General features: G+C 34.9%; 1 long non-coding RNA gene across 1 annotated transcript; it reads right to left on the bottom strand.

Moving 5' to 3' along the window:
• Positions 1-12,183: 12,183 nt before the first annotated feature.
• On the bottom strand, positions 12,184-57,302 carry LOC119622187 (uncharacterized). Its single transcript, XR_005238831.2, has 3 exons — positions 56,747-57,302; positions 55,499-56,164; positions 12,184-12,357 (listed from the first exon to the last, which is right to left on the bottom strand). It is a non-coding gene; the product is annotated as an uncharacterized lncRNA (long non-coding RNA).
• Positions 57,303-72,089: the final 14,787 nt, after the last annotated feature.

Genomic DNA, 72,089 nt, shown 5'->3' with positions numbered 1-72,089 from the left:
ATACTTGGGATGTTCCCTTCATTTCAATATTTGGAACCCGCCTCCTGGGTTCATGCCATTCTCCTGCCTCAGCCTCCCAAGTAGCTGGGACTACAGGCGCCCGCCACCACACCAAACTAATTTTTTCTATTTTTAGTAGAGACGGGGTTTCGCCGTGTTAGCCAGGATGGTCTCGGTCTCTTGACCTCGTGATCCGCCCGCCTCGGTTTCCCAAACTGGTGGGATCACAGGCGTGAGCACCCGCGCCAGGTCCTAACTTTCTTTAAACCACCCAAAATGTATCTAACGCATTAACTAAAATTAGTTTTAAAGAGAAGGACATGATACAGTGAGGGCAGGCAGCGGCTAGAATTAATTCGTTATTCCTTGAAAAGGTAATGAGAAACAGCAATTTTTGTTTGATTCTCATTGCCGTCTGCTGAAAAGGATTATTAATTTTCTAATAGGAGTATGCAACTAGCTAAAGGATTAATATAAATCTCCTGAAATCAAATAATTCAATGTCTGGAATTGTACATGTTATATACTATGTTCCACTTCAGCAGGACTTGTATGTTCAGAAAAGAAATGCAAACTTTAATTACTGGGAAAAATTAGTGTACAGTATGTATTTCAGTATGCCACACATAACAAATAAATAAGTTTATAAAGACATATGTTTGAATGGAAAATTGAACATATTTGAATTATTGTCAGAAATCTGTCTCAAAATAAATGAATGGTTGTCAGACTAACCTTCACACTAGAAATAATGAGTGTCACTTTAATTGACAGTTGAGAACAATACAAAAAATTTGCAGTATGCACCAAATTCAAAGATTGAGTTTGGAAGTTAGCAAAATTATACTAGCAATGACTTAGTTTTATTTTTAATTGAATGTTAACATTTTATTATTCAATAAAAGTCTTAGGTTAAACGGATATTTATCTTTTTTTCTAAGGTGCATAGTTGTAGGACATATTAGTCAATGTTTTCTCTTTCTTTTCTTTCTTTTCTTTCTTTCTTTCTTTCTTTCTTTCTTTCTTTCTTTCTTTCTTTCTTTCTTTCTTTCTTTCTTTTTTCTTTTTCTTCTTTCTTTCTTTCTTTCTGTCTTCTTTCTTTCTTTTTCTTTCTTTTCTCTTTCTTTCTTTCTCTTTCTTTTCTCTTTCTTTCTTTCTTTCTTTCTTTCTTTCTTTCTTTCTTTCTTTCTTTCTTTCTTTCTTTCTTTCTTTCCTTTTCTTTCTCTCTCTCTCTCTCTCTCCTTCCTTCCTTCCTTCCTTCCTTCCTTCTTTCCTTTCTTTCTTTCTTTCTTTTTTTTTTTTTTGATGGAGTCTGGTTCTGTTGCCCAGGCTGGAGTGCAGTGATGCAATCTCGCCTCACTGCAGGCTCCGTCTCCCAGGTTCACACCATTCTCCTGCCTCAGCCTCCCGTGTGACTGGGACTACAGGCACCCGCCACCTCGCCCGGCTAATTTTTTTGTATTTTTTTTAAGAGATGGGGTTTCACTGTGTTAGCCAGGGTGGTCTGGATCTCCTGACCTCGTGAGCTGTCCGCCTTGGCCTCCCAAAGTGATGGGATTAAAGGCGTGAGCCACTGTGCCCAGCCTAATCAGTGTTTTCTAATTGCACTTCCAGTGAACAAAACTTAGTGACATAAGTTTGCAATAAAAATAATGATTACTATTATTTAGAGCTTTACTTGTTTTAAAGATGGTAGATAACAACTTTATTTGCATAAATTCTATTTTATTCTTGAGAGTAAGCTTAAGAGAAATATTGTTGGCATTTTGGAGTGGGAACATGAAACTTAGAAATGTATTTTTAAGATCAGTAAACTGGTACAGGATGGAGGAAAAAGCTCAAATTTGGATTTTATCACTTTAAAACTTCTACTCTTTTCCAGTACACTATACATTTTATGGTCACTTAGCATCCTAAACCTCAGAACACAGAGTTTGTACCTGTCGTTTCTACTGCACTTTTACACCTTTGTCCAGCAAAGAACATTATATAACTATATACAATATGATTAGTTTACTTATTGTAAGAATGCTGAATGAATGAATAGGTAAAGATTTGAGGTTCCTTATCTGAAGGAAATAATCCAAGCAGCAACATAAAGTTGAGTTTAGAAGTAAATACAGTTTTGGAATGAAAGAGCTCTGCACTTTTGTGCTGTGCTGTGTTGCATGAATCATGCTCATTCGTGTCATTTTTATTTTGAATTTTTTTCTGTACAAAGCTGGGGATGGGGGTTAGAAGTGCTACTTTAAAATCCAAATGGAAATCATGCAGGATCACACAGTACCTTCATCCATTTTGTGTTGCTATAAAGAAATACTTAAAGCTGGGTAATTCATCAAAAAAGTATTTATTTGCCCCATGGTTTTAAAGGTCGTACAAAAAGCATGGCACCAACATCTAAATCTGTGGAGGGACTCAGGGCGCTTCCATTCAGCAGAAGGTGAAATAGAGCCATTATGTGCAGAAATCACATGGAAAGAGAGAAAGAAAGAGAGGGGTTGCAGTGCCAGGCTTTTTAAACAACCAGCTCTCAGGAAAAAAAGTGAGAACTCATTTATATTCCACAAGAAAAACACTGATGTAATCCTGAAGGATCCAGCCCCATGACCCCTGCGCTTGCTATTAGGCCCAACCTCCAGCACTGGGGATCACATTTCAGCATGAGGTTTGGAAAAGACAAACATCTAAACTATGGCCTGTAGTTTTTTAAACTGCAAGGAAATTTTATTAACTTTTTTCTTTTTTCACATGTGCTTGTCTTCCTCATCAAGGGACGATAGGTTTCCTGATATACACAGCACAGTAGGAGGCACTATAAGTTATCAACTATTTTTATTTCACTAGACACTGGACAACATTGTGCTTATTTTGCTCAAAAAATGTTTGAGCAGCTAAAAAATATTTTTCTTTGAGATGGAGGAGATCCCATTAAATTCAAATTATATTTTAAAGTCTAAGTAAATATGAAGTGGTAATAAATCTGCTTAAATAAATTCCAAGACTTTCATAAATTTTGAAAATAAATATTGAAGAAATTAGAATAAATAAAAGTGATTCTGCTCTGCTCATGTGATATTAGAAATGCAGCATTTTTAAAGGTTTTTTAAAGGTGTAATGCATACGGCAGTTCAAACCTGACAAAAACTAGAGGTATGGTACAAAAAAAACTAGATATATGGTACAAAATGTTTTGGTGGAAATCAAGTTCATATTTGATGTGGCATTGTTTCATGGCAAAACTTAATGCAGTTGTGTGTTGTTTCTGGCTTCCATATAATCCAAAAAATATTCTATATAATATGAATATTCTATATAAAAATGAATATTCTATGTAAAAATAGAATATAAAATATTCTCTATAAAAATAAAACTGTATATAATCTGAAAAATAACCACAAACTACTAGAATAATAAGGAAAGTTAGAACTGAAGGAAACAATAGGGTAACTAAATCTCTTATTGTTTTTGTTATATCACTAATTATTCTTAGAAAATGTAATGGTATAACCACTAAAAACACAGAAAAACTTACCCTTCCACTAAATTTTGAGTATTTTTTAAATGTTGCTTATAAAAAACTAGTATTTCCCGCATTCTACTGATGCCTAAATTAATCTCAAGAGTGTATTGAGTAGTCTCTGTAAGAACTCACTATGCGGCTCAAATATTAATACTTATCTCTATCAAGTGCAAATGATGCTTTGAATTGTAATTGGGATGAAGAAAGTAAAACCAACCTGGAATTTTTATACTTAAATTGATCACAAAGTAAAATGTTTGCTAATTTGAAGTAGCACAGAGTCTAAGAGCATCCCATGTCTTATGAAGAATGCATATTCTATTTATGTACTAAAATGGAAAGTCTTTCACAGTTTATATTCATTTGCATTGTATAATAATTACCTATAAACCATGCTTTTTGCTCTTCCATAAAGTTTTATGGTGCAAATTTCAAGAAATACCTAAAAACATTTAACAGCCTCTATTATATCTTCTGTGAAATATTCCCTAATTGCAAATTAGGTGGTTAGTGGTTTGAAAGAGTTAATGTGCCTCCAAACCTCTCTTATTATCTGAGAGTAATTGTAGGCTTTGGGCTCATTAAGCAACACATTAACCCTCCTCTCCTAATACAGAAACTTAACATTTATGCTTTTTTTCTTCTTTTTTAAACATTCATTTTCTTTCCTTTTTATTATTTTTAAATTGTCTGGATTCAGTTCAGCAATATCAGCTTACAATTTTAGTATGAAACTCTCTTTTAACATTAACATTTTATGCATATCTATAATTTTGATCAAGGACTTTCTGAAAATCTTTGTTGAGTGACCTAATTTAGATTAATATATGTTGCTTCACATCACTAATGTAAATACAAATGTATTATTTTTACAGCAATACTTCAGAGGTCAAGATTATGACACTGCCTTTATATTATCAAGATGCTCAGTCATTATATCTTATCCCCCAACTGTAATTATTCCCACCAGGATTTTATAAAAGAATTGATGCAGTTCTCACATGTCATCAGAGGCTGATGTGCTTTAAGTTCATATCCTTTGGTATTTACTGCTCATATGACCTTGCTTAATTAATACCAGTCACTATGCTTCCCACCCGTTGTCACCAATTGACTCATTCATATGACATTACTAACCTTTGTCATATTTTGTACTGTCAGTAGGAAAGATTCTTTCATTACTTTTATGAGGGACTTCTCCTAGCATAGTTATATAAATCTTCTTTTCTCTGCCATACTTTACAGGGATTCAATGGAGGTCTGACTTTGAGATGGTCAATGCAGGATCATATTCTTTTTTAGGTCAATATTCTCTTTAATATGTAGGCTTTAACACTTAGCTTGATGCAATTTTCTCAGCGTCTCCTACCCCCACCATTTTCCCCCCATTTGCAGATCTTAATTCATATGGTAAGTCTGTGTGTATCTGAATCTCAACTGTGGTCTAGGTTTAAATTCTTTTCAATAGAAATACTGCAGCCCATGTCAACTAAGCGATGTATTGTGCAATTATCTTCAGAGGTCTTGAATATTTTATGACCTTGAAAATTTTGAGGATCATTCATAGGGTGAATGAGCACATAGCTGATTCTACAAGAATCAGCCTCTAACCCACCCTAAAATTATCTATTTCAAAATAAAAAACATTTTAAGGAGATTATATTATCTTCTTGCTAATTAGAGTCCACCTCTTCTTGGCTACTGTCAAATACTATATCCAAAGAAATATTAATTATTGTATTTATCTTTCTTATAAAACTATATGTTACATAATTCCATTATGTAAAACTACAATTTCTTTTATTACTATATCTTAAAAGTCAGATTACTGTATATTTGACTTTATGTTAAAATTCATACACATTTAATACATAGCACATGTATTGAAACATCTAGAAAGGTTGCTGAATCCTAAAATATTTACAAATAGAGATATATCAAAAAGAGTAAATAAAAATACATTTTACACTTATTGTTTCAAAAATAGCAAGCTAAATATTTCAGGTCAAAAATATAAAAACTCAAAAATGTATATTTCTTATAAAATCATTAAACTAAAGTTATGTCTGAACTAAAACTAAACAGCACACATAACTGAGACAAGTAAGAAGTAAAAAATGATGGTTTTTCCCTGTGTTTGCAAGTATGAGGAAATTTAAATTCTGCTTGTAAATTATCTCATAACTCAGGATGAAAAAAATATTCTAAAATGTGAATCTTCTTTGCAACACAAAAACATGCACAGAGGACTACATCCTTAAATCAAGGGTCAAATAACGAAAAATGTACCAGTCCTGGAGTGGAAAGAAAGCTGTCACTTTTTTGTTACCCAGTCATTCAGGAAATCTTAAGCCTCCCTCAAAACAGTTTGTCATAGTTCCAGTAAAGAATTATACTCAGTAAATTATCTTCAGGAGACTATCAGAACCTTAGAACCCCTCTGGACTAATAATATACCGTAATTAATATCCTTAGTTTTATATTAATAATAACGTTTTAGGAAATTAGCACATAGGAAAAGAAAAACAGTTATACCCAGAATATTTCACCATAAGCAAGATTAGCAGAAATAATGAGCTACAGAAAAAAACTCATAGTTTTTCAACTTTTTATTATTAAACAAAAATGATAAAATTACTACCTTTATGATATTTTAAGAAAGATGAGCTGGAAAGAAATTATGAAAACTAATAGAGTTGACTAGCAAAAAGTTGATTAGATATTGTATAAGTAAACATTCAATAATTCAAGTACCAATGTTAGAAATTTAATGAATGGGTTTAAAAGCAGGAAAGAAACAGCTAAAAACAAAATCGATGAATTAGAATGCAAGTTAATATAAACTACAATTAATTTTGATTGGAAGCCAATCAAAAATAATCAGATGTGCAAAGAAGCAGACTAATATTATACATAATGACTAGTACACTCAACTAATAGAAATAACACCAAGAATTATAAAGACGGTGGAATTAACAAACACAGCACATTACCCATTCCCCAGGCAGAGAGCCTTCAAACTTTGCACTCTGAGATTCAGAATTGTTGCAGTTCAGTAATTTCAGTGAGTCTCTTTTTCTTACCCCTACAAATAGGAATGTTTTAGTTTTCCTTTCCCTGTCTTGTGATATTTCTAGAGCGTTTTATGAGAATAAATCATCCTTTTATAACATTAGAGGAGTAACATTCAGATATCATGTACAGATCACCATTAATTACATCTTACTTAAAAATTACAGTGAATTATGTGGAGATATTGTCTTTAAGATCATATTGTGACTGAATTGAATATTGGATTTATCTGTCTTTGCAGGTAAGCGGTTATAGTTTGCTTAAGGGAGGGAGAGAGGGCCAAATATTTGGTGACCACCAGGACTAATTGTGGTGGATCATTATTTTATTAGTGCTGCACCTCGTTTATATCTGCCTCTAAATCCCCAGGACATGGCAGGAGTGTATTTATTAGGCTTTTTGTTATGGAGTGAGGCCACCTGATTAGTAATAGGTAGTATTTGGTGAGCAAAAATGGCACATGCTTTTCTCAGACCAAATATTTGACGGATAATACAAGATGCTCCATAACTACCTTTCTCTCCAACATGGCAGTCAGTAACATTATAGATAATGGCTACATCTTTAGCCTGGGGGATTTAGAGAAGGTGACTCCAATTTAGCAACTTATGGTGTGAGCGATAAGTAGACAATTATGTGGCTTTTTATTTTGAACCTCAGCATTATCTAGCCCAAGGTTTCTCAACTTAAGCAGTCTATGTGTGGCCTGGATAATTCCTTGTTCTGGGGTGGGGACTGTCCAATGTGTTACAGCATTATTTGGCATTTTTCCGGCTTCTATTCAATGGATGTCAGATATCAGTAGCATCCATGCCCACCCACCCGATTGAAGCTAAATATGTCTGCAGACATTTCCACATGCCTCCAGGAGATAAAATCACTCCTGATTATTCTGGCTTAAAAAATTAGTAAAGCAAGATAAACATGACTATGTAAACCAATAATAATATTATCCCTTTAAAACCAAATATAATTAAAATATATGAATAGTCAGGATTTAAACTCCTCTAAAGTTTTTGTATTGCCAAAAGGGTACTGAGTTATGTCATTCCTTTAGATAACGATTCATGCTCTAAATTCTATATTAATCATTAGAGGAATAAAATTAATAGTATCTGATATAAGAAATGGGTAAAAATCAGCTAGGACAAAACACACACACACACGAATACTGACTTTAGACACTAATGTATCAGTGGTTATATTAAATATTATATTCTCATATTAAAAAGATGGTAATCAGACTCATGAAACAAAGTTCGATTTGCAAGTTACCAAAGTAGTAAGTAAAAAATAGTAAAGATATATTTCCCTAAATATATAAGAATCAAAATATTGTCAATAAAAAACTAATTAACAGCATGTTTACTTATTTATATTAATAGCAAACAAAATACACATTGAGCCAGAGAGTATTATTGAAGCCAATGTATATACAAGTTTCAATTATAGGGAGAGATACAATCATTCTAAATTTGTATCACTTAATGACATATTATCTCTTTCCCTTTCTCTTTCTCTGATTCTTCACAAACACATGCTGCGCGCAACAACATAGGCACAAACAGCAAAATGTGGAAAACTAAAGCAATAAAACTAGGAAATTACAAAATCCATAGAGTGGAGAATGTTAACACACTCCTCTTACTAACTGATAGAACAAATGGACAAAGGAAAAAAAAAAAAGTAGAGATACACAGAAGACTTAAACAAGCTTAACAAACAAGACCTAAATAGGATACAACATAATACTGTTCCGAAGAAGTGAGGGGCACACTATTTTTTGAGCTTACAAAGAATATTTATAAAACTCAACTAGAAAAACTATGAAGTTTTAAGGAAATATTAGCAAATTTCAAATCATTGAAATCACATATCACATAATGTGGATTTTCTGGACAAACACATTTATGTTATAAACCAATAAACTTACTACTCCAAAATTATGTTTTAAATTTCTAGTGCATGCATACTACAAGTTATAGATAAATAACCCATTATTCAAAGAATAAATTAAGAAAAATGTAAATTAGAATATTAGAATATGTTCCAATAAATTCTATATATTCTAATATATTATATAGAATAATATAGTAGAATAATATATTATATAGACTATTATATAGAATATAATTCTATATTATATAGACTATTATATAGAATATAATTCTATATTATATAGACTAATAGAATATATATCAGAATATATCATATAATCTAATATGTTGTATAGAATAATGTATTAGAGTATTAATAAAAATGCAACATAGCAAAACTTCTGGAATCCTAATATAGTGAGATGTTCTAAAAAACTTATAGCATTAAATTCTTATGTTATATTGTAGAAGAGCTAAAATGTAATGATTCAAATGTTCATCTCAAGAGTTTAAAAAAAAGACAAATCCTCAAAGAGAAAGAAGAAATAAACTCAAATGAGATAATTTTTTAAAGGACAAAACATATTTGAGACAAAAATTTAAAAAAATTAAATGATGTAAGATTGGGAAGACTAAAATGAAGAAAATAGAAAATGTATACATTAATGAAAATTTTTGACAGACAAAATAAACATAAATAGGAAACGTATAAAAGCTTATTATAACTGTTTGAAAGAGGTTATCTATGAAGGGGTATAGGTGTTTCTTAATAAAGAGAGACTCACTAGACCTAGATGGTCTAGGCTACAAAGTCTTTATAACCATTCACATTTAATGCAGTCTTTTGTCTATTATATTTTTCAATCAAAATGTTTATACACTAAATTTACAATAAATATTTAGAGAATATTCAAGTATATAAGCATCACCATTGCTTTAAAAGCGTTTTGATTATCATAATCCTGTATGCAGAAAAGATAAAACTCAATTTTATTCAAAATTAAATTACTCCCATGCCTGTAATCCCAGCACTTTGGGAGGCCGAAGCAGGCGGATCATGAGGTTAGGAGATCGAGACCATCCTGGCTAACACGACGAAACCCTGTCTCTACTAAAAATACAAAAATAAAAAATAAAAAAAAGATTAACCGGGCGTGGTGGCGGGTGCCTGTAGTCCCAGCTACTCGGGAGGCTGAGGCAGGAGAATGGTGTGAACCCGGGAGGCGGAGCTTGCAGTGAGCGGAGATCGCACCACTACACTCCAGCCTGGGCGACAGAGTAAGACTCTGTCTCAAAAATAAAATAAAATAAAATAAAATAAAATAAAATAAAATAAAATAAAATAAAATAAAATAAAATCTTACAGGCAATAAGATAGAGAATAATATTCCATCAGTTTAATGTCAAAAATGATTATAGAGGTTTAAATGTAGAAGATTATACACCATGCCAATGGCTAAATTTATTTTAAGAATTAAGAAAAGTTCAACTCGTGTTAGTCAGTTAACCTAGGATATCTCGTTTATTTATGACAATAACCAAAAATGTTTGGGTGAGAGGTATATTATTATCTACACAATTTGGACAAGAGAACTTTGAATCAAAACTAAAATAACCTACTCACTTTTATATTAAGCAGCAAACTAAAGTTTTAAACAGTGTTTTTCTTCCAGAACTAAATTCCTTACACTTCATGAACTATGCAGTTTAAATAGTTTTGATAAATTACTTAAAAGGATATACTTCCAAATTAGTTTGGAAACTAGCATGACCTTGATAACAAAACTTAGCAAAGACAGTACATAAAAGAAAACTATAGTTTGAATTTTTTGTTTGATAAAGTTAGTATTCTAAATCAATTATTTGTATGACTAAGAAGCCAAAAAGAAATCTGCAGTAAATATTGGAATTGAGAGATGCATAGAAGTCTTATTTTTTCACTCGTTTTCTGCCTCTAGGAAATATTTTCTTAGTATTTTTGAAAAACCATGATTATAGCATTTATAATAAATATGAAATAATCTAAATAGTAGCGTACATATAAAGGGTGATTTTTAAATGGCATAAAACGAAGTCCTTGCTACACTATGCACAGCTCTCAATACAGCTACTGTCAATAATTGTAAAATGTTATTTAGATTATTACCTGATTAAAAAGGTATAGTAAAACAAATCTAATTTCTGCTTTTTTATTTTGCTGCTTTCTGTGTTGTTTTTAAATACTTTTTGAAGCAAATATGAATGGAGACAGAAATATTAATATATATAAATATACTTAACATACAAATGATTTCAGGAAATATTGTGACTGACAATGCTGAATTTGCCTCAAGCGCCTCACAATCAACTTTATCATTTATTTTCTCAGTGAGCCCCACTTAGACACTCATGTTTCCTCATTTTTAGGGCCATAGTTGGTTAGATAATGGACAACTGTTTTCAAATAGAAATAAATGTTTTCTTAAAAATTAAATTGTAAGAGGCAAACGCTCTATTTTGTGACACTCCAAAAATGTCTATTCTTTCTTTAGGAAAGTAGTGTATACTTTTTTCTTTTCTCCAAGTTGACAGTATGTTTCTCCCAAGAAATTAATCATCATAATTAATAAACAATCAAGTGGCTGAGGGTATACTATTCAAACTCCCTCCAAGAAACTGAAGAGCCAGTTTTTCCTTATTCCTAATCTCAGTAAAAGACTTTTCAGAGATCAAATTATTTTTCCTTTTATATAACATAAAAAAAGTTTTTCTACTACCTGTATATGAAAATGAGAGTGGGGAAAATGAGAAGCAAAGGAACAATATTAAGTAAGCCCCTTTTCCGGAGTCCTGAAGAAGTATAGATAAAATTAGCTGAGATAGGTGAAGACATGTTTTAAAAGAAAGATAGATGAGCAAAATTGATGGAAATCCCTGCTTTATGTTTTCATTGTCAAAGGCCAAGACAGTCAAATCAATTAGATTCATTAAATGATAAGGTTAATGTTCAAACCTATGTACTTAATGCTGCTAGCTTGTATGAGCAGCATTCCTGATTGCCCTTTCTTAATGAATGCAGGAGAGTGGATATCTAATATGCCAAGGTTTTGCCCTATATTTCTGAGACTAAAATTCTGCTTTAATCCAAGAACCAAGCAATTCCATTAAAATTCTATACTTGCCAAAAGGTTTTGATTAACATTTGACATCAATTTTGAGCTCTGAGGCATTTTAGTAGAGGTTACACAGGATTTAATATCTTGGAACACACACTTAAGTGTATTACCTTAGAAGGCATGGGGAGCCCACAGTAGGAAGAGTCGTGTCCTGAAATATTAATTTGATTTAATGCCTTAGAAGCAGTGTTAGAAAGGCTTTTGAATAGGAGAAGATGGGAGGGGCAAATAAGATCCATTTGCCTTCCTATCATATTGTTTAATTACTATCATTGAGTTGCCTAATTTACTGGATAACAATTAAATTCATCCATCTAATTGTAGGTATTTTATGTGATTTGTAGTTTGGCAATAGAATTTATAATTATGCAATACATTCTCATCTGTCTCTATATCCATAAAAATGTATGATCAATTAAAGATTCTCTACGCATTTTCTACTTGTAGCCATACTCTTAAATAAACAGAATCATTTTCTGTAACAATTCACTAAGCTGATGTTCATTTTTATTTTATTTGTAAGAATTATTGAATGACTTTATAAAATAATTTGGGTCAAAAATAACTGTTTGTTTAATAAATTCCACTGAATTGCTTCAGGTAATAAAAAGGTTGAGTTTCTTTTTTTTAATGCGTATAGAAATTAATATGATTCATATCTTGCTGTCAAAAGCTTGAAATTCTCTGAGGCGTCAGGGACATCGAAAATTCAGATGAGGCAAGAAAACTTCTAGAAAAAAAAGAAAAGAAAAGAATCAGAAAAGAAAAAATTGCATTTCAGTTATCATTTTTAAAGAGTTATTTGTTAAAATGTTGAAATGGTGCAAAAGTTATTTTGCTAATCATAAGTTTTTCTTATGTGTTGGTGTCTACCAGTCATCTCGCGCCTTCCTCTGAAATACAATAGTAGAACATTTTATATTAATAGAGACATTTTATTCATTTAAAGATATTTATATTGAAACTCAAATATTAGCAATACATTATTTGCAATGCTTTAATTTACTCCAGATCTTTCAATATTTAGAAATAAAAATATACTCAATTATCTTTTCAACAAATGACCTTTGGAAAACTGGTTGTTGACATGCAAAAGAATGAATTTACATCCTTATCCTATGCCAGCAGCCCCCACCCTTTTTGACACCAGGGACCAGTTTAGTGGAGGACAATTTTTCCACTGAGTGTGGGGGCAGAAGGAGGATGGTTTTGGAATGAAACTGTTCCACCTCAGATCATCAGGCATTAGATTCTCATAAGGAGCACATAACTACCTAGATCCCTCACAGTCACAGTTCACAATAGGGTTCCTGCCCCTGTGAGAATCTAATGCAGGATGCTGATCTGACAGGAAGCCAAGTTCAGGTGGTAGGGTAATGATTGCTCACCTAATGCTCACCTCTTGCTGGGCCTCCCAGTAATGATCTGTGGCAGGGGGTGTTAGAGCGGGGAACCCCTGTCTTCTTAGGCCATTGCAATAATTACCTTAAAATGGATTAAAGGCTTAAACATAAGACCCCAAACTATAAAAATCTTATTAAAATAGATGGGGAAAAATTTTAGGACATTGAATTTGGCAATGATTTTTTCAGTATAATACAACAGCACAGAAGAAAGAATAAAAAATAGACAAAAGGTACTACATCAAACACTTTTGTGCCCTTCTCGTTTCTGGTCTGGCATAAGAAGAACCCACATGTCCTACCTCCATCCTAACAACAAATCAAAAGCTAAGCAAAATTAAAAACCAACAGCTCTACTTAGTCTGGCAGAAAAGTGGGATCTACTCCCCATAAAACTGGAGAGACAGATAGGTGGACACAGAATCCCAACGTACTAAAGCAGAAAGCCCTGAGCCAAAACTCAGAGGAATCAGTGCCAGGGTAGGAAAACCTGAACTGTAACTGATGAGTTGCTAGAGGTTCAGGGTAGACAAACTTACATGATAAGTACTACAATTTTACATGTCAATTTAAAAATAAATGTGGGAGAAAGGAAAACAACTCCAAGTGAAACCAAGCAAGGCAGTGGTGGAGGTACAAGAGGGCAATTTTGTGAGTTTTACCTACAATAGTCAAATTAATAGAAACAGAAAGTGGAAAGTGGGTTACAAGGATCTTGGCAGAGTGGGAAATGGGGAGCTGTTTAATGAGTACAAGTTTCAGTTTTACAACATAAAAATTTCTAGAGATCTGTTGCACAACAAAGTGAATGTACTTAACATTATTGAACTGTACACTTTAAAAATGGTTACAAAATTAAATGTAAAATGTATCCTCACCCTCACTTATTACATGTATCATGTAGTGTATTACATCACACAGGTATACCTTAATATAGTTAACCAACTTATTATTCATAGACATGTGTGTTTATGTATTGTGTGTTACAAAATATTTTCTGTGAAAAACTAATATGATGTAAATGTTCTGGAGTATTCCAATGGGGTCATAAAAAGATGGGCACATCTGCCAGAAAGATTGAGTAGTAGGATTGAGTAGCAGTTCCCATGAAGTAAAAGGATACCAAGAGGTGGAATCTTTTAAGGCAAGGAAATATAATATTTCAGGAAAGGCGGAGTAAATAACCATGTATATTTCTGCTATTTAGTTTGAATCAAATGCTGGAGTGGAATTGATCATTCAGTTTGGTGAGACAGGGATCACTGGAATCTTTAAGACTGCCGTTTCAGGAGAGTGAAAGGAATAAAACCTCCTTAGGGCTCATTCTTTATGAGTCATATAGAAACATAAGCAAGATCCATGACTGTAAAAAAGTCTTTTGAAATTGTTTGTTATGAAGTAGAAATGAAGCCAGTAGCTGGATCAAAATGTAAGGTCCTCGAAGTGTTTTTGTTGCTGTGGTTTTACCTTTTGTTTATTGTTTCATTAAAACTTTTATTATGAAATAACTACAAATTCACGTTCAGTGGAAATAACGAAAAGAGAGCCTATGTATTCTTTGGCCACTTTCCCCCAATGGAAGGAAACATCTTGCAAAACTCTAGTTTTTGCAAGACATTATTATAACCAAACATTGACATTGACACAATCAAGTAACAGAATATTTTCATCTCCATAAGCATTTCCTCATGTTGTCCTTTTGTAGCCATTCTCTTCACTCACCTTCCTTAACCCCTAGTACCAATACTCTGTACTCTGTATTTCTATAAATTTGTGATTACATGAATATTGCATAAATACAATCATAAAGCATGCAATTTTGTGGGGCTGACTTTTCCACTTATCATAATTCCCTTAAGAATTATTTGCATTGTTGTGTTTATCACTAGGCTGTTTCTTCTTGCTGAATAGCTTTCTGTGGTATGCATATATCTTACAGTTTGCTGAACATTCACCTATTAAAGAACATATTGGGTGAGTGTTTCCAGATTTTGGTTATTGCAGTAAAGATGCTATGAATATTTTTTTCCCGAGATTTTAGGGGAAAATAAGTTTTACTTTCTCTGGGTTCAACAGTGTCAAAGGGTGAAATGACTGGGTCATGTGGTGATTGCATAGTTTGGTAAGAGACTGCAAAACTATTTTCTAGAGTACTTGTACAATTTTACATCCCCATCAGAAATGTGCAAATCATCCAGTTTCTCCAAATTTTCACCAGTATTTGATCTTGTCATCACCTTGTATTTTAGCCATTCTAATAGGTATGCAGTAACATCTCATTGTGGATTCAATTTGCATTTTCCTAATAGCTAATGATGTTGAACATCTTTTCACATACTATTTACCATCTGTATATCTTCTTCAGTAAAATGTCTTTACATATCTACATGGCTTTTATCCATTGCCCATTTTCTAACTCAGTTGGTAATTTGAATTTTAAAACTTCATGTATTCTAGATACTAATTCTTTGTCAGATAAGCGCTTTGCGACTACTTTCTCCCAGTCTGTGGCTTGTCTTGTCTTTCTCTTAACAGGATATTTCACAGCGATCATTTTAATTTTGATGAAATCCAATTTGTAAATTTTTCCTTCAATGAATCATGTTTCTGTTGCCAAATCTAGAAACTTTTTGCCTAGCCTTGATTCAGAAGATTTTTCTCAAACATTTTTTCTGAAAGTTTTCTAATTTCAGATTTTATATTTGTTCATGATTTATTTATGTTTACTTTTGTACAAGGTGTGAGGTTTAGACCAATGTTTGATTGTTTTATTTTTTTGGCCTACAGCTGTCCAATTGCTCCAGCAACATTTGTTGAAACTTCTGTATTTCCTCCATTTTATTACTTTTGCACCTTTGGAAAAAGTCAATGAGGCATAATTGTGTGAGTATATTTGGGGGTTCTTTATTCTGTTCCATTGATCTATGTTTTTCATCTGTCTGCCAGTACCACAGTATTGATCACTAAGTCTTGAAATCACATAGATTGATTCCTCTCACTTTCTTCATCTTTTACGAAGTAATTTTAGCTATCTTAGTTTGTTTGCGTTTCCATATACGTTTTAGGGTAACCTCATATATCTCTAGAAAAAGTCAAAATTTTAACAAATGTAAAATTTTCATAGGAATTGCATTAAGCCTCTATATCATTTGGGAAAAAAGAAATTGATATTCTTAGGATTTTAAGTCTTCCAATTCATGACTATACTATGTCCCTGTTTCATTAGTATTTTTTTATCATAAAATTTCTATACATGTGTTGTATGGAAATGGAAACCTAAGCATTTCAATTTCTTGAACAATTAAAAATGATATTGTATTATTAAATTTGATTTCCATGTATTCATTGCTAATACATAGAAATATATTTTATTTTGTACATTGTTCTCATATTCTGTAATATAGCTGAACTCAATAGTTCTAGAAATGTTTGATAGACTCCCTAAGATTTTCTACATTAAAAAGTATGCCATTTGTAAATACAGATGGTTTTCTTTCTTCCTCTCAAGTTTTATGATTTTTGTGTCTTTCTCTAAATGTATTGCATAGCTAGAAATTCCAGTACTATGTTGAATAAGAGTGATAAAAATGGACATCTTTGCCTTATTCTCGGCCTTAGTAGCAAAGTATGGAGGTATACGCATCATTGAGTATGTGAGTTGAAGATTATTGTATATGTTCTTTATCAAGTTTTAAAAATGTTTTTCTGAAGTTTTTAATCATGAACAGATGTCAGATTTTCTCAAATGCTTTCTTCACACTGTAGAAATATGGTATTACATTAATATATAGTAAATATATTAATGTAATTATGTGATTTTTGTCTGTTTCTTTGTTAGGCTATGAATATAGTGCATTGCACTGATTATATCTTAAACATTAAACCCGCATGGAAAAACCTATATGGTGTTTAATTATTTTTATATGTTATTGGATCTTATTTGCTAATATTTTACAAATATTTTTGTGTCTCTGCTTATGAGGATATTGATCTCTAGTTTCGTTCTTGTGTTACGTTTTCTGGCTTTCATATATGGTTTCACAAAATTAATTGAAAAGTGTATTCCCCGTTTCTAAAACCTCTAAAAGATTGTGCAGAACCGATAATATCTTTTCCTGAATATTTGGTAGAATTTTCCAGTGAAACCAACTAGGCCTGGAGATTTCCTTTTCGAGGATTTTGCAATTTTTTTGAATTCAATTATCTTCATAGTTATCGAACTATTCAAATTATCTATTTTACATTGTATATGTTGTGATGGTGTAACTTTTTGCAGGAATTTGTCTATTTCACTATCATTGTCAAATATTTTTGTATACAGTTGTTTACAATATTCTTTTTATCCTTTACACATCTACAGTGTCTGTACTTATATTTTGTTTTATTCTTAATATTGCAATTTATTTCTTACCAGTTTTTCTTTACTACTTTTGTGTTTTTGTTAATTATGTTGATCTTTGCAAAGAAGCACTTCATTGTTTCATTAATTTCTTTTTTTGATATTTTGTTTAGAATTTCTTGGATTTTTCTCTATTATTGTTATAATTTTCTTTATGATCTATTTCCTTCCTTCTGACTGCTTTAGGTTTATTTGGTTCTTCTTTTCTAGGTTCTTGAGGTAGAAAGAAACTTACATGATTGATTTGAGGTTTCTTATCTTTACTATGAATTTTCCTCCGAGCACTTCTCTGACTGTCCTACAAATGGTGATATGGTTTATTCATATTTACATGCAGTTTAATGTTACATTATATTATTTATTTATTTTTAAACATATCTGGGAGTACAACATGTGATTTCTTTCATGTGTACATTGCACTGTGTTGAAGTCTGGGCTTTTAGTGTAACCATCACTTAAATAGTGAACACTGTACACAGTAGATAATTTTTCAACCTTCACTCCCCTGACCATCCCACCTTTTGTAGTCTCTGATGTTTATTATTCCACTTTGTAAGCCCCTGTGTAGCAATTGTTTAGCACTCACTTCCAAAGAAGAACATGTAGTATTTAACTTTCTGAGTTATCTAGCTGAGACATTGGCCTCCATTTCATTCCATGCTGCTGCCAAAGACATAATTTTACTCTTTTCTTGGCTGAGTAGTGTTTCATCATGTGACATATATATGTAACATTTCTTTATCCAATCCTCTGTTGACAGATACTTGGTTAATTCCATAGCTTTGCTATGCACTGCAATAAACAAATAAGTGCACATATTTAGATATGATTTATTTCCCCTTGAGTATATATTCAGTAGTGGGATGGCTGGATCAAACAACAGTTCTATTCTTAGTTCTTTGACTATCTCCATCCTATTTTCCATAAAGGTTGTACTAATTTACATTCCCACCAACAGTGTGTAAGTATTTCTTTTTCTCCACATCCTCATCAATATCTGTTATTTTTAGATCCTTTAGCCATTATGACTGGTGTAAGATGAGACACCATCTCAGTGTTTGTCTTGATAACGTTGTTTCCCTGAGCCTTCCTCTTTAGAAGAAGATTGGTTAGAAGTGTGTGTAGTTTCTAAGTATTGGGAAATTTTCTTGTTATTGTTTTGTTATTAATTTCCAGTTTACTACCATTGTGCTTGAGGAACACATTCTGTATGATTTTAAATATATAAAAGCTTTTGTGGTTTATTTTAAGCCCCAAATATGGTCTACCTTTCTTTGTATTCTAAAGGCATATGAAAAGACTATGTATTTTGTTGTTGTTGGTTGGAGTGTTTTATAGATATTAATTAGTCTGTTGGTTAATGTGTTTTTGAATTATCTATCCTTGCTGATTTTCATTCTAGTTTTTCTATCAAGTTCAGAAGCAGGTCTTGAAATCTTCAGCTATAATTTTTGTCTGTTTTTTCATTTATGTCATTTTTGTTTCACATAATTTACAGCCTATTGTTAGAAGCATACACATTTAGAATTGCTATGTATTCTTGGTGGATTTACCCTTTCATCTTTACACATTCTCTCACTTTCTCTCTCAATTTTCTTTGCTCTGCATTTTACTTAATCTCATAATAATATTCCTACCCCTAATTTCAGTTGAATAGCATTTTCAATATTGTTCCTTCTTCTACTTTCACCCCACCTATATACTTACATTTTAAGTGAGTTTCTTACAGAGAGCATATAGTTGGTTCATAATCAGGTGATCTCTGCCTTTTGTGTATTAAAGTTAATTACCTTTATATAACTTTTGTTATGTTAGGGCTTATATTTGGCCTTTTGCATTTTGTTTTCTGTTTGTTCTGCATTTTTCTTCTCTTTCTCTGATTTCTTTTTTCTGCCGTCCTGTGGGTTGCTTGAACTTTTTTAAACATTGCATTTTGATTCTTCCGTAGAATTTTTGAATACATCTCTTCGCATAGCTTTTTTAGTGGTTGCTATAGGTATTACCTTATATATTCACACTTTATCACAGGCTACTGGTATAATCATTTTATTAGTTTGAATGAAGTATATAAACCTTACTTTACTTTTTGTCCTTTTATAATTTTAGGTCTATAAAATAGGTGTCTTAAAAATTTCTGCTACATTTATTTAAAACTATATCAGATAATTGTTTTTTCAACCATTAAACATAATTTATCAAACTCAATAGTGAAGGGAAGATCTATTTTTTCACCCCGATTTTTGCTTATCGTGTTCTTTCTTCTTTCTTGATGGTCTAAGAGTCCATCTTTTATTATTTCCTTTCTGTGTAGAGCACTTTTTTTTTAGCCTTTCCTTTAAAGTAGTCTCATTGGCAACAAATTCTTTTTGTTTCCCTTTATCTGAAAAATGTCTTAATTTCCCCCTTCATTTCTGAAGTATATGTTCTTGGGTGGAGAAATCATCATGAAATGTTATTTTCTTTCAGCAGTTGAAAAATGTGAGACTTGTTTCTGGTCTTCGTAATTTCTGATAAAAAATTATCTGCTATTCCATTTGGTTCTTCTGTATATGAAAAAAATTATCTGTCAATGGTTTCACATTTGTTTTGTTTTTAGAAGCATTATATAAAGTATCTTGGTGTGAGGTTTCTATTTTCCTCCTGCCTGGGATTCACTCATCTTTCTAAATCTATAGTTTTATGCCTTTTGCCAAATTACACAAGTTTTTAGTTATTATTTTTGAAAAATATATATCGCATTCCTTTTTCTTCTTTCCTCCCATCAATAACATAAATGTTACAGCTTGTATTATAATTCCACAGGTCCTTGAGGCTCTCTTTACTTATTTTTCAATGAATTTGCTCTCTGTACTCCAGGAAGAGAAATTTCTATTGTTCAGTTTTCCATTCACTGATTTTTTCCTCTGTTTGCCCATTTCAGTTTTCTGTTTTTGGGCCAAATGTTTGAGGTATTTATTTTAAATTGGTTATTATATTTTTCATGTATTAAATTTTCATTTAGTTGATTTCATTTAGTTGGCTTCTGGCCCAGGTCCATCTGTGGGTCCACTCATATCTCTCTGGCCTATCAAAACTCTATTGATGCATTTTAAACTTGAGTTTCTCCTTCATAAGAACTACTGCCAATGTTGATTTTTTTTCTTTGCTCCCCTTTCACAGGATTTAGCACTAAATTTCAAATTACCCTATTGTTTTTTCCCTCTTATTTTCCCCCAACTGCTTATAAGTTTCTTGAATATAAGCTCCGTTTTTTTAAAAAAATTATACTTTAAGTTCTAGGGTACATGTGCACAACGTTTGTTTGTTACGTATGTATACATGTGCCATGTTGGTGTGTTGCACCCATTAAATCGTCATTTACATTAGGTATATCTCCTGATGCTGTCCCTTCCCCCATCCCCCCAACCCTTGACATGCCCTGGTGTGTGATGTTCCCCTTCCTGTGTACAAGTGTTCTCATTGTTCAGTTCCCACCTACGAGTGAGAACATGCGGTGTTTGATTTTCGGTCCTTGCGATAGTTTGCTGAGAATGATGGTTTCCAGCTTCATCCATGTCCCCACAAAGGATAAGAACTCATCCTTTTTTATTCTGCATAGTATTCCATGGTGTATATGTGCCACATTCTCTTAATCCAGTCTATCATTGATGGACATTTGGGTTGGTTCCAAGTCTTTGCTATTGTGAATAGTCCTGCAATAAACATACGTGTGCATGTGTCTTTATAGCAGCATGATTTATAATCTTTTGGGTATACCCAGTAATGGGATGGCTGGGTCAAATGGTGTTTCTAGTTCTAGATCCTTGAGGAATCACCACACTGTCTTCCACAATGGTTGAACTAGTTTACAGTCCCACCAACAATTTGAAAGCATACCAATTTCTCCACATCCTCTCCAGCACCGGTTGTTGCCTGACTTTTTAATGATCACCATTCTAACTAGTGTAAGATGATATCTCATTGAGGTTTTGATTTGCATTTCTCTGATGGCCAGTGATGATGAGCATTTTTTCATGCCTCTGATGGCTGCATAAATGTCTTCTTTTGAGAAGTATCTGTTCATATGCTTTGCCCACTTTTTGATGGGGTTGTTTGTTTTTTTCTTGTAAATTTGTTTGAGTTCTTCGTAGATTCTGGATATTAGCCCTTTGTCAGATGAGTAGATCGCAAAAATTTTCTCCCATTCTGTAGGTTGCCTGTTCACTCTGATGGTAATTTCTTTTGCTGTGAAGAAGCTGTTTAGTTTAATTAGATCCCATTTGTCAATTTTGGCTTTTGTTGCCATTGCTTTTGGTGTTTTAGACATGAAGCCCTTGCCCATGCCTATGTCCTTAATGGTATTGCCTCGGTTTTCTTCTAGGGTTTTTATGGTTTTAGGTCTAACATTTAAGTCTTTAATCCATCTTGAATTAATTTTTTGTATAAGGTGTAAGAAAGGGATCCAGTTTCAGCTTTTTTTTTTTTTTTTTTGAGATGGAGTCTCGCTCTGTTGCCCAGGCTGGAGTGCAGTGGCTGGATCTCAGCTCACTGCAAGCTCCGCATCCCGGGTTTATGCCATTCTCCTGCCTCAGCCTCCTGAGCAGCTGGGACTACAGGCGCCCGCCACCTCGCCCGGCTAGTTTTTTGTATTTGTGTTTTAGTAGAGACGGGGTTTCACCGTGTTAGCCAGGATGGTCTTGATCTCCTGACCTCGTGATCCACCAATCTCAGCCTCCCAAAGTGCTGGGATTACAGGCTTGAGCCACTGTGCCCGGCCCAGTTTCAGCTTTCTACATATGGCTAGCCAGCTTTCCCCACACCACTTATTAAATAAGGAATCCTTTCCCCATTTCTTGTTTTTGTCAGGTTTGTCAAAGATCAGATGGTTGTACATGTGTGGTATTATTTCTGAGAGCTCTGTTCTGTTCCATTGGTATATATCTCTGTTTTGGTACTGGTACCATGCTGTTTTGGTAACTGTAGCCTTGTAGTATAGTTCGAAATCAAGTAGCGTGATGCCTCCAGCTTTGTTCTTTTTGCTTAGGATTGTCTTGACAATGTGGGCTCTTTGTTGGTTCCATATGAACTTTAAAGTAGTTTTTTCCAATTCTGTGAAGAAAGTCATTGGTAGCTTGATGGGGATGGCATTGAATCTATAAATGACCTTGGGCAGTATGGCCATTTTAACAATATTGATTCTTCCTATCCATGAGCATGGAATGTTCTTCCATTTGTTTGTGTCCTCTTTTATTTCATTGAGCAGTGGTTTGTAGTTCTCCTTGAAGAGGTCCTTCAAATCCCTTGTAAGTTGGATTCCTAGGTATTTTATTCTCTTTGCAGCTATTGTGAATGGGAGTTCCTTCATGACTTGGCTCTCTGTTTGTCTGTGACTGGTGTATAAGAATGCTTGTGATTTTTGCATATTGATTTGATTTTGTATCCTGAGACTTTACTGAAGTTGCTTATCAGCTTAAGGAGATTTTGGGCTGAGACAATGGGATTTTCTAAATATACAATCATGTCATCTGCAAACAGGGACAGTTTGACTTCTTCTTTTCCTAATTGAATACCCTTGATTTCTTTCTCTTGCCTGATTGCCCTAGCCAGAACTTCCAACACCACTTTGAATAAGAGTGGTGAGAGAGGGCATCCCTGTCTTGTGCCAGTTTTCAAAGGGAATGCTTCCAGTTTTTTTCCCATTTAGTATGATATTAGCTGTGGGTTTGTCATAAATGGCTCTTATTATTTTGAGATACAGCCAATTAATACCGAATTTATTGAGAGTTTTTAGCATAAAGGGCTGTTGAATTTTGTCAAAGGCCTTTTCTGCATCTATTGAGATAATTATGCAGTTTTTATCTTTGGTTCTGTTTATATGCTGGTTTATGTTTATTGATTTGTGTATATTGAGCCAGCCTTGCATCACAGGGATGAGGCCCACTTGGTCGTGGTGGATAAGCTTTTTGATGTGCTGCTGGATTTGGTTTGTCAGTATTTTTTTGAGGATTTGTTGCATTGATGTTCATCAGGGATATTGATCTAAAATTATCCTTTTCTGTTGTGTCTCTGCCAGGCTTTGGTATCAGGATGATGTTGGCCTCATAAAATGAGTTAGGGAGGATTCCCTCTTTTTCTACTGATTAGAATAATATCAGAAGGAATGGTACCAGCTCCTCCTTGTACTTCTGGTAGAGTTCAGCTGTGAATCCATCTGGTCCTGGACTATTTTTGGTTGGTAGACTGTTAATTATTGTCTCAATTTCAGAGCCTGTTATCGGTCTATTCAGGGATTCAACTTCTTCCTGGTTTAGTCTTGGGAGGATGTATATGTCCTGGAATTTATCCTATTCTTCTAGATTTTCTAGTTTTTTTTTTTTTTTTTTTTTTTTTTTTTTTTTTGCATAGAGGTGTTTATAGCATTCTCTGATGGTAGTTTGTATTTCTGTGGGATCGATGGTCATATCCCCTTTCTCATTTTTTTATTGCATCTGTTTGATTCTTCTCCCTTTTCTTCTTTATTAGTCTTGCTAGTGTTCTATCAATTTTGTTGATCTTCCCAAAAAACCAGCTCCTGGATTCATTTATTTTTTTAGGTTTGTGTGTGTGTGTGTCTCTATCTCCTTCATTTCTGCTTTGATCTTAGTTGTTTCTTGCATTCTACTGGCTTTTGAACGTGTTTGCTCTTGCTTCTGTAGTTTTTTTAATTGTGATATTAGGGTGTCAATTTTTGGTCTTTCCTGCTTTCTCTTGTGGGCATTTAGTGCTATAAATTTCCCTCTACACACTGCTTTAAATGTGTCCCAGAGATTCTGGTATGTTGCATCTTTGTTCTCATTGGTTTCAAAGAATATCTTTATTTCTGCCTTCATTTCATTATGTACCCAGTAGTCATTCAGGATCAAGTTGTTCAGTTTCCATGTAGTTGAGCGGTTTTGATTGAGTTTCTTAATCCTGAGTTCTAGTTTGATTGCACTGTGGTCTGAGAGACAGTTTGTTATAATTTCTGTTCTTTTACATTTGTTGAGGAGTGCTTTGTTCCAACTATGTGGTCAATTTTTGAATAAGTGAGATGTGGTGCTGAGAAGGATGTATATTCTGTTGCTTTGGGGTGGAGAGTTCTGAAGATGTCTATTAGGTCCGCTTGGTGCAGAGCTGAGCTCAATTCCTGCATATCCTTGCTAACTTTGTGTCTCGTGGATCTGTCTACTGTTGACAGTGGGGTGTTAAAAAGTCTCCCATTAGTATTGTGTGGGAGTCTAAGTCTCTTTGCAGGTCTCTAAAGACTTGCTTTATGAATCTGGGTGCTCCTGTGTTGGGTGCATATATATTTAGGATAGTTAGCTCTTCTTGTTGAATTGATCCCTTTACCATTATGTAATGGCCTTCTTTGTCTCTTTTGATCTTTGTTGGTTTAAAGTCTGTTTTATCAGAGACTAGGATTGCAACCACTGCCTTTTTTGTTTTGTTTTCCATTTGCTTGGTAGATCTTCCTCCATCCATTTATTTTGAGCCTCTGTGTGTCTCTACACATGAGATGGGTCTTCTGAATACAGCAGACTGATGGGTCTTGATTCTTTATCCAATTTACCAGTCTGTGTCTTTTAATTGGAGCATTTAGCCTATTTACATTTAAGGTTAATATTGTTATGTGTGAATTTGATCCTGTCATTATGATGTTAGCTGGTCATTTTGCTCATTAGTTGATGCAGTTTCTTCCTAGCATCGATGGTCTTTACAATTTGGCATGTTTTTGCAGTGGCTGGTACTGGTTGTTCCTTTCCATGTTTAGTGCTTCCTTAAGGAGCTCTTGTAGGGCAGGCCTGGTGATGACAAAATCTCTCAGAATTTGCTTATCTGTAAAGGATTTTATTTCTCCTTCACTTATGAAGCTTAGTTTGGCTGGATATGAAATTCTGGGTTGAAAATTCTATTCTTTAAGAATGTTGAATACTGGCCCCAACTCTCTTCTGGCTTGTAGAGTTTCTGCCAAGAGATCTGCTGTTAGTCTGATGGGCTTCCCTTTGTGGATAACCCGACCTTTCTCTCTGGCTGCTCTTAACACTTTTTCCTTCATTTCAACTTTGGTGAATCTGACAATAGTGTGTCTTGGAGTTGCTCTTCTCGAGGAGTATCTTTGTGGTGTTCTCTGTATTTCCTGAATTTGAATGTTGGTCTGCCTTGCTAGGTTGGGGAAATTCTCCTGGGTAATATCCTGCAGAGTGTTTTCCAACTTGGTTCCATTCTCCCCGTTACTTTCAGGTACCCCAATCAGACGTAGATTTGGTCTTTTCACATAGTCCCATATTTCTTGGAGGCTTTGTTTGTTTCTTTTTACTCTTTTTCCTCTAAACTTCTCTTCTTGTTTCATTTCATTCATTCAATCTTCAAACACTGATACCTTTTCTTCCAGTTTATCTAATTGACTACTGAAGCTTGTGCATTCATCACGTAGTTCTTGTGCCATGGTTTTCAGCTCCATCAGGTCATTTAAGTACTTCTCTACACTGGTTATTCCAGTTAGCCATTTGTCTCATCTTTTTCAAGGTTTTTAGCTTCTTTGTGATGGGTTTGAACTTCCTCCTTTAGCTCAGAGAAGTTTGATCGTCTGAAGCCTTCTTTTCTCAGCTCGTCATTCTCCGTCCATCTCTGTTCCATTGTTGGTGAGGAGCTGCATTCCTTTGGAGGGGTAGAGGCGCTCTGATTTTTAGAATTTTCAGCTTTTCTGCTCCAGTTTTTCCCCATCTTTGTGGTTTTATCTACCTTTGGTCTTTGTTGATGGTGACATACAGATGGGGTTTTGGTGTGAATGTCCTTTCTGTTTGTTATCCTTCTAACAGTCAGGATCCTTAGTTGCAAGTCTGTTAGAGTTTGCTGGAGGTCCACTCCAGACCCTGTTTGCCTGGGTATCAGCAGTGGAGGCTGCAGAACAGCAAATATTGCTGAACAGCAAATACTGCTGCCTGATCGTTTCTCTGGAAGCTTCATTTCAGAGGGGTATCCAGCCATGTGAGGTGTCAGTCTGCCCCTACTGGGGGGTGCCTCCAAGTTAGGCTACTCGGTGGTCAGGGACACATTTGAGGAGGCAGTCTGTCTGTTCTCAGATCTCAAGCTCTGTGCTGGGAGAACCACTACTCTCTTCAAAGCTGTCAGACAGGCACATTTAAGTCTACAGAGGTTTCTGTTGCCTTTTGTTAGGCTATGCTCTGCCCCAAGAGGTGGAGTCTAAAGAGGCAGGCAGACCTCCTTGAGCTGCGGTGGACTCCACCCAGTTCGAGCTTCCTGGATGCTTTGTTTAATGCCTCATTTCTCATGTTACCAAATCTCTACACACATTATAAGCATATGAATTTTGAAGTCTAATTTCTAAAACTTTTAATTTTCCTTCCTGGAGTTTTGATGCAAAATGTTAAATTCTTTAGAGATTAGCTATTTCTCCTTACTTCCAGAATGTTTCTTTAATGTTGTATAAAAAAGAGGTGTTGTGCCAGAAGTTGCATGTCTACTTTATTACTTCCAGAGTTCAGGTGTGAAAAAAGATGAAAATCTTCCCTTTAAAGTTAATGGGATTTCTGTCACATGGTGCAACTAGAAGTTCAGCTTACTAAGACATTTCATCGTTATTGTTTCTAACATCCTATTTTTTGTGTGTCAGAGGGCACACTGTACTTTGAAATAAGGAATGGTTACCTTCTTTTCAGTCAAATAACATACTCCAGTAAAGCAATTCAGATTTTCTTGGAAAGTAGTATTCACAGATATTCGTATTACTCTGTCTGCACCTGACAGCTTATAATTATATTGTTTCTGATTGGCTGGAGAAAGTAATCTGCAATTAGCATTGTGTTTGCATTTCTAGCTGTTGCCAGGTAATGCTCTGCTGGAGGCTCATTCTGCAGAATCTAAACACTGAAATTAATAGAGCAGCAACATGTGCTGCTGGGAAGAGTGGGGATATTTTGCTATTAAGGTTGTTTTTCCACTAATAATGTTCATCACCTTATTTATTTTTTATTTATCAACATATCATAAAAGTGGTGGAGAGGATGTGAAATTATGAAAATACATCATGATTAAATTTTATCTTTGCCATGTTACCTAGAAAAAATAACTTGAGATAAATAAACTTTCATACTTTTTTTTTTTTTTTTTTTTAACTGAGGTAGAAGAAGAGAGATTCCTAGTGAAGAAGTGAGGGAAAATAGGAAGTGAAGAAAAAGTGAAGAAAGGGCAATAAAGGAGATTTCTTACTACACTTGTCACAACTACAAAATGTTACTGATTGTTAATTCCCCTCATAATATTTAGACAGACTTTGAAACCATTTACATCTTAGAATATTCAGTCGGAATACATGTGAAGGATGCACAAACTATTCATCTTTGCTTCCTTCTTCCATCTCCCACAGGACTGTTCATCCAACAGCATACCAATTCTCCTGTGCTTTTAGGTTGTGTCATCTAGCTCATCTAGCATCTCAAGTCAGGCCCTGGGGAAGCCAATGCCTCTGGGGATAGAGCTCAGCCAGTGTGTGTGCACACCGTTCTTTGTAACCATATGTATGCATGGAGAATTTAGTGACAATTTTGATGTTAGATGCAGCAGCATAGGCTTTATAATTCCAAGAAAAATGCAAGCTGTCCCGAGGACCAGCAGAGAAAGTTGCTAAGATTTGGAGGGGAATTAGACAGGACTGACAATCGGAAATGTCACATGTACTAAATCCAGTACAGTCTTTGCACCATTTTTATTCACTCAAGTCTCTCATAATAACCTGATCTCAATAATGTTTTCTCACTTCTTCAGGAAAAGATGAAGGGGTGGAAAGTGGCAATGTGTTAAAAGACTTGATACAACAGCTGGTTCCTTGGTTACAACTTGTTTTCGTAATCTATTCCCTTCACCAATTTTTTAATTTTTCGTCATCCTCATCCAGCACCGTCTAATCTAATTGATTGCCTAGAATAGTGATGCAAGCCATAGAACCTGGGTTTAGGTGAGGAATGTGAAGTGCAAATGAAAATATTCCTAATTGTGATGCCACTGCCTACTGGTGGTTTCATGAGCCTCCTTATTAATCATTATGGGATGCCTGTCAGCCCTCATATTGTCATATAGAATCTAAATCCCCAATCCCACCCCGAAATCTCTTTGTAAATCCTGATACCAACATTCTTAGTTCATAATCCCCAGAAAATAAGTTCTAAAGCAAAGCAAATGCTTTTGTGCTAATGTTTTACTGGATACAATTTCAAAGAAATATGGGTGAGGGAAAGAAGGAAGTAAAGAAAGGAAAAGAAAGAAGAGCATTTAAAAAACAAAACAAAACAAAACAAAACAAAACAAAAGGTGTTTAGGCCAGGCGCAGTGGCTCACGCCTGTAATCCCAGCACTTTGGGAGGCCGAGGCGGGCAGCTCACGAGGTCAGGAGATCGAGACCATCCTGGCCAACATGGTGAAACCCCATCTCTACTAAAAACCAAAAAATTAGCCAGGCGTGGTTGTGTGTACCTGTAGTCCCAGCTACTCAAGAGGCTGAGGCAGGGGAATCGCTTGAACCTGGGAGGCGGAGGTTGCAGTGAGCCAAGATTACGCCACTGCACTCCAGCCTAGGTGACAGAGCAAGACTCCATCTCAAAAAGGGAAAAAAAAAAAGGATGTTTAATGAAGCTGAAGCTGGGACCTATGATTTCCTGTGGCCATTGGAATCCTACTAGATGATGCAAGCAGAGGCTTTAAATGTGCTTGTGGGTTTAGGCTTCTCTCTTGCACATCAAGTTACCTGTTAGTCCCAGATGAATGAGAAAAACTTGAGCAGATCCAATTTAAGCCCATGGCAATGAGCAACTCTGGCTAAAATTATCTACAACAGTCAAACCCAGTTTGTCCTAGAGATGTTTTAGTAAAATTAAGTGGTGGTGTTTATGAAATACTACGTCTTGGGGGTGGTTTAATATACAGCATAATTTCATTAGTAACAGCAACATGCAAAGTCTTGTAGGGCATTTTCAACAAAGCAACATTCAACTATTGAATGTCAGACTATCTATTGGTGGGAGAAAGAATAAAGTATCTGTTGACTCCATTCTGTGTCCCAAATCCCTGCTGCTTCATGGAGCTTCAAATCCCCTATACTACAATGTTGTGTTAGCCAAGGCCTCAAAGCAAATTCTGGTAAAGCCAGGACTGCTCTCTGTTCAGCACACCAGTGTGCAGGATCTGGGCTTTCCAACCAGAAAAGGATTGTGAACTTCTACTTCAGCCTTTCTGTCTAGGAAGCAAGACAACTGGCCAAGAATGAGGAGAGTAAGCAACTCTGGAATTATGTAGCATATAAACTGTTTGTGTGACAGATAAATTGAGTCGATTGAAAACTGAATTAAGCTGAGTTTTTTTTTAACTTGCTATCTTTTATTACTTCATATAACTTCTTTCTTAAAATTAATTTAGACAGCAAAATCTGAAAAAATAAAACAATTGAAAAGTAAACTTGATATTTACTCTAGATACAACTGATTTATTATTGTAGTATATTTAAAATTAAATAAACATTAATGAGGAAAAGAACATAATATATAAAAGTTTGAGTCTGATGCTTTATTTCCCCAGGAACAGTACAAGAAATTACAAAGAAATGCTCAACAGACAAAATAGTCAACAGGTACAAAGGAATGTTGCCCCTCCCCTCATACACACATCTATACACACAAAGAAAGTTGGAAGGCCAATAATGTAAAAGGATGTGTATAAGAACTTTAATTCAGACAGACATAGACAAACTCTTATATTCTGCTTTCTATTTATGGGACAATGGGCAAGCCTCAGAGTCATGATTGTATAGTGGAAATAATACCATACTTCACATAAGAACGTTGTGAATATGCATTTGAACTTGTGAAAATGTATTCTCATTAACACATTCCATTACTTAATGAAGAAAAAAGATGAGAATGCCTTCGAAGCAGTCATAAATTAGTGGGGAAAATAAAAATTAGATATACTGTTGTCCCTTGTTATATGCCAGGGTATTGCTTTCAGGACTCTCCCGTACACCATCCCAACCCCCCTGTAAACCCAAATCTGTGCATACTCAAGTGCTGAAATTGGCCCTATAAAACCTGCTGAAGAGTCTGGCTTCAGTATACACAGCTTTTGCCTTCCACAAATATTGTATTTTAGACTTGCCTTTGGTTGAAAAATATCCACATATAAGTGGCCTCATTCAGTTCACACCTGTGTTGTTCAAGGGTCAATTGTATATTTACAATAGATAACATAAAAGTGTTTTGGCATTGGACTGTTGGGATTTATGAGACAAATAAAAATAAACATCTAACAACCTTGTAGATAGAAGATGAAGAAAAATGTCTCAGTAAATGAATATAAAATTGTACAGGTAATAAACTTGCTAGTATAGTGATATTTAAAGTTTTAATTCTATCAGACTAGAAATACATTGTTTAGGGTATAACTGTAGTGAGCTATAATTACAGTGAGTCTTACATATCCCAGAAAATTTTGAACAATATATCAACACATCCAGACCCTGCTGACATAATTGTTAAGTGTCGTTCTAAGAAATATTGCTAAAGAAGTCATTCCTGCAGATTTACATAACTAATAAATAAAGTTGCAAGAAATGAAATGGTATTTCAAGCCTAGAAAAGTAATTTCTGATCATATACCCAACCTCCTATTATTTCCTTCATCTGTAATACTACAGCTTGACCTAAAATGTATATTTAATTCAAACCAGTCATCATACGAGACTGGGAGAGGAGGAATTCAGCTATTTGTTTTAATCCTTATTATAATGTTTATTAATTGAGGTTAACGTATGCTGAATATAGCAAATTTCTATACATCAATCAATTGCATACACTATAAGTAGATAGTGTTCTCTCTAAAGAAGAATTCTTGTTAACATATGGTTTGTGTCTCAGTTTTCACTCAGCTTATCACTCAGCAAGCTTGGACTTAAATGCTAGACTTTTCAATTAACAAAAAAAAAAAATTGGAAAAATACATTAATAGTAACCATCAGAATAAAGTAGGAGTAATAAGTACACTTGCAATATATTGCTCATACATTTAGAAAGCAAAAGAAAAATTTTCCATTTGAAAGGTTTTTTTCATTTTAGGATTTAAGGTTTGCATTAGTTTAACAGACTTAGAAGATAAAAATTTCAGAGTTCGTGATCAAACTACTAGTTTTCATTATGATATTTAGATAATCTTATTTTGGGAAATAATGTGTTTCTTTGCATATAATTATGTATATTTGTTTATTTGAAACCATAGAAATTAATGTCTCTTATCTACTTTTGCCAGGTAGTTTCCTTAGCACAAGGAAACTTCTATTTTAGAAGCTAGTATGTAAGGTGGGTAACGTTGGGTAAATTATTTAGTATCTCTAAACCTCAACTTCCTTTTAAAAACTGAAGAAATGCTGTTTCTCATAGGACAATTTTGAGGTTAATGGCGATAATAAAGCAAAAAAAGTTCACAAAGTTAATTTTATATATCCTTCTAATTTCTTTAGGCCAATCCACCTGAAACCACTTCTTTTCCATTTCTGAGTTTACTTATTCAGAATGCCCAGACTACCTGACATAAATATAACCAATAAATTTAAACACCTATAATGTAATGTTATGATAATATTTATTATCCATAATGACATTAAACTTTTTCTATGACTACTAATAGTTATGCTGAGAGCAAATACACCTTTAAAAATTAATGAAATTGCATGGCCAATATATCTTTCCTTGTTGATAGGATAGGAGTAGAAAAAGCATAATTTATAGGCAGTGTTTTTGACATGACTTGTGATGTCGGAAGACCAATGGACGAGTATCCTCTGGCTGTCATTCCTGACTGGGGTCCCATGTGAAAATGAAAAGAGCAAAGAAATTTGAGGCAGCCAACTTACAGAATACAAATTGCATGATCATGTGGTTGACAATTTTTCCTTGTAATGACCCAATGGATCAGATGTAGGAAAGTCATTTTAAAGTTGACCACAAAATCAATATTGACTTATTTATGAAAGTTTTCAAAGTCAACTTATTAGAATTAATCTAATGATTCTGAGTCTTTTTTTAAGATCTCACTTTTGGCAGCTCAGTAATGAGCTATGTAATTTATCATTATTTCTAAATAATTGCACTATTAGGTCTTCTAAAATGGTAGAATACACTTTTACTGTAATCAGTTACTGAGAAATATTAAATTATCTTTATATCTTTACTCATTAGATTAAAGTAGCTATTTTATGACATAATTCAATGTAAATAGAACATGTCTAAACTATACTGTCTTGGGATAAAAATTTAATTTTTTCCTTTGCACAGGTTTTTATAGACTGAAATTTCAAGATTTAATTAAAACTGCCATTAGATGTTCTTGAAAGTACAAAAGTTTCACCAAAACTGTAAGTTAATGTATGGAGAATAAATTAGGAGCTTTTTTCCCAACCATGGAATATAACCAAATTTTCACATTTCACACATTGAATCAAAGTGAAGCAGAAATATAACTTTGGATCATCTGACTGAAGATAGATGTTGGAAGTAAGACTGAACTCAGTAAAGCCAATTTTATAGATATAAAGTTTTATAGATATAAAATTTATCAATTTTTTAGCTTAGAAAATGTCAAGCAATTATGCTAGTATATATTTCATAATATATAACCATTCTGTATCAGTGATTTCTTGCTCATGCTAGGGAAGGGGACTGATTTGACATCACTGGAAAACTGTTTCTTATTTAAAATGAACTTTTTTTGAAAAATAGGAAGATGAATAATTTGGGGTTTTAAAAATAGAAATTAACTATGGTCACTATGCTTTCAATAGATCACTGTTTTGTGGTTTAAAATCATTTTGAAATGAGTAATATACTTTTATGGAATAACTGTTAGAACTTCCTATTTTGGTAGAATATATTGCATTCAAATTAAACTAGTAGTTAATTAAATTTACCATAGCCTATCCAAATCTACAAATGAATAGAACTGTAGAAAGTTGCGAAAGTTAAACTGATATTTAAAATTTCAGAAAATATTTTAATACTTAATTTTATTAACACATTCAATGGCTAAACACTCAAAGAAAACTTTCCAAAAGTAACGTTAAGTCTTAATGTTGTATTTTATAATTAGATATTCAGTCGTCTTATCTATGTTTGTGTCTTTCATGTAACTGCGGGGTACCTTAGGGCAGAGATGTGTCTTATATATTTTGTATATTTTGTAACTATTATAATATTATTGTGATACTGGCCATATAGGAAGTACATGGTGACTTAATGGGGGGATGAGTAGAAATATAAAAACATAAATTAGCAGATAGGAATAGGGAGATAGGTAATTATAAGAACACATAAAGAAACTACCTAAATAGGTGACATAACTATTTGCACTCATTTAATTGCATCATTAAAAAAGCTCTTTCCTTAAGTCAGTCCATCGCATTAATAAATATAAAAGCACATATTAAATGACTAACATTTCATGGTAGGAATTCCTAAATTAAATTGACCCCGGATAATAGTTTTAAGATAGCACCTTTACACTACAGAGATCCCTAAAAACTATTAGATTGGTGTAAAAGTAATTGACGTTTTTGTTGTTACCTTTTGCCAAAACTGCAATTACCTTTGCACCGACTTTATTTATTTATTTATTTTTTGGAGGCTTGAAAAACCTGCCTGCTAAGGTCATGTATAGACCAATAATAAAATTACAGCTGGAAGACACAATTTATATTGTTTTAAAAATCCCAGGATTTGTTAAAAAAGAAAAGTTTGCACAGAGACTTTGTTAGCAGAATAAAATATCTAGACACCTAGTTACCCCTAGTTACCCAAACAAATCCAGGATCTGGGTATTCTAATCAGAAACAGTAGGTAAGTTGTAGATTCTTTACAATTTTAGTGTATTATGTGACAATCAGATCTGTAATTTTTTTGTTTTGTTTTGTTTTGTTTTTGAGACAGAGGCTTGCTCTGTCGCCCAGGCTGGAGTGCAGTGGCACGATCTCAGCTCACTGCAAGCTCCACCTCCCAGGTTCGTGCCATTCTCCTGCCTCAGCCTCCCGAGTAGCTGGGACTACAGGCACCCGCCACCACACCCAGCTAATTTTTTGTATTTTCAGTAGAGACAGGGTTTCACTGTGTTAGCCAGGTTGGTCTCGATCTCAGGACCTCGTGATCTACCCGCCTCGGCCTCCCAAAGTTCTGGGATTACAGGCGTGAGCCACTGCGCCTGGCGTCAGATCTGTTATTTTCTAATTAATTTAAGAAATTCACCCAACCCATATGGTTGCCTTCTTTGTTATATTTGTATCAATATTTGCCAACAAACTGACACCCTATTGTATACTGATCTTTTACCGGACATTTGAAACGTCACAGAATTTGAGAAGGAAATTCTGATCTGACATGGCATCTTCAAGAATGGCCATGAAACTCAGCTCTGAGGTGCACTCTCCGTGTCATTTATTCTATTTTAAAATATTCTATAGAGCTTATTTTAATAAGATTTTTAAGGTGTGGGTTTCAGTTTCCTAATTAGGTAAACCAGTATGATTATGCTAAACTTAGGTTATTTTCAGAATATTGTATCACTAAGATAGTTTTGAACAATTTAGAATTCTTGTCATTGAACATAAGCTCCTCAAGCCAAGAATTTGAGGAATACATAAGACCCAATCTCAATCCTCAGAACAACATGTGCGTTTTAACAGGACATAACTAAGGGGAGCCCAGCAAAATTATATCCAATGAATGAGTAATTGTACATAAATGTTTTGTGAGTGTCTGATTATAAGTGCACTGTAAAACTTTAAAATAGCTGTTTTCAAAAGTAGTGCTGAAGTTATGAATGAGCATTACTCCAATAGCATTAGAAGTCCTCTAATTCAGGAAAATCCACTTCTCAGGACTTGCTGAAGATGTAATCTAAAAAGGATGCATGTTCCTTAGACACATCCCCCGCATGACAGTAACACACACTCCACTGCCAACACATGATAACTTTTATCTCTCTACATATGCATGTATGGATCTACACACCCTTACTGTTTTGAAGCAACAAAAAGACATCGTGAGAATAGTGGCAGTGTGAAGCCGTAATTTTTATCATTTGAATGCTTTGCCTCCTGTGACCTCCATTAACTTACCAAATCATTTTAATAATATGAGTTCTACTATTCATATTAGTAATAATGATGTTGAAATTTAAGCTTTCTTAATCATATAGAAAGCATATCTAGAAACTTGAATTGCTTTAACGTTTAAACAACAACATACATTGTGCACTGCAAATGCAGTTTCAAAACAATTAACCTATCTCGTTTGCCACTTTATAGCCCAATTACAGAGCTTCTTAGTCCAGGTTATGTAGAATTCTAGAGACACAACTTCATAGACTAAGGTTAAACTATTCTCAAAGGTATCAATACAATAATATATAATCAGAGGCTTTCAGCACATTCTATCACAAGAAAGAATAGAAAATATACATTATACTCAAATTATAATCCTGAATCACAAAATTTATGTATGCCCTGACTCTGGGGAAAAAAAAGTATCTCAAATGAAGTCTCATCTTTCACTGAAACTCTGTAGTCTTTCCATTTGAGGGCATACTTTACTTCAAATCTTTTAAGCTAGATTAATCCACTCTGAAAGCTGTTCCTTAGTTTTGAAGCCAGGCTCAATCTTTCAGACCAATTGGACAACCACTTAGAGCAGTGAATCAATCTTGTTTTCCACTCAGCTAGAGGTTCCAGTATCAAATATTGGCATTCTATAAGGTACCATGAAATTTGTCACTGGTTACTTTTGCTCACTTAGTTGTGCTGGCTCAGGAGAATCAAACATCTGATAATCTCTTTTCTGTGCTCTAAGTTTGATAGTTATAAGAATTTACTCTCAATTTGGGGAGAAAAGTTTACAGCTCTTCCTTGTAAGTCACTGCGACAGAATCCAAGATATTATGAATGGTTCAGAAAGGGAGCAATCCAGCACTAGGCTGATTTAATCGGGGAAGAAATTCCCCCCACACTCCCCACAAAAAAAACCTGCCTTTGCTGGGGATCTGTCTTGTGGACTGTAAAGGTTAAATATGAATTTATTTGAATAAATACATTAGTAGCAACATCCAAAATTTTTGACTCAGCTCTACATCTTAGCTCTGAGTTTCATTCCTAGGTAAGGTAGCCTACTTACCAATTTTAAGTTTAGATTTTATAAAGCATAATTATGAGTTTTTATTTTAGTTTTGCTGCTAAGTTTAATTCCTAGAATGCAGCTTCATTTCTTAAATATGCTATTTATAGAGCAAAAGAAAAAAATAAGCAATTGCTATTTTTCTGGAATAAAAGCAGGCAAAAATTAATTTAGAATATGATTAAAGATGTATTTTTCCTATCAGTTTTGAATAATATACATACACTAATGTCAATATAAATTGCTCCATATATTTTTCCTCCACAATATAATTCTTTAATACTTTCATATTGATATGAATTTCTAATATTTCAATCATTTTGTAAAGGCAGTTACATTTTTCCTCCTGTTACCATTTGATCTTTTTATTGTTGGAGTCCAGAAAATACCTCATTCTCCTGGGTGTATGCTTCGTAAATGTGCAAATTCTTACTTCCTAGAGGTCAGAAGAATAGGATCCTAGCCTTGCCTCCATTGTATTAGTATATGACTGTTCAGGGCTTGTCAGGTATCCTGGCTTTCCCTAGTAGCAAATGTGAATATAATATGGGTTTTATGAACCTCGCGGGATGTTATAAACACTGTATCAAATGTCATACTCAAAGTCATCGTTAAGAATTAATTCATGAGTTTCACAGTCTGAAAGTCAATGGCTTAATATTAATATCGTCATTCATATGAATTTCATTTTCATAATTTTTAAAAAATAGGTCACTCATACCAATGGGCTAATCTCAATTCTGTTCATAAATCACCTTGCTTTTTTTTTTAAACAACTGTTATTTTTCAAGTTTACTTGAAATTAAAACAAATTTTGGTTGTGACTCAGTCTGAATTCAACATTATAAGCACATACCCTAAGTATATTCCAAAGATTTTGATAAAAATTTAAAACAAGGATGAATAAAATTTGATCTTTGTGCATCCAGGCATTTTCACATCATTTTAACGGTCCAAATTAGAAAAATACATCATATAAAATTAATTTTTCTCATAGTTTTATCAGTAGCTATTTTATTTAACACAAATTTCTTAATGAGTACTGAACTCTACTCACCAAGAAATTGTTGTGATCTAACAGACTTTAGAGAATACAGACAGAAAACACGAGTGTATTTCCTTCCCTACCTTCACTCATCAAACAAATTAAACAAGTAGATCAGTTAATATATATATTTTTTCTTTTCTTGAAACAGAATCTCTGTTGCCAGGCTGGAGTGCAGTGTCATGATCTCGGCTCACTGCAACCTCTGCCTCCCTGGTTCAAGCAATTCTCCTGACTCAGCCTCCTGAGTAACTGGGATTACAGGTGCACACTACAACACCCAGCTCATTTTTGTATTTTTAGTAGAGACGGGGTTCCACCATGTTGGACCTGGATGGTCTTGATCTTCTGACTTTGTAATCTGCATGTCTCTGCCTCCCAAAGTGCTGTGATTACAGGTATGAGCCACCGCGCCCGGCCAGATCATTTCATATCTTAATTTTTGTGGATTTTGCTTTGAGAATACATTCAAAGAAAAATAGCAAGATATTTAAAATTTGAAATAAACATTTCTAAGACACCTAATACTTTTTAAAAATAATCTCACTTTAAAAATTAGAAATGACTAGTTGCCTGAACACGTCCTTGAGGATTTGACTCTAAAAAAAATGAACTAAGTTGTAAAGATCACAGCAACCAGTGTGAGTAATTAATGTGAGGAATCACATTGTGTGCCTATGTTTATGGTTTTCCTGTTTTCGTTTTCTTTTGTGCAATACATGATCTGCTGATTCTTCCTCACATCATCATAAGTACTTTTTGGGGGGCACTGTTTTTATCCATGTCTTCTCTTTGCCCTCAATCAGTAGCATTTTAGCCAAGAGTAACAATTTTTTAATGCCTCACGCTTCTATATAACAAAATTATTTTCAGTAGTAATTATGTCAAGCAGTTAATAATTGCATTTTCTTGATTTGTTTATTAGTTTCACTATGAACAACTTTTTAATAATAAATTTTAGCTTTCAAATATTATTCAACGTCAATGAAATATTTCAGGTATAAACAAAGATTTTCACTTAACAAATAAGCATCACGTTTTGTTGTTTATACTCTACTTCACTCTCTTTTTAGAGATAGCTGTCTCCACTACCCAGGCCCTCAGCCTCCCAAGTAGCTAGGACTACAGGGATACACCAGCATGCCAGTCTAGTTTTGTTTTTCTTATTTTTGTTTGTTTGTTGTTCTGTTTTGTTTTGTTTTTTGTAAAGATGGGGTCTCATTATATTACCAGGTTGTTCTCAAACTCCTGACCTCAGCGAATGCCCCCACACTGGCCTCCCGAAGCACTGGAATTATAGGCATGAACCATTACACTTCGCCTTATTTCACTGTTTTAAATGTTGAATAGAAAATCACCAATGGATTAAAAGAATGATAGAATTGAAGGAAATTAAATCTCCTCCTCTTCTTTATAGTATTCTATCTTTTTTTCCCAAATCTAAGCTTTTACATAGAACTGTGCGTGTTAATAGGGTTTGAAGAGAAATCTCTAGACTGAAAAATTCAGACATAGTCTCAAAATGAATATAGCAGCCGAATCCATATGTTTCATAGTTCACTGTGTAACAGGCAGTTCTTTGAATTAACCTCTGCATAAAATATACCATTTATTGAAAGAAAAGTTTTTGAAAAGTGCTGATTCGAAGCTTACATGCATGTAATTAAATGTATGTGTGTTTGTGTATAACCAAAACTCAATTATCACATTAGCAAATCTGTAAAACTTAGTAGAACAAAAACTTGTCCGTGGAGAGGTATTTCATCATTGTCCATCTTTCGAATTGCCATGATATGATGATAATAAAATGATGACCACATTTTAGTAAATTTCTTATTATTTATAAATTCTCTGCAGAAAATGTATATCCTGATTGCCTACAGTGTGGTGAAATGCTCCCACTACCTCACTATTACATCTCATTGCTAATTCAGAAAGATGAGTATGTATCCAAGTAAATGACACTCAGCAGGCTAAACTATAAAGTGTTTTCTAATTACTAAAACCTGTTTTCCTTGAGTGATAACTCAAGGTGCATGTGACTATGAAGTTGTCTTCAATAGTTTTGCAGTCACTGCCAAAGAGATTTCCCTTGTATTTTTCACATTTCTGGTTTCTTGATGAAATTAGTAAAAATGCATTTTGCTCTCTTCACTTGAGAATGAATGGTAAACACAAAGCTTAAGTGTTTTTTCTTAGTAAAATTGAGCCAGAGAACAACACAGAAATGTTGGGGCTCTATTTGTGCCATTATTAACTTACTATATAATATTTTCAATATAATTGTAATTTACATAGCTGTTGGTTCTATTTTAATTACCAAGGGCTTCACCGAATAGCAGTCTACACATAACCAAGTCTAAAATAGCATGCTTAAACTGAGCAATAAATTAAATTAATACATATTACATGTAAAATATATTAATTGTTATGGTATAAATAATATAAAATACAAATGTAAAGTATAGCATATTTTATTAACTTTTATTATCAGATAAAATAAATTTTCCAATTTTACTTTTTGTGTTTAGTAAAATGCTATTTTTGATTGCTTTAATTTTAAATAACATAATTCATTTATTTTAGAATTCAAATATCTTAGAAAAGTAGAATTCCAAAATAGAAGCCTAGGATTTTATATAATCTCAAATCATTACGTATCACTACATCCTTAAGATTTTTTCCCAGTAATACATTTTTCATTCGGAACAGTTATAAATAGAGAATGAGACAATATTATCCTATTGAGCTTGTGATTATCTTAAGGGTATTTTTATTTGAATTTGTTTCCAATTATACAGAACAAACAATTTCTAGAAATAATACTTATGGAAAACTAGAGTACACAACTTATAGCATATAAATGAATACATTTGAGTGCTGTCACACTCTCATCAGGTTCAGCACCACGTAAAATCACTGCAGTCTGCCTAATAACTTTCTGATTTTATGAAGAAAGAGTGTGTTCAAGACCTTGTAATAACAGTCAAGGACAATATGCCAAAAGGAATGAAAGTATATAAATTAAGCTGCAGATCCGATGCCATAAATCATTTATAAAATTTAGTGCTTAGCCAAAATAGCTACATTTATTTTAAAGAAATAACACTCACATTTCACTTTTAATAATGTTCAAAGATATTCTTCAAAGGTGTGGAAAAATGAAACAGAGCAAAAACTTTAAAGGATTTAGTTACAAATTCTCTACAACATGTATAAATCCTTGACACATGAAAATTAATTTCCTTATGATTTCAAATTTGCCTACATTTTATTTCCTGAATACTTCGACTTTAAACTTTATAACCTGCCAGTGTAAAGGTTTTGAACTAGGTTTTAATGCCTGTGCAAGTTTCAGAAGCATATGTTTAGATATAACTCTGGTTACTTCCAGTGGATTATAACTCATCTAAATATTATTGGATTCTGATTGACTAGAAAATTGGATTAGCTCAGTATAGACTGTAAAAATATTGTGCAAAAATTAAGTAAAATTCATTTGGTTTGAACATGTGTGTGTATGTGTGTGTGTGTTTGAGACAGAGTTCACTCTTGGTGCCCAAGCTGGAGCAAAATGGCATGATCTTGGCTCACTGCAACCTCTGCCTCCTGGGTTCAAGCTATTCTCCAGCCTCAGCCTCCCAAGCAGCTGGAACTACACCATGCCCTGCTAAGTTTTTGTATTTTTTAGTAGAGATGGGGTTTCACCAGCTTGGTCAGTCTGGCCTTGAACTCCTGACTTCAGGTGATCCTCCCACCTTGGCCTCCCAAAATGCTGGGATTACTAGCATGAGCAACTGCACCTGGCTCATTTTTGTGTTCTAAAACTCTTTGGCTTATCATTGTAAATTTATTGGCAAAGAATTTTCAATTTAGCCAACGCTGTGTGAATTACCTTAGTCTTAAATGTCAATAGCAACCCTATAAATATTTTTTTGGTTAAACCACACATATATATACACAAACATATATATATGTACATATATACACACAAACATATATGTACATATATGTGTATATATATACACACATATACACATATATACAAATATATGTGTATATGTGTGTGTATATATGTGTTTGTGTATATAAATGCTATAAAATCCCTAGTATTAAGGATTGTTTCAGCATAATGGACACTGAGTCAATTTCTTAAATCTCATTCAACTACAAGTAAATAAAAATATAAAGAGTCCTAAAAACTTTCTTGTCGACCGGTAGTACCCAAAACCAGGAGAACAAAAGGGCCTATTCAGTGTATTGGGAACTATTCATATATGTGTATGTGTGTATATGTGCACACATATATATGTAAATATTTATATATAGACAAATACCAGATAATCCAGATGTTCTAATAGATATGGATGCATGCATGTAACATCCATAGTGTTTTAATTTTCTTATATTGATTTGTTGTCTATTTATTTTTCTATTTTATTAACTTTTCTTATTTTTTTCATTATTATGAATACTTTTAAGGTGTAAATATTCAAAACATGCAACAAGGATAAGAAAAGAGGCTTGTCTTATCACCTTAAGGAGAAATAATATTAATATTTCTTTTTTTATCCATAATGCTCTATATGCATATATATGTGTATACATAAACATTCATACACACTTTCAAATAAACAGAAGCAGGTTTTCGTGTGCCTTGCTTTTCTCACCTAATGAGGGACCTGGGAGAGTTTTTCATGTCAATACAAAATTCAGAAGTCCTTGTTCTTTATAACGGCTATGTTGAATTTCATTAATGTATGCATATTTTTAAGTCAGATTTCTGGGTTGTTTATAGTAATAAATTATGTAGTAAACACCCTACTACCCATATCCTTGAGCAAAATTATGACTATGCCTCCAGGATAAAATGGAAGTTGCTGAGTGAGAAAGTGTTTATATTTAAAATTTTTGAGGTGCTGCCAAAGATCCCTCCAAAGTTCACCAACTTACACCCCAAATCATGTGTATGTGGGTACTCATGATTTCCAAAGCCCTCCTATAATCTCTTGGGACTTCCTTTATCTCTCTGACCTCATCTCAACTCTTCTTGTCAGTTCACTGCTTACTCCTCCTTTCTGATGTGTTTCAACACACCGTTTACTGTCTCAACTCAAGGCCTTCACATTTACTATTTTCTTTGTTGTTCTGAATATTTAGCCACTGCCTCATCTGTCCCTTCCTGTAGGTACTGAATTTCCTGCTTCTATAACTGATATTAAGGCCTCAGCTGATATTTAAACCTTTCATATTTACTTTCTTTTCAATCAGAATCTCGACTGGAGGATTTCTTATTGAAGTTGTGACCCAAATCTTCTTTTGGAAGAGGGGGAGTTCTCCGTAGAGGTTTTTGTTGTCATTGTCCTTTAAAGATCAATTAATTTTATTATTGGTCATGGAAGTACAAATACGTGCCTCAAGTAACACTTGACTTCAGTTTCTAGCATTAATTTAATTTCTCCTTGGTAATCAGGATCATTGATACTATCCCACTGAGTAACATCTTCCTTTCCTTATTTATTATGGGGTATGAGATGTTCCAATGGCTAGGAGGCAATCCCAACTTAGAATTCAATGGAACTATTTTTCCCTGGTGGAAACTGTGAACCCCGAAAATTTGAGACAGGTCTCAGTTAATTTTCAAAGTTGATTTTGCCAAGGTTGAGAACACTCACCCGTGACACAGCTTCAGGAAGTCTTGATGATACATGTCCAGGGTGGGTCAGGGCACAACTTGGTTTTATACCATTTAGAGTGATATGAGACATCAATCAATAGAGGTAATAAGTACATTGGTTTGGTCTGGAAAGGCCAGACAACTCAAAGCAAAGGCAGGAAGACTCGAAGTGGGGAGGAGGTTTCCAGGTCACAGATAGGTGAGAGACAAATTACTGTATTATTTTGAGTTTCTGATTAGCCTTTCCAAAGGAGGCAATCAGATATGCATTTATGTCAATGAGCAGAGGGATAACTTTGAATAGAATGGGAGGCATATTTGTCCTAAGCAGTTCCCAGCTTGAATTTTCCCTTTAGCTTCGTGGTTATGGGGGCCCAAGACATTCTCCTTTCATAAAATTTTCTCTAGAAACCTAAGGCATCTAAACCAGCAGAACTGAAAGTTGTGGAAGGTAAATTTCTTTTATTTTATCATTAGGTTTAATGGTGAAAGAAGCCATTTTTATTTACATACCTTTTTTCTAATACTTCTACATTCTGGCTGTAAAAGAAACAGTGTCATATACTGACTGCTGTTTCAAGCATATACTGAATTCTGTAAGATTGAATCCCATGTTCTCAAAGTCTTCCTACCAACCAGTGCCATAATTAGGTCTTCATTAGGACATTCTATGTATCTGTTAGTTCAGCTGCTTCCCAGTGAAAGCATAATGCTAAGCAAATCCCACAGATGTGAGCCCACTATTGCACATGTTCTGCCATGAAATTAATTATATGATTAAAAGCATTATAAGGCAGAATAATATAAGTAAATAACATCTTATATTATTTCACAAGCATTTTTCTTTCTCTGATCCCCATTCAAAATTGGCAGCCTTATGAGTTATTTGATGACATGATGGTTTCATTAGTACATTTACTGTGTTATATGTTGCCTCTGAAATACATAATGGCTCATCAAGCACTGATCCTTTGGGACTCTTGGGTAGTTCAAGATGTAGTGACTTATCTTTCACTGGAGAGGGGATCACTGCAATTATAGATTTAGATAATTGGACTGCTAGAAACATTACTAGGCTTGCAGACCCCAAACAATCACAAGTTAATCTCTCAATGTAAGAGAGCTAGTATGGCATCCAACACACAATGGCACCTAAAGTTTTTGCACTGTGTACTCCTTTGTTCTAGTTAACATGTATCATCAATAAAATGATCCAGTGTAATTTTGTGGGATAATGTCAAGATTTTTCCAAATTATGACATGACAGGGAGTAGGATAAATGATGTACATCTGAGGCAAAACTGTGAAAGCATAGTGATAACTGTGCCAGGTAAACCAGTTATGGTGGTTCCTGTGAAATTTTATGAAGAAAAAAGTGTTTGCCACGTAAATAGGTGAATATCAGTTACCAGGGAATTAGAACTAGAGCCTCTACCTAAATTTACAATAATCTACAGTTATTCTGAAAAACCTATATGATTTACACATCGATAAAGAGAGATGCTGAATTAGTCATGAAACTACTGCATGCCATGGATTACTAATATGCCGTTTCCAAATTGCAAGGGCATTAGCTCTATGGTCAAGCAGGAGGACAAATGTAAACCAAACTCAACACTTTATATTTCAGATTCTGTTTCTTGGGATGACTCCAAGTACCAATTTCTGTTATTGTCAAAGTGATAGTGACAGAAAACAGACAGATTCCTAGGCAGACAGGTATGGGTCCCTGATGAAACTCAACTTTCAAGCCAAGGACAGTCTAAAGCCTGAAAACCGAGTTACCAGTTTTGGATAGAATTCACGGACCAGAGTGAGAACTTCTGTGCCCATTTTACCCACTCTTCCTCGATTGGTTCTTTCTGAATGATGCCTTTTAACCAATCAAATGGTGCCTTTTCCAAGTTTACCCATAAACAAATCAGCACACACGCCCCCATTCTAAGCCTATAGAAACCCCTGACTTAGCCTCACAGATGACTATCCCTATCAGACCCTTTCTCACTGTCAGCAGCTTTTCTTATGTACAATAAATTCTACTCTGTCTTATCCCTCTCTGGTGTCCAAGTACCTTATTCCTTTTGGTTGGGGGATAAGAAAACAGAGCTTACCAAACAGCAGGAACAAAAGAGCTGCAATGCTCCTGTTCTCTGAGCTGCAGGTGGTGGGAGTAAAACAACTGTTAACACTCCTGCCCACTGAACTACTGGAGTAAAAAAGCCACAACAAAAGTTCATTCAGTTTTAGAAGAGACGAGGTTTCACCATGTTGGTCAGGCTGGTAGGGAACTCCTAACCCCAAGTGATCCTCCCTCCTTGGCCTTCCAAAGTGCTGGGATTACAGGTGTGAGCCACGGCACCTGGCCAGTGGTGGGTGCCTATAATCCCAGCTACCGGGAGGCTGAGGAAAGATAATCGCTTGAACCTGGGAGGTGGAGGTTGCAGTGAGCTGAGATCGCACCATTTCACTCCAGTCTGGGTGACACAGCGAGACTCTGGTTCAAAAAAAAGCAATGTTCACTCATAAAAGATAAACCAGACCAGTTCTTTGAACAGAAAAATAATTTCCATATGACAAATTGCTAATCTAATATAATGTTGTTAACCAGTTAACTTAAGAGAGAGTAAATACATAAATCATGTATAGGAAGAAAAACATATTGCAAGATGACAGCTACTACTCCTAGGCTTTGTAGAACAAATGGAAGAGGATATTCCTGTTAAAATTTAATGTTTGACAAAGGGCCCCCAGAGCTGAAACTCAAGGCTCTGAGGAGGAGGTGTTGCTTGACTGTTGGTGTCTGTCTGTGATGTTGACATCTCCTTGGGCTGGGGTCTAGAGCTCCATTGAGCAAGCTGTGTCTCCGAGTGCGATGGGGTTGGGGAGTAGCAGGTGATGGCATGAAAATGTATGAGAAGGAAATGGTGCTGCTAGGATGAAGATGCGTGTGATGCTCGAAAGAAAGAAGGGGTAGGAATCACATCAGACGCACAGAGGAACAAAACAGGAAAGACCAAGTTCATGTTTTTCGACAGCTTTAGCGTCTCTCTGGAGCACCCTGTGGTGGTGGAGCCCAACAAGAGCCCACTAACAAGAAATGTGGTTAGCAGAGACTCAGCACAAAGCTGACTATACAAAGATTGATTTGGAAAAGGGAGCTAATATCTTATCTGCCCCATCGAAAGTAGATATAATTTTCAGATACCTCATGCAAGACCCCCAGTACTCAACAACTTTAGTCAAACATCAACAGATTTTGAAGTTGTGTTTCTATTTGCTATCTAAACTATTATTTAAAAATAAGTATTTCCTAAACTGTGCTTAGACTATTCTTCCTCACTCATTACACACTCAGAAGACACTTAGCAAGGAGGTTCACTGGTGAAACAAGAATAGACAAGTTTTTTTTTTTTTAAGAAAAAAACAGGTTTTTACTTAATGCATCAGTATATATCAGGAAATATAAATAGCTCTAGTTAATTGAAGAGGGAAATTTAATAATATTGTATATGAATTGTTAACAAACAAAAGATGGTTATCTACTAAGAATGGTAAACTAAAATTCTAATAGGATCAGAAGAAGCAAGTTCAATAAAATAAATAATATTCTAAGCTGAGGAACATGGACAAAATTGGTACTAACTACTTGGGAGAAGACATCTACTTCCAGCTGGCCAGGCTGAAATTCAATCTTCAATGAAAAGTAGCCACCGCTAGAACACAAAGCCTGCCAGTGGCCTAGGCCTTGCCAGAGACTTTAGGCAAGTGGGATCTAGTCCAGAGAAGAAGATAGTCAGGAAGACTGCTTGGTGATTGGGCAAAAGCTCCCTAAGAGCGTGGTTGGAACTGCTTTGGAAGCAGCTGCCAGGTAGACAGGGGAGTCAGAAAGTGCTCTTGGAATTGTCTCTGAAGGCCACAGGAGTAATGCTGCTAGGCTTCCTGCATAAGGATCCATGGTTCCTGCACTGAAGGAAGGAAGACTGGAAGATTTACAATTCCTGCTGCTCTATCAAAAACCTGAGCAAATAAAGGTGGATTTAGAGCTGAGAGACAATAGATGGATCACTATTTGCTTATGTTTTATCTCACATAAAAAGAAAAATGGGAAATCAGTCTTGAAACCCTTATTGGTGCATTCACTGAATTTGGTCAATAGTATCTCCATCTCTGATCAATTGTATTTCCTAAGTTATTATGTGGTTAGAGCTAAGAGACAATGCTGTATCTCTAACACAATAGATCTGAAATCTCCCCCATTAGCACAACAGGAACATTTTCAGAAAGCAAATTCTTTGACCTCACTCCTGACATTTTTAGCCAGTAACTGTGGAGCAATCTGTGTTTAAATAACTCCTCTAGATGATTCTTGTATATTCAAAGTTTGAGAACCTTTAATCTACACATTCAAAATTGACTTAATGAACCTTTGAGTCTTTCTATTTTCTAGAATGTCTTATAAACTTGCAAAGATCTAGAGATTAAATAAATTATATATATATATATTTGCACTTGCAATTGGGAAGTTATTTACCACAGCAAAATATCACATTGCTTTTGTTTCACATGTTTCAAATCAGAGGAGAAAAAAGGAAAGTGAGAAAGCAAGAGAGATAGAACAAAAAAAAGAGCAAGAGTGTTAAATCTTATAATGATTACTGAAGAATGATAAGAAGTGAAAAACTTCTCTCCTTTTTGTAAAACACTATTAGAAATATGATTCAAAGTTATTAGAATGCTAATGTTAAAAAAATGAGGAGTCAAAAAGATTGACTCTGCAACTCTCATTAATAATAAGATAAATTAATACACTAAAAGTCAATCAAGAAATCCCTTCATTACTCATCCCTACTATCAAAATCCCAGTGCACCATTATATTCTTCTGTTATAGCAATCTACTTCTTTTAGCAGGAGGTTTGGTAATGGCCAAGACAATATGTAAGTGTTCGTGGATTTGGTTTTCCATTTAATTTGTATGTGTAAGAAACGGAAACATTTTTTGAAAAAAAAATCTAATTGTATAAAATGCTGGCTTAATGTTTTAAAATAAGTCTAATGATGTGCAGGGGCCGAGGGAAAGCTTTCCCCATTCCTCCTAAGGTTCACTCAAAAGTTAACTCACAAAAGGCAGATTCATTAGTGAAAGGACATAAAAATTTATTAATTTTCACATGGAGGAAACATAGAGTGATTACAGTGTGGTTAAGAAGCTTATATACCATCTTGAGTTTACAGAAAGAATGAGGACTTTGGACGGTGGCTAAACAGTTGATGAGATGGGGAGAAGAGGAGACCTGGCTAGCAAACATGAATTTGTTATGTAGATGAAATCTCACAGGTAGTAACTATCAAAGAGAACAGATGGTAAATGTTTCTTTTAGAACTTTAACTATGTCAGATTCTCAGTCAGCCTTTCCTAGATTCAGGCAAGGGAAGGGCTCAGGGAAAACTTGGTAGTATCACTACAGATTCTCTATAGATGCAAATTATCCCTACAAAAGATAATTTTGCAGGGTTACTATTTATAGGTTCTCTGAGCAGCCATCTCAAACTATGTCAAATAAATATATTTTGGGGTAAAATATTTTTAATTTCTTCAGAGGCATTACTGTTTACATGTTAGTGATAATATTAAATGTGGCACTTCAGTTATACTATTCAATTTCATCTTTTATATAATGTCTTTTTTTCTAAGACACATTAAGTGTACATCCTTTTCATTAAAACATAGTAAGCTAAATTTGAATAGTATATCTGAATGGTGTATATTTAGTGTAATTTGTATAATCTTAACTTAGTAATATACTTGATGTAAGAGTTCCATCAAGTATATTATAATACCTAGGAAATTAAAAGTTAGCAGGCTGATAAATATGTGACAATGACAAAAATGCTATAAAATTGATAAAATCAATATGAATGGTTACCATTCTCCAATTTCCCTCTTGTATGGGTAAAATTGCCTTTTTATTATTACCATAATTTCAAATAGCCTTAATAGAGTATCCAGCTTGGCTTATAATGCATATTATAATAAATGTGTGTGCCTGTGTCTGTGTGTGTGTGTATACAGAAGTGAACATAAGAAGCAATTATAGAACGTTCTTTAAAAAATAATCAATTTTTTTTTTTATATATTTTTGGATACTAGCACAAACAGTAGGGAATATCTTTTTTTTTTTTTTTTTTTTCAGAAACTGTATCCCTGGAATGTTGCTACCTTTAATGTAAAGGTGATCAAATATTTTGGGAAAAAAATCCTGAAGAGATTTGTTATAGACCCTCAAAAGGTTATCATAGAATCATAAAAAATGAAGTACTAAATTTTTGTTCATGTATGTAAAGATTTGTCTAAAATTACAATTTAAGTGACTGCGGTAAGCTGAAAGATACAGGCCTTCAGTTGACTTCAATTCATTACTTTTTTGTTTAAAAACAGAAAATAATTGATAATAGAAACAGTCTTCTAGTATTTTTAAATATTTGATGTATTTGAAGTTGTATGACAATGTTACAGCCTGATGGGTTCTTCTTGCCTCGTGCCCACAAAAGCCAATGCACTGAGAATAGCAAGGACATTATTGGAGCAAAGAGAGAGGTTAACAATTACAGGGTCAGCCAGACAGAAGAATAGGAGGTATTCCTCAAATCCACCTCCCTGAGAATTTGGAGACTAGGGTTTTTCAAGGACAGTATGGTGGCCAGGGGACTAATGAATCAAAAATGCAGGTTGGTTGTTTTATGATTTATGTTTTCTGTTTTTTTCAGACAGGGTCTCACTCTGTGACCCAGCAAAGCTCACTGTAACCTCAAATTCCTGAGCTCAAGTGATTCTTTGCCCCTGAGTTTCCCAAAGTGTTTGGATTATAGGCATGCTCAAATATGCCCAACCTTGAGTCCATTTATTGGTATGGGTTACTGGTCTGGGTGGCGCCAGCTAATCCATCAAAATGCTAGTTCTGAAAGATACCTCAAACATCAGTCTTAGATTTATTTATTTATTTATTTAGAGGCAGATGCTAGCTCTGTTGCCCAGACTGTAGTGCAGTGGCAGTCTCGGCTCACTGCAACCTCTGCCTCCCAGCTTCAAGCAATTCTCATGCCTCAGCTTTCCTAGTTGCTGGAACTTCAAGCACACACCACCACACCTGGCTAATTTTTGTATTTTTTAGTAGAGATGAGGTTTCACCATATCAGTCAGGCTGGTCTCGAACTCTGGACCTCAGGTGATTGACCCGATTTGGTCTCCCAAAGTGCTGGGATTATAAACATGAGCCACCGCGCCCAACCCAGTCTCAGATTACAATAGTGATGTTATCTATAGGTACAGCTGGGAAGTTTACAAGTATTGTGACCTCTGGCTACATAACCCCAGAATCATAGTTCTAACCTGGTGGCTAGTTTATTTGTTTTACAAAGGTGGTTTTAATCCCTGAGTTAGAAGAGGATTAGTTTCGGAAAAGAACTGGTATCATGTTTGTTTTAAAATTAAACTATAAACTAAATGCCTCCAATAGTTACCCAGGAATAAGCAAGGACAGTATGTGAGGTTAGAAGCAGGATTAAATTAGGTGACTCAGATTTATCTCACTGTTATAACTTTTGCAAAGGCAGGCTCAATCCTTTCTTTAGGCTGGAGAGTTGCGAGCTAGAGAGATGGGAAAAGGCCAACATCCACTCTAACTTCCTGCAGATGAGAGGCATATTTAGGGTAGGGTTTGGCTTCGAGGTAAGAGGAGTGAAACCATTTTGCAGTTGTCTCTAGTATTCATGGGTGTCTGATTGGGGGTCCAAGATTTGCATGCCAAAGATGTTAGTACTCTCATTCACAGTTTTAGCACAGCAAGTAAGTGAGCAGCAAACTGAGCCCTATAAAAAGGAGTGTAAGTCCTAGCTTCATAAGTCCTTGTAGACTGATCTGAAGCATTGAGGATTCCAGGGGAACAACCTTGAGAACCAATCAGATATAGGGTCCTAGGAGAGAGACAGATTTGTGTCAGAGATGGTTAGAAAGACAAATTGGGATAAACGGAAAAGAGCAGATTTTAATATATCATCCCACATCTTTTTTCGTCAATTTCTAGTCCGGAGAAAAAATTAGTTCAGTTAAACATCTATGTACCACTACAAGAGGTGTCATTGTAAATGAGCCAGACCCTTATATATGATGCAGGAAAACATATATTTAATAAGAGACATTTCTACAGGAACAGAAGAAAAACAAAGGTTAATATTAGGAACAATCTATAAACCAGTTTACTTAGATTCTGGAGGGTAGTCAGTTGAAGTATCAGATGTTAGAATTAAAATATCTTTAGTTAAAGAGGAAGAAGGCATTGGCAATCTAACAAGTATGTCTCACCTATATCACAAGGAGTGAGCTTCAATCTGCAGGGCCTCAGGAAAAATGTAGTAGCAATTTAATTGAGTCCAAGTCACAAAAGTGGAAGACAATTTTGAAAACATTAGCTTGGACACTTATAGCCAGGGAAGAATTCAGGATTCAGTCCAAATTGTAGAAAAAAATGACAACTCAAAACAATGAACAAGACTGGAATCTAATAACAAGTGTACAATAGTTTTCTTCTGAAACATAATTTTTCTCTCTCTAGACCCCTTAAACACAAATCATAGTAAGACCTATTCACTAACAAAATAACTTTTAGTCTTATTATTTATGGCCTGATTATTTGCATAAAATGTATCAAGAATAATTATTTGCCACATAGGCCATTTTTTAAATTGGCTTTGCTGGAATTTTTTTCATAAGGAATCTCAGATTAGACCTTTTTAAAGCCTTGAATTCAGCAAAGGATTTATCTGTGTCTCCAGATACCTGTATGAATTGGGTGAGTTACTCTCTTCTCTATGTCCCAAGACAACCTGGCATTTCTGGGCCTGTCAAAAAGTGACACTCTTTACTTACTAGTTCAGGAGCCCTGTAAAGAAATTGCACAGAGAAGATACAAGACCCCTTTTTTCCAAGGTGCTGTTATTGGCTATATAAAGTCAATCTCAATTCCTCAAAGCAGCCTGCTTATGTCTGAAAGGGTGCCATTCCAAAGCCTTGGTAAAATAACCAGTATCTCCACTGTGTTCTGTTACAAATAAAGACATATTCTCTTAAATGTATGCAAAGAATTATATTGCTATCAGTTAAGAATACTCAGTTTTCAAAATCAGAAGAAATCAGGTAGAAAGAAACAGGCTTTCAATTTTGCTCACAAGAGTATACTTAATTATTTAAAAGCTGCAAATGACTCAAATGAAAACAGTTTTACTGACTGAAAAACAAAACCGAAAGAATCAGTAATAATGTTTCAAACAACAACAACAAAATCACTAAAAGATTGTTTTGGTTTTCTATTAATTTAGTCTGTAAGATTAAGTTTTGTTCTGCTCAATACTGGGCCAGAAGTCCTCATGAACACATCAGCTCTCCAAGAGCGTCCCGGAAGCTTTTCTCTCTATTCCAATGGCACAATATCCAAAGTTATCAGAAATCTGCGTTCAAGTCCACCTGTCAGATCGTTACAGCTGATTATGAACTGCTTTTTAAAAAGGATCAAGGTAAAGACAATTATTGTGAATGAAAAAAGTCTTATGACAGTCATAGCCAAAGACACAATTGACAAGGAAAACTGATGATCTCTGTGGCACACAAAAATCTAACATAATAATAATTATTACTGATAATACATACTGAGACATCAGAAATACAGGAATCTTATATAATTTTGGAACACATACTACTAATACATTTATATAAATATAACCCAAAGAAAGTTAAGCACTATTTCATATGTGACAATGCTTCCCGTATTATTTATATACCAGACAAGCTAATTATATCTCTTTTGGATGTCAAGGGACATAACATCTAAAAAAGTTTATTAGTTCAAAACACTTAATTGAAATTTCGAACTTGAAATTGAAATTTTGATTTTAAAATATTTGTCCAATATCAAATATCAAAAGTTTAAAACACTTGATGTCACCAAATAGAATCACAGTTCATTTATTGGGCCAAAGTGATAACTCAAGATATTTTTTTAAAGGGTAACCCCTTTACCGTTTGATAGGAGACTCAGCTTTCCACAAAAAATAAGAGACCAAATAAAGATAGCATAAGGAGGCTAACTGCATCTGTCTCTCTTTTCTCCCTTCTTTTCTTTCCTTTTTGTTGCAGTTCACTCAAAAAGCAAACAAAAATCTTTCAATATTCCATGAAAATCTTGTACAAAAGGAAAAAATAAATTTACCTTTTCATTAGTGAATTATTAACATTAAAGTTAATTTTTAATAAAATTGTAGAAAGAAATTAATCCAATCAGTTTGATCACACAATAAGATTTTTATAAAACGTTCAAATCTTTTATATATTTTTTAAATTAAAGAGTAGATCAGTTCTCCAATAGAACCCTACTATTCTGTCATAGAGGTCTGATTCTGGCTCTGCATCAGTATGTTTTTGGTTTTAATGTTTAATGTATAAAAAAATTAAATAATCCCATTTAAATTTTAGCAAACTTTCTCATATTCAGACTTTCTTTTAGAAGATCAATCTTCTACAAACTTTCTGCAACTTAAACCTTCAGTTTTGTCCTATCTTCCTTTAACTTAATTCTTATAGCTGATAACGAATTGCTTTTTGAAAAGGATCAAGGTAAAACAATTATTGTGCTTTTACTTCTTAAAAGCCTCTAAAATAGAATTACTTTCTTTTCTGGAAACCAGAAAACATCCTTTCTTACAACTTTTTTTGAAAAGAAATTTTGATTTTAAAAATTTTGCCCAATATCAGAAGTTTAAAACACTTGCTATTACCGAATAGGATCCTATTTTTAATATGCTATGTATGAATGGTAACTCACTAAACTCTTACTTTTAGTAAAATATATATATATGAGAAGTAGGTAATTTTAATTATGTACCAGGTGCAGAGCCCAGGGCAGAACTGCAGATAATGTTTTATTCTTCCCAGTATAGCCATCGGGCATGGCTAGCTCCACATGTCCCCAGGCCTTACCTAGAATCTAATAGCTCTAAAACAAACAAGTCAAACAATTATCAAAAATGTCACAGAGGCAGTTCATGATCTTAAAACATGTAGCAAAGACTGCATCTGACCTGCCCAATTCAGACCAAATGTCCAAATTCTGATAATGTTTCAATTTTATTTTAACAATAATTTTAAAACTGTATTTACAAAAGATTTCAAAAGTCACATTAACTAAAAGACATTTGAGTTATTTCTTTTATATATAAAATATTTAGTTTAAGCACTTATTTTTCTTTCTTTAAGCCAATTAAAGCTCTTTCATATATTTTGGTAATGAAATATCACATACACATTACACATATAAACATATGGACAAACACACAGACAGAAGCAGATCTTATAGTTTATAAGATACTTCCTTTATTAGAGTCCTTATTGAACACTTTGTAAAGTTTTTCTTACCCATTTTACGTTCTCAATCTCTTGATTACTTGTTCACTTCCCTAAACAATCATCAGCTGGGCAACTCTAAATTTACATTTCTAAAAGGACAACTCTTAGGTGAAATGAGATATAAAATTTGTATTTTAAAAGCACCAAGTTAAGACATTAGGTGTCAATATTGTAGCATCAGAGGTTCTAATGTACACAGGCAGACACTCTTACATTTAGAGATTTCCTTAAATATATAAATTTGTTTTACACAATGGTTTTAAGATACCCAACTAACTACCAGAGAGCTGCATTTTGGCTTTTTAACTTGTGTCTTAATTAAATTCAGGCTTTAGGTTGGAGACTTTAGGAAATACAGGAAGAAACAGGACTAAGAAAGCACACAGGCTTTTAGCATCTAATATTTACATATGTGAGAAGCAAGCATAGCTAGAAGGCAGAATAGATCTCCCCAAATCAAGGATAGCATTTTTGCACCAAATCCTGGGTTCCCCAGAAGATGCAAATACTGTGGGATGAGACAGTGCAATATTTTTACAGTACACTTCACTGTATGGACATTCCCCTGAGGTTGGTGGGCATATTAAGTCTGCTTAATACAGTTGAGACTGTATGAGGCTGCTGATAAGACATACTAAAGACCGGGCAATTTACAAAAGAAAGAAGTTTAATGCACTTACAGTTCCACATGGCTGGAGAGGCCACACAATCAAAGCAGATGGCAAGGAGACGCAAGTCACATCTTACATGGACGGTGGCAGGCGCAGAGAGAGGTTGTGCAGGGAAACTCTCATTTTTAAAACCATCAGATCTCGTAAGACTCATTCATTATCATGACAACAGCACAGGAAAGCCCCTCCCCGCCATAATTCAATCACCTCCTACCAGGTTCCTCCCATGACATGTGGGGATTGTGGGAGTTACAATTCAGGATGAGATTTGGGTGGAGATACAGCCAAACCATATCAGCAACCCAATGCCAGTTAATCCGCTCTGTAATTAGCCCATCTCCCTTAGGAATCTCATCCCTCAGTGGGGAGTCAGGATTTTTCTATACCTTCTACATGCTCAACCGTACACTTTGCTTGAAGCAAATGCCAATAGCTATCTCTAAAGGAATACCTTTAATTTAGCTATTACATACGTCAAGGTTAAAAATTTTCTCACAATACAAAGTAATTACTGGTACCCTCAAAAGCTAAAAAGATGAAACAACACAATGTAAAAGCTTACAGCCATTGAGTTTCCTTGATGAGAACAGAGTTTCCTCCAAATGGCGTTTTTTTCTGTTTTTCCCAAGAAGTCCCAGGCTGTTAGAAATTATGCTAGGTCCTCCCATGTGGGCACTGAAGGTGGCAAGAGAAAGAAGCAGAAGATAAAGGTAAATGGAAAAACAGACAAAATTCAATTGACTGAGTTTTTACAGGGAGAGAATGGAGACCTTAAAACTATTTCTATAATATGTGTATACACACACACATATATAGCCTCTATGTCAGTTTTAATTAAGTTGACTTTTGACTATAGAACTTCAAGAAAAATCTTTTCAAATCTTTTGTTACCAGATTTGAGCCAGGATAAACAGCTGATGTTTCTAGCCTTTGAACTTCTTTACCAAAGGTAACCTTTTATTTGAAACCAATAAGCCTTAACCAAGGTTATGACTTAACCATGAACACAGCAGATGACTCCAAAAAGGCAGCAAGGAGTTTGTACAAGGTATAGAATTGAAAGGAGTTAGTTAGCTTGTCTTAGGTAGATAATAAAGGAAGGGTCCCAGAAAGCCCCTGGCTCATGGGTCAGTGCCTCATCCCCATATAACATAAAAAGCAGCCTGGGAAAAACTTTCAAGCTTTGGGCACCGATAAGGGAATGAGTACAGAGTGTTGTGCCTGGAGACATGCCCACGGTTACACAGATGAACAAACCTCCAGCCCATTTGGATAAAAATGTTGCAGAAACCTCCAGCTCATTCAGATAAGGGAAGAAGGTCTGTCATAGAAATGTCTTTTCCTTTGTATAGTCAGTAGGCTCCCCGGAAAAGTTTCTTCTCCTTTTGTGGGTATGGGAACGGTGGGCTCTGGTGCGTTCGGTGGGCGCTCTACTTTCCTTTAGGAGGAGTGTAAGTCCGGCTTCTATGAATCATCACCTCAGCCCTTGATTGGTCCTGGGCCAAGGTCCTGGGCCAACCTTTCACTTCAGCCTCTGATAGGTCCTGGGCCAAACTAAGCGGCATCAATGAATCATTTCGGCTCCTGATTCATCCCGGGCCAAGGTCCTAGGCCAAGCTGAGTCACGCATTCGCCAACACAGCTCTCAGACTAAACACACTTCTTCCCCTTCCCAGCCCTGGAACCCAGCCTCATAGTGGGTACTCCCATTTGGGAGCCCCTCTCTGCTAGCAGACATTTCTTCTTTCACTTACTAAACTTTCACTCTCACCTCAGCTTTGTGTCGGCCGCTCCACAATCTTGACAGTGGGACAAGGACTCAGGGCATTATCTCAGACAACAAAAGACTGTTTCAGAATCACCCCAAAGACAGCTCAGAAAAAAAATAAAAAGATTCAAAACAGGACATCAGAACTGTCTTTGAAGGAAAGAGAATCCATAAATGGCAAAAGTCACGCAAATACCAAACCAGAAAGGACTAATTCCCTGAGCCAAAAATTAAACCCAGACCACCATGGTGAAAGGGCAGAATCTTACTTCATGAGCTACATCATGGGGCATTTGCCATTGCTTTTCCCAGAAGGAATCTAGAGCAGACCGTTTTGAGTTTGTAAAGGAGTTTAGCTGCTCAGGATAATTTCCCTGGCTAGCCATGGCACTATTGTGTGTCTTTTTTTATAAAAAGAAATGATTTTCTCATCGACTGTTTAGAATAAGAGATCTCTAAAATCTATAGTACAAGACTGCTCACACACATTCTCCCCCCCCCCCCCCCCCCCCCCAATAATCAAAATCTTACCAAGGGTACAAGCAGTGACTTTTGTCAGCTCCACTGGGGAGCACAGAGGGAGAAACCAGGAGCCTAGCTGGTGAGAAATTCTTGTCCTTTTGCCAACTCATCAGGCTCCAGCCCCCAGGAGGGCAGAGTAGCCCTGGTGATCCTGTTCACTGCACCACAGCTGTGGGGTCCGAGCCATGTTATAAAGCACATTTTCCATTTCATGGACCTTTAGGAAAAGCCTCCAAGTTTTGCAAGATGCTGCCCAGTGGGCTGCGTGAGGGAACTTAATTAACATTTCTCTTTCTGGCTTGAGCAATATATACATAGCAAACCCAGACACTGGTCACCCTGCTCAGCACCCAAGCACCAACCTGACAAGGCTCAAACTTGCCATTGTTTGGCCCCTCTTGTCTTAGTTGCATTCAAGGTGGAGAGGGATGACCTCCAAACAGGAGTTTCAATGCGTGATCTCTGGGCAAGATGGAAGAGCAAATAGTCACCTTGAGTTAGGCCTGCTGAGCTTCTGCTAACAAGTCCTTCGGTGCTCCTCGAATATGACCGATCAGACAAACAAGGAGAGTTTCCCAAGTTTTGCCTGCTGGATTTCCACCAGCAATTCCTTCAGGGGATTTTCTCCACACATACAAATATGTACAACAAGGGAAAGATATAAGACCTTCAAATCAAAATTGCAAATTAAAGATTTCTAAGAATATTCTTCTAAGCAGGTATTCTATTCTCTAACTGGGGAGAAATCTCCTCAAACTGTGACCCTTCCTACTATTTAGTGACAGCCAACAAAGACCTACAAAGAGCCACAAGACCATCAAAGAGCCTAACCAATTGAGAGAAGGATATGGTTGTTGGTTGTGCTTAGAATATTTACCAGAAGATTTCTTCAAATCCCCTGAAAAATTTATCCACTGCAAAGTAGGTTTAAGCACTGTGGGTTGACTGTGCTCCATTGGCCAAGATGGCACCAGAGGTGCCCTCAGTTCAACCACTTGGGCTCACCTCCAGATCTGTCATACCAGTGAGAGGCTGCCAAACTGAGGGCAAGTGCCCACAAAGGCTATCCCAGATGAGCCCCCAAATTTGTTACAGCCCAACAAGTCCTTCTTGCCCCCTGCCCAGGAAAGCTAGTGCTCTGAGAACAGCAGGTATTACAGGCAAAAAAAGAACAATAAAAGGAGTTGCATAATCACAGGGTCAGCCAAGTGAAAGGATGGATGTATTTCTCAAATACACCCCCCTAAGAACTCAGAAGCTACAGCTTTTTTAAGGACAGTTTGGAAAGCAGGAGAGTAGGCAAAGGGGAGTGGTGATTGGTTAGGTCAGGAATAAAATCATAGGTAATTGACATTGTCTTGTTGCCCTGAGTCAGTTCCTGGATAGGAGTCACAAGATCAGTTGATTAGTTACTTTTCTTTCCTTTTCTTTTTAATTTTTTACAGTTGAGATAGGGTTTCACTATTTGGCTCAAGCTGGAGTGCAGTGGCATGATCATAGCTCACAGTAACCTTGAATACCTGGGCATAGGGAGGCTCTGCCAGTTTCCCAAGGTTTTTGGATTACAGATGTGAATCACCACGCTGAGCCTTGAGTTAGTTTCTTGGTATGAGTTACCAGTCTGGGTTGCATCAGGTGGTCCATCAGAATGCCAGGTCTGAGAGATACCCAGAACACCAATCTCAGGTTTTATAATAGTGATGTTATATATAAGAATAATTAGGGAGGTTACAAATCTTGTCAGTTCTGGCTACACAACTTCTGAACCATAATTCTAACCTTCTGGCTAATTTATTAGTTTTAAAGAGGTCGTTTCAGTTATTGAGTAAGGAGGAGTTTACTTTCAAAAAAGGACTGTTATCAACTTTGTTTTAAAGTTAAACTATAAAGTAATTTTCTCCCTTAGTTGGAGGAATGAGCAAGAACAGAATGTGAAGTTAGAAGCAAGATGGAGTTAGCTATGTTAGATTTCTCCCACAGTCATCATTCTTGCAAAGGTCTTTATTAATCATCATTTTTTGGATCTGAGAAAATCAACAAAAATAAATTTAAATAAAAATATAGAAATAAGAAAGGTGAGGTTATTTTTAATCTTTTAAAAATCTAGGAGGGGAACATTAAACATAAAAATGATTATGCTGATAATCAAGTGAAATATATTTTTGACGTATTTTGAAAAAATTTACTATTACATAATTAACATTACTGCCCCCAAACTTACTTTCATCCTTGGTGAATAGAAGCCATTTTCTTTCTTTCATGTATGCGTAAATTGAGAGAACAAGAGGTGTCCTAACACCTAAAATTAAACTGCTTATTTTAAAACACGTATTCTTAAATGTTTCAGCTAAAATCATCACAGGACATGAGGGGTAAGAAAATTATTAGAGCATATCAGCAATCAGTTTCCCACCCCGTGAAGGATCATTTTATACTCTAAATGAGGCAAAAATTAAGGAAGCATTAAGACAACTACAGTGGAAGCTGGAACAGAGACGAAAGCCTAAGAAGTGTAAAATATGTTCTCCGCCACACACTAACTTCATTAACATAGGGGGATTCATATTTATACGTTCCTATTCTAAAGTAGCTAATAAATATCCTAATTCCCTTTAGGTCCTATGAGGCCGAATATTTGCTTACTTATCTGGTCCAAACATTCACTGGCTCTACTCTGGATTTCATGTCAGTGAGGATAAGTGGGATGAGGAATTCCGTCAGTCTCTGAAGTTTTCCTTGAGAGCATTTACCTCAGCTAAAACGGGTAAGAAGTTCATCCAGCAGAATTCACACTGTGAAAAACAACCCTGTTCCACTTTTGGATGACAATATTTGGAATAAAATATATCAGGAGAACCCGCTCCCCATGTTTAACATGGGTTCTTTTCTATTTCCTAAGTGTCTCGGCTGGGTTGAGAAATAAAAGGAAAGAGCACGAGAGAGAGAAATTTAAAGCTGGGTGTCCGGGGGAGACATCAATGTCGGCAGGATCCGTGATGTTCCCCCAGCGGTAAAACCAGCAAGTTTGTATTAGCGATTTTCAAAAGGGGAGGGAGTGCAGGAATAGGGTGTGGGTCACAGAGATCACATACTTCACAAGGTAATAAAATATCACAAAGCAAATGGAGGCCGGGCGAGATCACAGGACCACCCGATGAGGTAAAATTAAAACTGCTAATGAAGTTTCGGGCACGCATTGTCATTGATAACATCTTATCAGGAAACAGGGTTTGAGAGCAGGTAACCTGTCTGACCACAATTTATTAGGTGGGAATTTTCCCTTCCTAGTAAGCCTGGGAGCACTATAGGAGACTGGGGCTTATTTCATCTGGCTTCGACCATAATAGACTGGACGCCTTAAAAAGGGGCGGTCTATAGGCCTACCTTCAGGGCGCATTCTCTTTCTCAGGGATGTTCCTTGCTGAGAAAAAGAATTCAGCGATATTTCTCCTATTTGCTTATGAAAGAGGAGGAATATAACTCTGTTTCCGTCTGGCGGCCTGTTCAAAGTTACCTCTCTTGTTCCCTGAACATCGCTGTTATCCTGTTCTTTTTTAAAGATGCCCAGATTTCATATTCAAACACACATGCTCTACAAACAATTTGTGCAGTTGACACAATCACAGGGTCCTGAGGCGACATTCATCCTCCTCAGTTTGCAAAGAAGATGACGGGATTAAGAGATTAAAGTAAAGACAGGCATAGGAAATCGTAAGGATATTCCTTGGGGAAGTGATAAGTGTCCATGAAATCTTCACAATTTATGTTCAGAGATTACAGTAAAGACAGGTGTAAGAAATTATAAAAGTATTAATTTGGGGAACTAATACATGTCCATGAAATCTTCACATTTTATGTTCTTCTGCCGCGGCTTCAGTCGGTCCCTCCGTTTGGGGTCCCTGATGTCCCGCAACAAAAATATTTTCTTGAATAAATGTGAAATTAAATTTTAATGAATTCTACTTTCGACTAGTTTGTTGAGCTTCTGTAAATTATTTTATATCCCTTTTCTCACTTAAGCTATGTTGTTATGTAACTTTATTTTTCTGCTTTCACATCTCACTGTATTAACACAGAATTAGCCATCATATTTAATAACAAATTAAAATAAGCATATTTAAATGCCGTAGAATAAAGACTACTTTATTAGTAATAGCCATAAAGATTTCAAGCTTCTTATAAAATTATTTTGAAATTATAGTAAAATTATAAATGCAAATGATCAAATAAGACAATAAAAATATAACCAATAATATCAAATCAGACAAGAAAGGACGGAGGAAGAAAGGTAAGTGGGAGCAGATCAACTGTAAAGTAGAAAACAATGCTGTAGATTTCAACCTAAAGATTTCAGTAATCACATAAATATAAATGAACTAAATATCTTTGTCAAAAGAAATGTTGGATGAAACAAAAAGGTCAAACCCCATAATCTACTGCTTAAAAGAGGCAAAGGTAAAACTATAGCAGAAAGAAAAAAGGTTGCTATAAACGAGCAAAAAATAACTCATGCAAATACTAGCAAAGAGGAAGCTGACGTAGCTATATTCATATTAAACAAATGTAATTTATGGATCACTTCCTGATGATAAACTGTTTAGCTCACCAATGTAACTTCATTTTATTAACAGCAATCACTGAAGCCAGGCAAGGCAGCTTGGCCTGTAATCCCAGCTACATGGGAGGCTCAGGTGGCAGAATCTCTTGAGGCCAGGAGTTCAAGAGCAGCCTCGGAAATACAGCAAGACTTCTTCTCTATAAATAAATAAACATGTATTAATATAATGTATACGTATTTGAAAAGTAAAACAAACAAACAGCAAAAATTCATAGATTACAATGTGAAAACAAATCCACAATGATGTAAAATATCCTGTTTCTCACTAGTTAAGGTTCAGGTCATGGGGAGTAACTTGCTCACACTTCCAGGCTATTTGGTAACCTCTCATGCAACCAGATGAGGGTGTTTCACTCGTATTTGAAAGTGGTGAGCATTCTGGCACAAGAAGTGTATCAAACAAGAGAGAAAAATAAGGCAAAAGTTGGGAGAAGTCTGCAGGAGCACACAAATTTTGTTTCCAAATGTAAATGCCTAAATGTGCTATTATACTGAGTATTTTATAATCCTCATGCCTTTTTCAATAAGTTATCAGTAAGTATGTGGAGAAGAAATTACACACTGCTGTCTATAACTCATAAAACATACAGTAATATATAATGATTTTATTTAGTTTATTTTGTCACTTCAAGCTCAATGAAGATAGAAGTTCATTGCCCACAGAATCTACGAAGGAAATATGGGATTGGCCACAAAGATGGAATCATGATGGCCTCTCAAATTACATTATAGCAATGTAAATAAACATTATGCAAAACATCTGCTGCCCTTGCACAACAGCTGCTTGATATAATTAAATACGCCGGGTGCTTCAATGAACAAAATAAGCCAAGAACACGGCAACAACAACAAATCCAGTCTTAAGGACACTATGATATACCCACATACTCAGTTTTTTTAATTGTAAGCCATCATTTCTAATTATCAACAATATGTTAATATCCCAATCCTCTGCAATTTTGACTTAAATTCTTAAAAATAGTATCACCACAGTTAAATTTAAGTGCAAAATATAAAAAAGCAAAATATAAAAATACACAATGGACACTGAAAAAGCAGATCAAATACAAGAGCACTTGATCTCATTGGGAAAATGTAACATTCTCCTCTTGCTGCCAGTGAGAATTGAGGCGTGGTCTCCTAAGTGTGGATGGGTATTGATGCAACCAGAAGTGCTAGTCAACAACCGTTAGAAGAAAGAGGAACAATTATTAACCACAGGAGGATGCTGAATTCTTTCTTATATTTTCCATTTGAATGTCTAGATTTTAATCCAATTTGAAAGGCTTTGTAAAGGGCAACCAAGATTTGCTGCTGCAAATAAAAAAAAAAAATAAAGAATACAACAGGCAATTCACAAAAAATCTATTTTCTGATTTTATAAAAACACGATCTCCACATTTAGTATATTTTATTCATATTCAATTAATTTTGAAAACTGCACTGATATTTAGTACATAATATGTAAAATATAATTAAACTGCAAGTTATAATAAAATTTTTCTTTAAATAGAACTGAATGTGGATTCTGAGAAAAATCTTATACACGAGTTTATTTACCAAATTACTGTGTCTCTTCAATTTTTGCATATAACTTTTGTATAGTTAATATTGCTGTGCTATGATATCAAGCAGGAATACAGATGGAGTAATTTAAACCTCATTCAGAATTCATGTAAAGATTAGGAAAAGTGTTAATAAATACACCAGAGGGAACGAGGATTTTAAAGCATGCTTTAGATCAAGAGATTTTTCTTGAACTATAAATGTCATTCCAGCAAGCACCATATGGCTTAGATTATAAAACCAGGTAAATAAAAAGATTCATACTGTCAGTCTTTCTACTGTTTAGGGTTATATTAGCATATATTAGCATATAACTGTATATCTATATATGTATATATTAGCATATGCATATAGATCTATAGGTATATAACTATATCTATATGCTAACATATCTATATAATATAGATCTACAGAAATATATGTGTAAATTTATATCTATATACTGATACCTGTAAACATATATACAGATATATGCTAATTTAAAGATATATGCATATCTGCATATCTGTATGTACAATGATAGCTTAGCATACACATATAAATCTATATGTACATATATATATTTATAATCTATACATAAAGATATATAGATATATGTAAATACATATACACATATGATAATATATCTATATACATAGAGATATACAGATATATGCTAATTTAAAGGGAGGATTGAATTTAAATAATTATAGATTCTAGATAACATAAAACTGACTTCTATTTCTTTTCAAAAATTTCTTTTTTAAAAAAAGTTTTACTTTAAGTTCTGGGACACATGTGCAGAATGTGCAGGTTTGTTACATAGTTGTACACATGCCATGATGGTTTGTTCCACCTATCAATCCATCATCTAGGTTTTAAGCCCCACGTGCATTAGCTATTTGTCCTAATGCTCTCCCTCCCTTTGCCCCCTACCCCCCAACAGGCCCCAATGTGTGATGTTCCCTTCCCTGTGTCTATGTGTTCTCACTGTTTGACTCCCACTTACGAGTGAGAACATGTGGTGTTTGGTTTTCTGTTCCTGTGTCAGTTTGCTGAGAATGATGGCTTCTAGCTTCATCCATGTCCCTGCGATAGACATGAACTAATTTTTTTTCTAGGGATGTATAGTATTCTATGGTGTATATGTGCAAAATTTTCTTTATCCAACCCATCATTGATAAGCATTTGGGTTGGTTCCAAGTTTATACCATTGTAAATAGTGCTGCAATAAACATAAATAAATCTTTATTATAAAATAATTTATAATCCTTTGGGTGTATACCCAGTGATGGAACGGCTGGGTCAAATGGTGTTTCTGGTTCTAAATCCTTGAACCACACTGTCTTCCACAATGGTTGAACTAATTTACAATCCCACCAACAGTGTAAAAGCATTCCTATATCTCCACATCCTTTCCAGCATCTGCTGTTTTCTGACTTTTTAGTAATAGCCATTCTAACTGGCATGAGATGGTATCTCAGTTTTTGTTTTGATCTGCATTTCTCTAATGACCGCCGATGATGAGCTGTTTTTCATATGTTTGTTGGCTTCATAAATGTCTTCTTTTGAGAAGTGTCTGTTCATATCCTTTGCCCACTTTTTGATTTTTTTTTTCTTGTAAATTTGCTTAAATTCCTTGTAGATTCTGGATATTCTGTAGATGGGTAGATTGCAAAATTTCTCTCCCATTCTGTAGTTTGCCTGTTCATGGGGATGCTAGTTTCTTGTTGTGGGAAGTCAGGGACCCTGAATGGTGGGACCAGCTGTAGCCACAGCAAAGGAACATAATTTGTGAAGATTTCATCTTAATATGGACATTTATACACACTTTCATATACTTTTATATACAATATACTTTTATAATTTCTTATGCCTGTGTTTAATCTCTTAATCCTGTTATTTCTGTAAGCTGAGGATGTACGTCACCTCAGGACCACTGTAATAATTGTGTTATCTGTACAAATTGATTGTAAAACATATGTATTTGAACAATATGAAATCAGTGCACTTTGAAAAAGAACGGAATAACAGCGATTTTTATGGAACAAGGGAAGACAGCCATAAGGTCTGACTGCCTACGGGGTCAGGCAAAAAGAGTTACATTTTTCTTCTTGCAGAGAACCTATAAGTGGACGTGCAAGTAGGAAAGATACTGCTTAATTCTTTTCCTAGCAAGGAATATTAATATTAATACCCTGGGAAAGGAATGCATTCCTGGGAGGAGGTCTATAAATGCTCGCTCTGGGAATGTCTGTCTTGTGCAGTTGAGATAAGGACTGAGATACGACCTGGTCTCCTGCAGAACCCTCAGGCTTACTAGGGTTGGGAAAACTCTGCCCTGGTAAATTTGTGGTCAGACCGGTTCTCTGCTTGAGAACCCTGTTTTCTGTTGTTTAAGATGTTTATCAGGACAATATGTGCACTGCTGAACATAGACCTTTATCAGTGGTTCTGCTTTTGCTCTTTGTCCTGTGATCTTTGTTGGACCCTTATTAGTGGTTCTGCTTTTGCCCTTTTGTCCTGTTCCCTCAAAAGCATGTGATCTTTGTTGGACCCTTGTCAGTGGTTCTGTTTTTTGCTCTTTGAAGCATGTGATCTTTGTACCTACTCTCTGTTCTTTCCCCTCTCCCCTTTTGAAACCCTTAATAAAAATTTGCTGGTCTGAGACTCAGGAGGTCATCATGGTCCTACAGATATGTGATGTCACTTCTGGCAGCCCGGCTGTAAAATTCCTCTCTTTATACTGTCTCTCTTTATTTCTCAACCAGCCAAAACTTATGGAAAATAGAAAGAACCTACATTGAAATATTGGGGGCAGGTTCCCCCAATAGTTTCTTTTGCCATGCAGAAGATTTTTAGTTTAATTGGATCCCATTTGTCAATTGTGGCTATTCTATTCTATTTTTAATATTTCTTAGCTCAAGTCAATAAATAAGAATTTTTTTTCAGTGAAAACTATTATTTTTAATGTGAACATATTTTTTAAAGAAATTGTTTACTCAAGTAAAAGGATTCTTAAATTTGTTTTTTGGAAACATTCTAACTTACTCTTATAACCTGTAGATTACCTAAGTGAAATACCTCTTTTCATTTAAAATTAAGATAAAACAATATGTAGAAATATGTCTGCCTCTGTATTTCTATCTGAGCATGTAAAAATAAAGATTCCATCAGTGTGGAGTTTGTTTAGAATGATGACAGTGTGATTTTACAATTCTACTTTAAATATGTTAAACACAAAAATGTCATTTTTGTTAACTGCATAAATCCTTGTAGCTATGAAATACACATCTTCATTTATAGTCTAAAATTTATAGTAGACTCTGGAACTTTATATGACTTCCAAAGTATCTAATGACTTCTAGTCACACCACCCCACCAAAAAAAAAAAAAAAGAACCACCACAACAACTTATTATCTTATAAAGTAATGGAGTTTTCAAATAAAAAAATACAATTTTGGTTAATTTTTATGAAATTCTCACAATTCTTTTTATTCATTAACCCAAAGAATATACATTCCTTCAGAATGAGAATAAAATGTCAAGTAATATCAGAGCCCCAGATTCAGTAAAGGGCTTAGTTTAATAATGAATGTTCAATAAAATTCAATATAATCAGCACACATTTAACAAATTTAATAGGATGGAAAAATAATAAATGAAATATTCATTTTGATTTCACTTCAATTAACTTTTTGAAAATAATATTAATATTATTTACTAAGGCAACTAATAGAAATTATGCAAAGGTAAGCATTTATTTGTGCTTTGTATCGTCTGGGCTCTGCTAAGGCCCTTAGAAGTTTATCTGAATTCAACTTTATAACATTTCTATGGAGTAAAATGATATAATTTTAGTGTCAACTCGATTAGGTTTGGGGATACCCAGATAGCTGATGAAACATTGTTTCTGGGTATGTCTCTGAGTGTGTTTCTGGAAGAGACTAGCTAGCATTCGTAGACTAAGTGAAGAAGATTTGTCCTCACCAATGTGGGCGAGCATCCTCTAATCCATTGAGGATGAGAATAGAACAAAAGAGCAAATTGTCTCTCTGTTCTTGTGCCGAGATATTCATCTCAGGTCCTTAGTACTGCTGGTTCTGTGACCTTTGGACTCAGGCTGAATCATACCAGTGGCTTCCCTGCTTCTCCAGCTTGCAGAGGGCAGATTCTGGGACATCGTGGCCTCCATAATCACCTGATCCAATAGTGCAGTGGCTCATGCCTGTAATCTCAACACTTTGGGAGGCTGAGACGGGTGGATTACCTGAAGTCAGCAGTTCGAGGCCAGCCTGGCCAACATGGTGAAACCCTGTCTCTAATAAAAATACAAAAATTAGCCAGGGCGCCGTGGTGGGCACCTGTAATCCCAGCTACTAGGGAGGTGGAAGCCAGAGAATCACTTGAGCCTCGGAGGTGGAGGTTTCAGTGAGCCAAGATTGTGCCACTGCACTCCAGGCTGGGCGACAGAGTGATACTGTGTCTCAAAAGAAAAGAAAAAAAAGAAAAGAAAAGAAAAGAAAAGAAAAGAAAAAAGAAAAGAAAAGAAAAGAAAAGAAAAGAAAAGAAAAGAAAAGAAAGGAAAAGAAAAGAAAAGAAAAGAAAAGGAAAGAAAAGAAAAGAAAGGAAAAGAAAAGAAGAGAAGAGAAGAGAAAAGAAAAGAAAAGAAAAGAAAGCATCCTTAACTATAGTTGAAAGACCTCAATTCCCCATTCTTATCTGCCTCTAAGCTTCAAGATGAAGATAAATAATTTATATTCCCCAAACCATTTTTCTCTTATTTGTACCTAAAGTATATCATCAGTGTCAAAAGAAGGAGAAGCAGAAGGAGAAGAAGAAGAGAAAAATATGTGTCATTCAAATTGGGATTACTGATTATTTACAAAGTTGTAGCAGGATGCAGGGAAACCACATAGTTTGGGGCAATATCCTGAGACTAGTAAAAAATGAGGAGGAGCAGTGTCTCTCCCAGGCCTAAAGGAAGGAATGAAGGGACCACCACCCTGAACTCTTAAAGATAGAGAGAGGAGGGGGGTGGAGAGAGAGAGAGAGAGAGAAAGAGAGAGACTGAGAAAGAGAGAAAGAGCAAGTGAGAGGATTGCCTGTGACCGGCATGAAGGGACCACCACCCTGAACTCTTAAAGAGAGAGAGAGAGAGAGAGACTGAGAAAGGGAGAAAGAGCAAGTGAGAGGATTGCCTGTGACCCGCATGAAGGGACCACCACCCTGAACTCTTAGAGAGAGAGAGAGAGAGACTGAGAAAGGGAGAAAGAGCAAGTGAGAGGATTGCCTGTGACCGGCATGAAGGGACCACCACCCTGAACTCTTAGAGAGAGAGAGAGAGAGACTGAGAAAGGGAGAAAGAGCAAGTGAGAGGATTGCTTCTGACCTGTTCAGAGGTTGAAATCATCCACCCTGCAGAAGAATACATTCTTCAATCTCACTCTGATCCTTTCTTCTGATCACCTTCTCATTGGTGATTGCCTCTGAATATGGTGTCCAGTTAATATAGTCCACAAGGACCCTGAAGCAGCGCTCAGCAGGAGGGAGGTGAATGGGAGGTAAATCAAATGGGTTAAAGGAAACTCAACCACATCAAGGGTTTTGTCATAGATGATACCATACCATAGATGATACTCTTTATTTTTCTTATTTCTACTCTACTCTTAAACAGACTATTTAATGCTATTTTAGTTCCACAACAAACATATATAACATATGAATTAATCCAACATTACCTTATAATCCTAAACATGTGGACTTGAATTTCCCTTACAAGAACAGCAACCCACATTTATAGGTTTTAATGTCTCATTTTAAGTATTTTTGTGAATAAGATAATAGTCATTAAAAATTATTTAAGTGGAACATTAGAGCTATTACAGTTTCACAGTAAACAATTGATTCAAGGAAGAAAGAAACATTTTGTATTGATAAGGAATGAATCTAAGAGTCCTGTATAATTGTAATCAAGTAGAATTAAGTTTTCCATTAACACAGTAAGAACCTAAATGTGTTGTTGTTTTCTTTTCTTTTTTTTTTTTTTTTTGAGACGGAGTCTTGCACTGTCGCCTGGGCTGGAGTGCAGTGGCCGGATCTGTGTTGTTGTTTTAATTTTAAAAATTATTATGGATATAAACTAAAATATTTAAATACACCATGAGGGAAACTCTACATTAATTTAATTAGTGTTTACTTAAAAACATAATTATGACTTACAGTATTGCCATAAGTACTTTATAGGTATCATGTCACTAAATTCCTATGATGGCCCTATGAAATGTTATTTATTATGAGTATCAATGCCTATGTACAAAGTCATAGAGACACATGGAAGCCCCATCTGCCTGTTCATTTTTCTCAATTGCTTGAGAACTCCAGCAGAGAAGGGGTACATGTATGGGATTCTACAGCCATCATTGCTGATCTAAACCCCACATGACATTGACTGACTGAGGATATAGCAATAAACAAAACAAAGTGGCTACTCTCATGGAGCTGCCAGTATTAGGGAAATATAAGCAACCCAGATAAAAACAGTAATAAAGGTAAAACATAGTGTCAGATACACTGAACCTGATACCTGTCATAAGCATGAAATTCCACACATCTAAAGCGTAATAGACAAATACAAATACTTTCTTATTTGTATTCTTTAAAATCCTATTTCAAAATAATCAATATGTAGTTATCCTTCAAAAATCAACTCGTGCCACTTTGTCACTTATGGCTTCATGATTTTTCTTTCTACGGCCCCCTGACATGAACACAGCATATATCTGTGTGCAGCCCCATCAAATTTGATATTCTTGGTGAAGTATATATTGATAATTTTGACTTGACATTGAGATCATTAATTCCCATGCTGTGCACACTGGGTCAGTGACTGGCACACAGCGTGTGTTCAACTCTTCTTCTAAATCAGAAAGAATACCACTACTAATAATTACTAGCATTAAACTGAGTGCCAGACATTTGTTTGTACCAGTGATCCAGTGACAAGAGTCATCATCTTACTGGAGCCATAGTTGGGAAATATAACCCCCTAGGCCAAATCAGGCTGACTGACTCCACGTGAATTTTGGGATTACAGTTTTACTGAAACACAGGCTCGGACACTGGCTCTTTTCACACTGCAACGAAGTTGAGCAGATGCCACAGACACCATAGAGTCCACAAAGTCAAACATATTGACTATCTGCTTTTTATTACAGAATAAGTTTGCTGAACCTTTGCTCTAGAGTAAAACAGAGGAAATTATTTTATTTATTTACTTCACTTTGTAATTGCATCAGTGGACCTGTTACAGAATTTTGCCATTACAAGGCCAATTATACAAAACTGCAATACCTTTGCTTGAACAATGTTGTATCCAGATTATTGACCTTTTTATCTACTATATTTTATAATCTCGGTAATAAATTTTTCAAAAAATAAAACTGAATTACTTTTCAATGTCATTACACTTATGAGACATTAGAGGAGGTTAATTAACTCATTATCTTTTTCAGTATTTCAGTATAATGAAATAGTATTTATGCCAGTATTTTATTTTCACTCTAAATTAACTATCCCATGGGAATTACAAAAAGAACAGAAAAAGAAAAAACATTGTTTGAGAACTCTTTGAAAATCAATGCATATTTTGCCCTGGAATCTGTAAATTCAACAATGGTAACAAGTACCTGACTAGTATTATTAAAAAAAACCTCATATGCACATAAACACCCACTTGTAACTTGCAGATACATTTGCAATGACTGAAAATTAAATGAAGTACAATTACATGATCAGTTTATCAGCTAATAGACATTTTACAGTTATAGATATAATTTCATAAATACATATTAAAATCATTTATACATATGTGTATTGTGTGTGTATTGTGTGTGTGTGTGTGTGTGTGTATTAGCCATAATGCAGGATTGCTTGGAAGACTACAGTATTTTATTAAATTAAGGCATACTTCAAAGAAAATAACGCAGGAAAGAATAGAAAAGCAATATTTGAATCGGTAATTTTATTTTCATGTATTATAGAAAGATATGAGTTATAAAATTGAAAGTACGCTCATATAACATGGCATATGGAAACTGCATATTATATATTTTTCATATTTTTCTTTTTAAATTGTTTATTTGCC

This window comes from Chlorocebus sabaeus, chromosome 7 (assembly GCF_047675955.1).
Source record: "Chlorocebus sabaeus isolate Y175 chromosome 7, mChlSab1.0.hap1, whole genome shotgun sequence".
Classification (NCBI taxonomy): Eukaryota; Metazoa; Chordata; class Mammalia; order Primates; family Cercopithecidae; genus Chlorocebus; species Chlorocebus sabaeus.
This window is presented reverse-complemented; position numbering and strand designations above follow the sequence as displayed.